Source organism: Hyposmocoma kahamanoa, unplaced genomic scaffold (genome assembly GCF_003589595.1).
Source record: "Hyposmocoma kahamanoa isolate Upper Pololo Valley unplaced genomic scaffold, ASM358959v1 67, whole genome shotgun sequence".
In the NCBI taxonomy this organism is placed as follows: Eukaryota; Metazoa; Arthropoda; class Insecta; order Lepidoptera; family Cosmopterigidae; genus Hyposmocoma; species Hyposmocoma kahamanoa.
This window is the reverse complement of record NW_020653855.1, coordinates 7,242,479-7,296,057: the sequence shown is the minus strand read 5'-3', so window position 1 is coordinate 7,296,057 and position 53,579 is coordinate 7,242,479. Positions and strand designations below refer to the sequence as shown.

The 53,579-nt window shown below is 37.7% G+C and overlaps 1 protein-coding gene across 1 annotated transcript; it reads left to right on the top strand.

The window, feature by feature from the left end:
- The first annotated feature begins 17,273 nt into the window (after nucleotides 1-17,273).
- Nucleotides 17,274-52,807, top strand: LOC113232164. The gene is made up of 16 exons (XM_026466802.1): nucleotides 17,274-17,585; nucleotides 24,687-24,859; nucleotides 27,892-28,049; nucleotides 30,898-31,098; nucleotides 32,628-32,746; nucleotides 34,444-34,601; nucleotides 37,418-37,512; nucleotides 38,051-38,199; nucleotides 39,523-39,753; nucleotides 41,722-42,295; nucleotides 44,023-44,160; nucleotides 49,554-49,653; nucleotides 50,388-50,487; nucleotides 51,491-51,613; nucleotides 52,502-52,635; nucleotides 52,786-52,807. Exons 1-16 carry the CDS (start codon nucleotides 17,391-17,393, stop codon nucleotides 52,805-52,807), a joined length of 2,670 nt encoding a protein of 889 aa, XP_026322587.1. The 5' UTR covers nucleotides 17,274-17,390.
- Nucleotides 52,808-53,579: the final 772 nt, after the last annotated feature.

The following is a 53,579-nucleotide window of genomic DNA, read 5'->3' as shown; positions in this document are numbered from 1 at the left end:
GTATGGCCTTTATCAAATGTTGACATACTTTTGGTAAGTACTCACCTGAATTGGATGGCCTACATTTATTTCTCGAGAGAGTTTTTATGTGTGTCCATGGCACCCGTGTTACAGCGTTTCCTAGCGCGTTAATTCCAATGAACATAAAATACCGCGAAAATGGATAAGCAAACTTTTGAAGCCGGTTTTTAACTGAGTTTAAAAAAGAGGATGTTCTCAATTCGGCTGGTTTTTTTTGTGTATGTTTTGTGAACATGATTTTTTTTTTGTTGGAAAGAGATTAACTCAGTTTTGGTCCCATTTAAATAAGGAGAAAATATTACACCTCTAAGGGTGTTAAACTAGGGGATGAATCCGGTTTTGCGCACTTTCTGGTAACCGATTTCAATAAAATTCGGCAAATAGATGTAATTTCAACAAAAAAACACATTCACACACACCCGCGCATACACACACATAAAATTTCTTTTAGTTATTATTTAGGTATAAATTATATATTTCCTCAATACTATTATAATCAATACCACTAACATGAGATCCTAGGGATTGAGTGCCTGGAGACCCATATTAAAGCTCTGCTTAGTTTGGGCTCCAGTTTCCCACAATACATTACTCTAAGCGTATGTAATAATATGTTCTCTACTGTAATGTTATTTTGTTTTGTATTGTGGAGATAAATAAAGAATCGATTCGACGATCCCCTTCTCTTGATTCCTTCAAGCAACGTGTCAAGGATCACTTCCTCAACTCCTAAATTTCGTCTGTCCTCTACTATCCTTTCATTTATTTCCTACATTTATACTTGATTTTTCTTTTTCCTTTAAAAGTATATAAGCATTTAATATTATTGTGTATTTATTGTTATGTACGTATTAATAATATTATTGTTATTTGTATGTATATGTATATCTATATATGGATATGTATATATTTTTATTATTACTTATTATGTAGTGTACTTATGATGATATTCATTGGTTGCACCCCTTTTGCATATCCGAAATGTCTATCCTAAGCTTGCCTGGAAGAAATTGCTACATATCAATAAGGCCGCCTGTTGCACATTGACTTACTACTACTATTATACTTAAGCTATTGTATTGTATTTTAATTGTAATTTTATGTGCAATAAAGAATATTTCATTCATTCATTCATTCATAAAGATATAATTATTATTAATTCTATGAACTTTTGAGGTGGTTCTTTTTATAAAAAAAGTCGTAATTGTTCTAGAGTTAATAAGCAGTAAAAGACATAAAGGTATTTACATTTACATCATAAAACTCATAATCCTTACTATATTTGTATGCATGTAACAATGGACGTCCATAGTAATACCGTCGCGTCTTCCTGCTTTTAACCCTAATAAGCGCTTCCTATTGCGTCGTAATTCTCGTCCATAAGGACGAAACATTAGACGTGACTACAAATAAAGTTTGTCTATGTCGCTTTGCCGGAGGCAAAAAGATATGGGCCGAGTGAAATATAGAAGGTGCAGGAAATAAATACACGTCCAGTTTGTCCCAAGTTTTGGCCTTCGTAGTTTTACGTTCATTGGTTTGTTGTTTGTTTGTTCTGGTTTGTTTTTTGCGTCGAATTACGCTCAATTATATTGCGGCGGAACGGAATGTAAGCGAGTTTTTGGGGTATCACCACACGGAATCGCGTTGACTCTGTCGGTCCGAGCGAAATGCGTAACGACTTTTTCGCTCTTATTGCACGGATATAAAGCTTTTACTTACCAGCTCACGGGTGACTCTCTTAGACGTAAACTTGGTGACCATGTTTTTCAATGCGTTAGATGAGGACGCCCCGGGAACCGAACTTCACTGTATTGTACTGTTTTGATCTTGGGTATTCTGAGTCGTGCTCAGAATTTAAGTTCACTGCTCTGGTACTCATTATGCCTAGTTTGAGACCAGCCCTCGTGGTATGCCGCCGCGATAAATCATAATAGCTTTCAAATTCGTGTGATGAGTGAACAATACTTTCCTCATTCGCTAGATGTGCATATTCCAAAACCGTTAATCAGAGGCTGTTTGTCTTAACGCAGTGTTGTAAAAAAAATAAGCCTGAACTAAATTTCAGAATCCGTCTAATCCATTATCACCAAATTAGTTCCAACTTCGACTCATCTTGTTGTAGAGGGAATTTATAATGCGTGTCTCCGATTGTTTATATATCAGAGTTCATTTTAGATTGGTCGTGTGAAGTGAATAAACCCAGTTCGCGTTCAAAGTAAACATTGTCAGTTCCGCATGCATTTCAGTGCATTCGACTGAATTATGTAGAACTGAATCCCAGCATATAAATGTCAGCGTCGTGTTAAGCGAGAGTTTTCTTCGGAAGTATGACAATCAAAACACAAAGTATTTTTAATTCATATTTATTTGATATTTACTCCACTAATTTGTTATAATTATTAATACAAAGATCGAACACTTAGAAAAAATCCCTTCGATCCGGGCATATTCGAACCGACGTCTCCTAGCAAACCGTGTCTAACGCTATGCCAATTAAGCCACGGAACGAACCAGAGGACCTTACGAATTTTTCTATGTGCTTGTTGACGGATCTTTGTATTTCATTTTTCAATGACTTTTAACCGTAACGCCATCTATGAGAAATCTATGAAAATATTTCGTCATCATCATCGTCATAATGTATTTTGTTATTGTATGAAATTCGGCAAACGCAAGGTTGACCTCATGGAAACTGATTACCGTTGCCTATAGAGTAGTAGTTTCAATAGAGATCCCTGTGAAAGAGTTCGTATATGGAAGTACTGCCATTTTACTTATTTCTGCCGCCATGTCAACATTACATTCGTTTTGAAGGGTAAAGGTAATAAGACTTGTCAATTGCCTCAGACTGACAGGCGCAGTGGCAGTGTCACTCAGATCGTTGCGATTCAAAGCTCTGGGTGGCACAGCAACTGCTTTAGATAGGCGTTTCGCTTAACACCAGTAGGGCTAACACGAAGCGCGAGATCTCTATTGCGAGATTAGCAGTATCTCGCACTTTATGTCGCTCTCGCGCTTGTCGCGCCCTATCGTGCTAGCCCTACTGGCGTATGATTTTTTCTTCCCTTCACTTGGTTTTATAAAAAAAAAAATACGATTGCACGCAAACATTCTTCATCATCATCAGCATAACGCATTCACTGCTGGACATAACCGTCGCTTTAAGCACGCCAAGTCTCCCGGTCTTGTGCCGCCCGCATCCAGCCGCTAAGCTACCCAAATGCTTCAAAATGCATCTTTAATAACACAAATACGTTGCCAGCTCTAGTAATTATTTTTTAACCTCCTACGCAAAAAAGTGGAGTAATAGGTTTTTAACCTTTGTATGTCCGTCTGTGGCATCGTAGCTCCCAAACCGATGGATCTCAAAGCGGTTGTTTTAACTTAATCGAGATGGTTCTTAGTCATGTTGGATTAACAGCTGTATGGCTGCTTGTTACATGTCCCATGGTCGCGGCTAAAATATGGTGTTTAAATGAGTAACTTTTGAACTATAGTTAATATTATACACAACCATTTTATCGTCACAGTTAGCCGTGACCATGTGGTCTGTAAATGACGCGAAACCGACGATTTAAATCCGGAAAAATAGTTTCATTTCCAGACATGTACTTTGTCTTTATCGTTATTTTATCATTTACTATTTTAATAGTAAAGATACAAATCTTTACTATTAAAAAAAATCATCGAATACTAAAATTTTTCAGTTAGGAAGTTATAAACCATTGTCACACATGCTCTATGATAGTTTGCACTATTTTTAACTCATACGCATGAGTTCAATACACTTGGAAGTTTTTTTTATAATAATTACTCTAACAGATTTAGAACGCGTTTCGTCAGCGTTGATGGAAGAATTATTCTTTATGTTATACAGAATTGTTTCACCATGTGTTTTTAGTCCCTAACCGATATTATGATGGAACAAGTGTTAAGGTCTGTTTAATTAACCTCCCAACATATTATGAAGTTCGATGTTTCAGCAAACGACACTCTTCATGATAATAAACAACTTTAGCAAAAGATAGGTGGTGCGTTGAACTGGAAACAAGCAATTATAGACTGAGTAGGAGTGATGGATGTCTGATTGATTAATGGATCGTGAGAACGATGATACATCCATTAAGGGAGTGAACACCGCGGTGACACTTGGTGAAGAGGAAGACCTCATGTGTAATAGTAATAATAATAAGGGTAATAAGCACAGAACAATGAATACAGTAGAAGTGGTTAGTTAGCGTCTGACGCGTGCCAACATTAGGTCTCGAAAGATCTACTTAAGCTCAGTATGCCATTTTCGCTTTGTATGGTATGGTTGTGTCATTCTTTCGTGCAAATTCTCTAAAATCGCAGAAAAAATGCCTTGTTGTGCTGTTTTGGAGTGCAAAAATGGTAGTCGCACCAATAATATTACCTGCAGTATTTCATACCATCGGTAAGTTTTGTTTTAATAAATTTTGTAGTCCAGCTACTGACCGCAAGATGGCAGCACGTTGAATAAAATTTCAATATAAAACCAAAACGTCGTAACTTGCAATAAAGGTATTTTTTTTAGAATAGAATATCAATTATTTCTTGTAAATATGGTAAGTACAATATAAATTAGATGTTACAAATTAAAATAGAGTACAGCATATTTTGCCAACAAGCGGCATAGAAATATTTCAATAGTCATAATAATTGTGATGAAGCATGTCAAATATAAAACTTATCAAAAATACAATTAAATGTCAGAAATTAATAAAAAAAAAAAATTTATAATATGATTAAAATTAAGTTGTCACAAGTTATCATGCAGAAAATCACTGACATTGTAATAACATTTTTCAATCAATAGTGATGTCAATTTCTTTTTAAATAATTATAATGGTAGTGATCTTATGTCTTCCGGCAGTTTGTTATAGATTTTAGGTCCCATGGCAACTACACTCTTTCTCAACAATGCTGTTTTGTAACTACCTGTTACCTGTACACACAAATATTTAACTTTCAACGTTATACCGACTGGGTAAAGTTTAAATTATACACTCTCGGACCATTATTCAAGTGTCCTTGCATTTTTACACTTAAAGGGCTAGAATATAAAAGTATAGTTAGCGTCGAAGAAAAAGTTTTCTCCGGTTTTTTAAATTCAAATGTTGAATAAGGACTTAAGGAAATGACGTTTAGTATACCAGTTTCAAATTTGCATAATAGCATTTTTGAGCAATCAAGCATTGTTTAAGCTAAGCATTTAATATTGAAAATGCGAGGTGCCTCGAATTGTGTCCGGGAGTATATTAACAATCCAGAATTTGTTACATCTTTTTAAATTAGAAACTATGACCAATCATTATTAAGATTTCGTAGTGTTTATCATTTGTTTGTATGCGTTTTGGTGACTGACAGAGATTCCGATAGTAAGCGTGGCATAAGGCACTACCACAGACATATCGAGATATATGTCTGTGGGCACTACCATTGTTCTTTTCTTCCGTGGTAATAACGCACACTCATAGCCCTGCACTACTACACTTGAAAAACCATAACACTCCCGCAGTCGGGTGAAAATGATAACCGTTACGCCACATCTGTTTAAATTAATTTCATGGGCTTGAATTCCTAAAGTCCTTGAAATTAGTAGTACAATACCAGACTCATAGGTACAAGACTTAAACTTTGAGTTCCAAGTGACGCATTGTACGCGGCTTAAAGTTTTCAAATTTCACATTTTAAACGTGAAAGAATTCTAGTGCCCTTTATATATATCTCACTACATTCCCCCGAAAAGAAAAAATCCGTTAAAAAGAGCGGAAAATGAGCGCTCGATGAAAGGGCTCTCATTCAAATTCGGAACGTTCTTTTTATAGTCTGTGCTTTTGTTGCGGACGGGTGGTCTTTGTTTTCCATTTTTGAGTGGTTTTTTGTTTTTAAAATTATGTTGCGTTGGCGTATATGATTAGTGGGTATTTTATGATGTGTATGATTTTATGAGCGGCGTTCGACGTATTGTCTAATTTTAGACCTATTATCTACTAAAATAGCGAAGAAGATTTGTTTCTCTTCGTATTTATGCTGGGTGTAGGCTGCATAAAACAGGATTTTATGCTCTAGTGCATAAAATAAAATCGCCGTTTAAGACCGAGGCAATGACGCCTGCGCCAACAGCCACGCACACTGGAACTTTATAAAATAAAGTTTTACTTTTGTTTTTTTAATCGTGTTATATTACAAAATTAAAAAAGTAGGCAATAGTAATTCTAATAAGTTATTAGAAATAGAAATGCATAAAAAATAAAAGCTTGTAAAATATAACTGAGCATTATGTAGTTGACCTGAGTCACGTGTAGAAAAAAAAAGTAGAACATTGGCGGAAAGTACTTATTTTTTCTTGGCAATAGTTGTGTAATTGTTTATTTGTAATATTGCTGTTTAATTTCCTCGCAATCGAAGTGAAAAGCAGATTGTATAAAACTCATCTTACCCTCGACTTAAGTATACCGAATTATGTATACTCGTCTCGGGTGAAATGACGCGTTTTTGAGCACTTGTTGTACAATCTATTATTTCAAAAGGCTTTGTGCACGTGTGGACAGCGCTATACAGTGTGTTTTTTTTTTGTGCTGGGACAGTATGAGGAAATTCGAAACCATAGGACATAGATTCTCAAAATTTTTGGCTGACCGCCCACTTAGGCAATATAAAAAAATTTCATCGCCCACCGCCACAAAAAATAATTGAAAACACGTATTTTTTACACCTTACGAATTTTTCTATGTGCTTGTTGCAGATTTTTTGGTTTTTGGTTTTTTAAACACTTTTTGCCGTAGTAGTTAAGTAATATATAGTATACTTTATATAGATAATTCAGGTTTTGTTGTTAAATGCGGTAGCATCCTCTGGACAGCATCAACGCCCCTCCAATTGTTTCCGAGGCCCCCCTAGGTCTCGCGCCCACTGGGTGGCGGTAGGGACCAGTTTGGGAAACTATGCCTTAAACTTAGGAACTTACTTACTTTCATAGTTTATTAACACACGGCACTTAGCTTTGCGGTAATGCCACCGATATTAATAGAATTCTGTGTCCTGTTGAAAAGTACTGTTAGGACAATTTACAATCTGGGCCCCGGAGTGTCTTTGAGGGGTAACTTTAAACATTTGCACACTATTATTATTATAGCGCCACAGCGAAATTATAATTTATGTTAAGAAGAATAGTGCCTAATTAAAAAAAAAAAATTCTTACCATAAATTACAATTCTATTTAAATTGAAAAATATTATCAGACATAACATTAACACGTGGAATAAAAATAAACGGACTGTTCTTGATAGTCGTCTTCACGAAGTCACAATAAGGGGCAATGTATACGCCTCTACAATAACTTAATAAGATTCCGGTTGACATTAAAACTCGCGTAACTCTTAACTCTAGTTTGCATGCAACCCCTTTTTTTTTTCTTTTTTTTTGACGGGGGGGAATCTTTATGGATACCCCTGAGCCCAGGGAGACTCAGGGGTTATGTGGGGACTCTCCCTCCAGGCTGGAGTGCCTATCCCACTAAAACCCCCCCGGGTTTCCCTCTCGCCGGTTGAGTCGGCGCCGTGGGATCAGTGAACATTCACCACGACGCCGCCCGGCCGCCCTAGCTTGCGCCAGGGCTCCCGCGCCAACGGACGGACGAGTCGGTTGTCCTCCGACCCGCCCCCCAGACGAGTGAGGCCGTGCAATGCAGGCTCCGGAGTCCCTGTCCAGAGCCCGCTGGTCTCACTAGAGGATCAGGCGAGCAGCGAACTGCCTTCGCCTTCTCCCCGTACGTCTGCGCCGGAGCGGGTGCGCGTCCGCCGCGTCCTCGCGCACCCGCTCCGCGGCCTCCTTTTGCGACGTAACCTCTGCGCAATAGTTTGCACGCAACCCCCTAGAGTTTCTTACTTAAGCTTCTTTGGGTAATCAGCCTTACGAATGAGCAGTGGCCTTTAACTTGCTTGCCTATGAAATAAAGATTCTTTGACGTTGACCATTAGGTCTTTTTTTGTGAAGTATTGCATATCACCATCATGTTGCCATGGTGACACTTTAATAGGAATTATACGAGTATAATATATAAATAAAAACATGAAACCTGTAACAAATTTCTCACAATGTGGTGTTTTAATTTCTTTTTGAATTATTAGTATACTATGTTATTTCGTAAAAATCAACAAATAGTTGTCCAATTTTAACTTTTGTTACCTAATATAAACACGGCTTTCAATTTTTGGGTGGTCCACATTAAATACCATTCGCGACATGCGTGGGTCATACCCACGCAGACCCGCTGGGTATAGACCTTGTGCTTTCTACTTTATAATAATATGTAGGCTTAATTTATACAGTCTTTACGGCCTTGGAAGCGCTGTCACGTTTAGTTTTGACTCCTGTCATATTACGGAATTGTAATGAAGTAATTACTTCTTTAATAGCAGTGGCTAAAGTCAATATTGGTCTATTAATAAGAAAATTGAAATAAATTCCATGATATCGAGTGTACTCCGTAGAATGGTTTGTATTTATTGCAGGTCTTGCGTACCTTCATTTTTATTTATGATTCGAAGTGACGGGATGAACATATTGTGCTCCTGGTGGTTAGCGACACGCCTTTCGCGCGTTTCTTTTCTTCCGTGGTATTTGTCTGGCAAATGCTATAGGCGGTAATCACTTGCTATCTCATGAACCGTCTGCCTGCCAGTTTGTGTGCTATAAAAAAAACGAAAATATCCGATAGGAATTACGATTTTATGATCGCGGCGGAACCGTTGCGGTCGAGTGTGGGTCTACCCTAACGATCCTCGCTCGCCGATGGTGGTTTCCACATATAATTTTATATCTAGCACACTCTGTAATAAAGTTAGGTCATTTAGAAAGTATAATATTTGTTCAACTGACTAAATAAATATTTATTTATTAAATATCACGATAAATAAAACATTAACAGGGTCGAACTAAAGCACGTAAGAAATGAAACTATTTTTCCCGGTTATATTTGTTTTTTCAAACAAACCAACGTTTCGGGCCCTTAACAGGTCCCATGATCACGGTTGACTGTCCTCATCTTGTTGTTGATCTTTGTATTAATAATTATAACAAATAGTTATTTCATATTTAAATACACACTTCCCTTAAAATCTCGATCATAGTTGCCGTCACTCGAGCTTAAATTGTATTAAGGATTTTGTGCTTGTCATTAGATGCCGCATCTTGGGGCCCTCACTCCTAGCCGCGATTGTATTCAGAACCTCTACCATGAGTTTAATGTGACAGTTGTTACTAGCGATCGCGTAGATTACTTCACAATTTTTGTATGCCAAATCATACAGCGCCCCTAGCGGTCACAAGATGTGACAACAATTGTATCCAAACATTTTACTCGGTCGCTAATGGTATCTGTTACTATAATCTCATGATAAAGGCACACCAGGCCGTTGCTGCTGCCACGTATTCTGCCCAATAAAGACGTTGACATCTTCCCTTCGACGCGGGCTTCAGCAAACATGGCAGATGCACGACAAAACCGTGGCAGCCGCAGCAGCGTCCCGAAGGTGTTTTTATATTGCATAAAGAGCCCAAAACGAAGAGTAGTTTCATTTCCAAATTATATAACGCACACACTCATAGCCCCGCACCAGGGAAACCCTGTATCGCTGGTGCCATGGACACACACATAGATAACCACAAATTACACCCAAACTCACGTGAGAAATGTACAAGTTAATTGACCTACAGTAATAAATGTAGGCCATGCATAAATATTTCTCCCGGCACGGGAATCGCACCCGGGACCTCTGCGTGTTAGGATAGTATGTGTCTTAAGAGTTTTTTTTATGATACGACGTGACGGGACGAACAAATAGTGCACCTGTTGGTAAGCGTCACGCCTGTCCATAACAATTGCAGTTATCCTGAGACATAAGTTGAAAAGTCCCATGTGCGTGTAATTTCACCAGCACCCTTACCCTTATAACCGGAACATAGTAATGTTCATATACTGCTTGGCGGCAGAAAGTAAGGTGGCTGTAGTACCCCAGACGAACTCTTTCACAAGGAGCTCTACTGCTACTAAAAAGCTACTGCTACTATAAAGCTACTGAGTCAAACTTGTCGCAACAGCGTAATTTAACCGTGCCTTTATTCTTTCGATGTCGTACGCCCACTTAAAAAGTACAGTCATAATCATAATAACCGTATGTTCAAAAAATAATTGACCAATTCATAAAAATCAACCTTATTCATTTCAGATTGCTTCCAGACTATCAGATTTAATCACTCTTGATTGAAACTGCTAGTGTGGAAGCAATTGATATTCCGTCTTAAAATCATTCTATTGACGACCTCGGTTTGTTCTAGTTCCAGGTGTTTTATCTCGTCATAAAACAGCTCAGAGATTTTCTAATCTGTTGTGTTAGTAATATAAAAGTATATGTAATAGTAAAGTAGTATAGTTGCCCTATTTATGGATAACAAAAAACAAACGGAGGTCCCGGGTTCGATTTCCGGTAGGATCAATTTGCGAAATGAACTTGTTTTTTTTTTCTTTTTTGGTTCTGGTGTAGGTGTTCTGGGAACCGCCCCGGAATTCCGTTGCTCTGGAACTCATGGTACTGGGAATAACCTAGTTTGAGACCAGGTTAATTGGTCGTGGATTTCTGGCACATAATTATTATTATTAAGTAACGATTTCTTAGGGTCGTGTTCTAGAACTCTACTCAATGCTCAAGTCAGGATTGCAATGGAAACACAAGCACAGGAAATACGACTCTAATGGCAGGGACTTGAGTATGATTTCGAGTGCTTTAAACCATACTCAAATCCTGACTAGAGCATTGTGTAGAGTTCTAGAATACGACCCTTAAAGTGCAGTTTTTAAGGGGTTTCGTGACCAGCGGTGGGACGTATAAATTTATGATCCTTTTTTTGTTGGTACCTCAGTATTGGTCCCATTTAAATTTTTGAAAAAAATGTTCCACGAACTAGGGGATGAATACGGCTTCGCGCACTTTCCGGTAACCGATTTATATATCTGATTATATTATCCGGTAACCGAGCCGGAGTAATTACGTAACATACATACAAAAATACAGTCGAATTAAGAAAGTCCTCCTTTTTGAAGTCGCTAAAATGGACTTTATTGAAATCAAACGTATATTTAAAGTTCTCATTGTTTTGTCGCGGACTGTACAACGTATTAAGTGAATTTCCTCCTTCAACTCTACAATTACAGGAAGCCCTTAAAAGAAGTACGCTTTTCAAATTATTCTCTCATTGCTTTGCTAATGTGGACGTTATTTTTAAACCGAGAGAGACTATAGTTGTTTAAATTTGAATTTAGACAATAATAAGGGTATTGGGGTGTTGGTTTACTTCCGATCAAATTACAAACTTAGCTTTTCTATGGCAAAAATAGGTACTAAGGCTATTACGTTGAAAAACGTCAAATAAATTGAGAGCTACTAACTAATTAGCAGTGGCGGACTTGCCCTAAGGCCCATTAGGCCCGGGCCTAGGGCGGCCAATCGTGACAAAAAAAGAAATAACTCAAATTGCCTAAATATTCTAAAGGCTCACGCACATTATGGCGGGCCGCAGTGCACCACATCGTACAACAATAATCTTCCTAAGTCACTTTCGTACATGTTATATATAAAATATAGATATGTTGCATATCTATGATCTAATGCATATTCACTACACATTGTTACTACTGCGTCTGTCTATCTGTCTGATCGCGATAAACTCAAAAACTACTGAACGGATTTTCATGCGGTTTCCACCAATAGACAGAGTGATTCATGAGGAAGGTTTAAGTGTATAATTTATTTAGGTTTTGTGTAAATTGACTGAAATGTGAGGATAAATGTTGAACGTATGGAAAAAATCATGCCGGTTGGGCGCTTTAATAGCGTGCGCCGTGTAAACTTACAGAGATATATCAAATGTTCTACAAAATTATAGGTCTTAAAAAGGTCTACATAAGAGTCTACGACGTAAATTCAATATGTAGTCTTTGACAGACTATGTTAGATGCTGAGAAAGGGGCGGCTGGTACTGGCTACATGGCCTGGGGCCTAGGGCGGTCCAGACTGTAAATCCGCCACTGCTAACTAGCATTTGATTATGAGTCTCCATTTCGGTAATTTCGTCGCCAAATCAAACCCGCGTAAATGTCGTGGCAACCAAATAAATAAATCAATCTCCTTTGAAATTTGGTTTGGTGCAGATACGCGCCGTTTACCAATACTATATACGCGGATTTGCACTATCACCGACGATATGGACGTTCTGTATTTAATTTCAAGTTAATTAGTTTTTATTAATTTTGTTGTAGGACTATGCTATTATTACTTTCTATCTGTAATCATAGACGAGCAAGCGCTTTGTTAGCGCCGGGTTTTAATCGGATTAACACCCATTAACGCCCGAAACCGAGGGCAAAAACTATTTACAACTATTTGTAAATCGAGTTTTGTCCAAATGTAACGGTATTTCGCCTTTCTAGTGAATCAGTTTGATTGAAATGATTTTATACAAAAACTCATTACGTGAATCGATTTTCATAAAAATTTAATCGTAATGTGCATCCTTAGCGCCCAGGAGTTTTCGCGCGGCCGCCGCGCGGCGACCGCCCAGTTGCCACGCCTTCTTAATAATATACATTAATGTCGAATCTGAATTCTATTTACTAGGCAACAACATTTAAATTCCTCTGAATAATACAACCGCGCAGACCGCCGCGTAGACCAAATTCAGTCTCGCCCGCGTGGACGGTACGCTCATTTAAGTTAAAACATAAAAGCTAAATGTATAGAGTGTATTTTGCCATGACAGACGTGGTCGCTGCGCGGCAGCAACGCGGACTCGACTCGGCGACTGTCGCGAATCGCGAATTAATTTAATTCGATTAACGTAATCGAGTAACATTTTTATAAAAACTATCATAACGGTAGATTAAGATACGTATGACAGCCAACGCACTTGCGCGCTGCCCGATTTGGATTCTATCGAAGCAAGGCGGCCGTTGGACAGTTTACGTTCATGCGAAGATTGGTGAGTTTCTTTGCATGTTTATTATATTACTTGATATCGTTACATTTTGCCCTTCTACTATTCTATTATGTGAATTAACAGTGTGTATAATGAACAAGCCTCACCGTGAGTTATTCAGATAATCAGAAATCACATTCAATTATCAGTCCTCGCGACTCGTAGAGTCTATTCAGTATATTGTGAGGTTGGGGATGACTGTAAGGGGCGGTTGGAGGCCACTCCGGGGTATTGACCCCAATTCAGTTCTGTATACTATCTGATTAGTTAGTTGCGTAACACTACATGACAGGTTGTTCTCCCATGCAAATCAGTTTGAAGATGCATGTGCTCTTTATGTGTAGGTATGCATATAGGTTGTTTTTATCAGTTTAATCGCCATTCTTTAGGTCGTTAGTGAATCGGCTACAGCGACCGCGCGGGATGAGCGCCATGAGATTCGTGTCGAAGAAATGCGATAGAGATGGGTCGTCGACGCGTTTTCCGTTAACGAAACGCAACCGTCCATCGTCGACGATCAACTAGTTAAATTTGTCGACTAGCCGATCATTCAACTTAAGTTGATTTTCGTTCGTAAGACGAGTTTAACTGAATCAACTAAAGTAGCTTTTGAGAATATGAACTATAGTTTTGGAAATTAATTCATTTCCAATGTTTAACATGAGCGCGGCTATCGACGCTTTTAACATACTGCAATAGAGTTTAATTCCGATAGATTCAAGGGCATTGCGTCACAACGGGCGCAACGCCTATCTCTCGCTCTAGCGAATTAACTATACCGTCATCCTTTTTGTATATTGAATGCACTATTGCAATAATAAATAGCATAACAGACCTATCTTACTTCATCGCACATATTCAAACATCAACTTACACATACAGAATTTAAAGTTCAACATAATTTGTCTATCTATGTAAGTCTATGTGTAATTCGACTAAGTCCGCACGTCGTCTCGTGACGCAGAGCGTTGATTAACGCGTGGACTCTCCGTTTAGCCGTCTACGAATTCTACTAGTTAACCGAAGAACGGTAGACCGTAGAAACGTCGATTGGACGTGAACGGTTGATTCGACTAGTTCGTCCATTCCACGCCCATCTCTAGAAGCGAGAGTCCACAGGATAGCAACGTGGATATTGTAGTGTTGAAAGATTTTAGAGATGAGATCTAAGAGATGCCGCGCCGTTTGACATTAGTACGCTACAGTACCAAAATCTTCAGGGACAGTGTGTCTCTAACGATTGTCCATAGACGTGAAGTAAAAAAAAATGTTGCCAACAAAATTCACCACTGAAATGGAAGCCCTATAACGTTGCGTCGCCGCATCTCTTAACCCAACAAAAACCTTTTGGAAAGCTCTATTGAGCCTGTGAAAGCTTTTACTATAAATAGGGAAAGCTGTACTTTAAATAGGGAAGGGCTAGCTGCAGAATAGTAAAGGCCTTCCACGAAGTAATTATAGTCTATATATTTGTTTTTTTACTCCCATCCACCCCTCGATGTTAATTTTCCGTGGTTATTGAAAATTTTACTATATTTGTTTTGTATTGATTTTACTTTTTATTGGTGTTATTTATATCCTACACTAGAATTGCCTTTTGTAATGTTTTTTTTATTATGTTATCCAGTGATGGGACAAACAAGTCGTGCGCCTGATGGTAAGCGACACGCCTGTCCGTAACAGTTGCACACTTAGGGCTTTAAATGAAAATATCTGAGGGGCGCTGCCATTGCGCTGGAACTGCTTGTGTTTTGTAACTTTTTAGTAGCAGTAGAGCTCTTTGTGAAAGAGTTCGTCCATTATTACCATTACGATGTCCTGGTTTTGAAGGGTAAGGGTGTTGGTGAAATTACAGGCACTTGGGACTTTTCAACTTATGTTTCAGGGTGACTGCAACTGTTATGGACAGGCGTGACGCTTACCAACAGGCGCACGATTTGTTCACATCATAAAAAAACTCTTAGGACACATTTTAAGATATTTAACTGCATCTGTGGCCTTACGGTTACCTTGCTGGACTACCACGCACAGGTCCCGGGATCGATTCCCAGGCCGGCAGAAATATTTGTACGGCCTACATTTATTTATCTTGTGAGTATGGGTGTAATTTGTGGTTGTCTATGTGTTTGTCCATGGCACCCGCGATACAGGGTTTCTCTAATGCGAAACTGTGTGTGAGTGTGTGCGTTATTATAACCCAGAGATATAAGGCTGGTTTCACAGCCACGCGTACAGTCCGTACGGACTATCCGCCAGCGATCTGCATGCGGAATTTCACGGCAGACAGCCGCCTATAATGAATGCACGTGTGTTTTGTGCAGCGTTCACGAAGAACGTGTTCAGTGTGTACGGAGCAATCAGCTTCACTGTAAAACGATGTTCTAACTTATGTTACTCTGCTCCAGTGCTCCGCGCGGATGGTCCGGAGTTAATCCGCGCTGCTCTGAAACCAGGCTTAAGTTGACAAGTCCCATGTGCGTGTACCGTTATCTTTCAAAACCGTCTACGCACTATACTTTTAACTCTGAAGGCCAACTTTATTACTCTATTTGTATTTGTGACTGAGCACTTAAAAAGAAATTTGGTGTGGCAATTTACATTATTTTCTTATTTATTTAAACTTTATTGCACACAAAGTAGTACAAATCGCGGACTTAATGCCATTAGGCATTCTCTACCAGTCAACATGAGAGCTGAGTTCAGATTAGATAATAGGGGTGCATAACATTACAAATAAAAACAGGTAAATAACGCACAAATAAATCAAGTCGTGCAGTTTACAGTGTCGTGGCTTGTATATTTAAATGAAGTTTTTCACATATAGCACGACACGATTGACTGTCGTTCACGATTTTTTATCGTTACAACGACAAACTGTCGTCACAGTGGGAACAGCTAGAACGACAGTCGTCAGACGATAAAAAAACGTGACGACAGATTGTCGCAGCTTCTATTGTCGTCACGTTTTATTTATAGCACGTATTCTGCTCCCGTACCCCGCGCCCTCTGCTCGCGTTGCAGTAGCGTTGGGTCGTAGCCATAGATGGACAAGGAGGCAGTCGTGAAACGATAAATTGTCGTTACGATCTAGTGGGAACAGCTAGTCACGACAGTCGTCCAACGACAATAAAACATGACGACAGTGGGAAGGCGCGCTGATCATTATTTTCACACAATATAAAATATACATACGATATGTAACATATCGATGCCTTACCTTCTCAAACTCGTATCTTAAAAAGAATGATTATACAGGAGACGGCAAAACTTTCTATGTATTTTAAATTTCTTTTCAAGGGTGTTAATTTGGTTGCATTACTTTAAGAATAAGTCAAAGCCAGTGTGTGTATATGAAGGAAATGTGATGTGAGATCAGCCTGTAAAATTCGTGTATATACAATCCATTTTTTGCATTTCAGTAATTTTGTGCTTTAAGATACGAGTTTGAGAAAGTAAGGCGTTGTATAATACAAACTATATCCATACATAAACAATCTATATACACAATGCATATATTATAGCACACGCTAGAAACTAATTTCAAGGGCTTGCTGTTATCAAAATCGACAAGTAGTCAATTTAAAAAAAAGTTTTAATGAATTAAAAATACACCGTTCACACAATTTGTAACTTAGTAGGGGCTGTACAATTGGTTTAAACGTATAGACAGAATAGACTTAAGCATAAGAAAAATAAATATATTTGCTGCTTATTATTTTGGCGGTATAACAGCCAAGTCCTTCATGGTCTTTACCAGTGTTGCCAGATGGTTACATTTTTCGTAACTTGAGAATCTCTTCCTTCATTTGAAGTCTGTCAGAAAAACGAAAATGTAACTTTTGCAACAAAAATTTAAGTTTTCTAGTGACTAAACGTAATTGTCGACACAATGGCCTTGGCAACATTGATTTTTACCAGAATTTTATGTTATTTAAAAGCTAATTTATTTTCCTTTTGTTTCAGGTTTCAAGAGCTAACGTGGATCAGTTAGCACTATGAAGCGCCGACTCAAGAAATTAAAAAATGTTTAAAAAATATAAAAGGACTGAAATAGGTCAACCATGACCTGAATCTCTATCGAACCTCACCAAGTTTGTGATATATAAAAGCAGCTACGTAAATAGGCCTATTTTAATATTAAAATATAATTAAAAATAGTTTAGATAAAAAATAAAACAAAAAAGTACTCAAAATCCCACGTTCCTTTTAGCTTAGTGTCAATTAGTAAAAAAAAACTACCAAAGTCATTAAATTTAGGTCCTACCTCTAAAAAATAAAACTATTTTTTTTAACCAAAGCTAGACTTAAAGATGTCAAATCAAATGCCAATTTATAGCCAAGTCGTACCAAAATCGCAATATCGGGCAAGAAATGGAAAAGGTACGAGAGAGAGACCGCAGAACTTGGCCCGATCGGACTTTGATCCGTTAAATTACAACCATGGTGGAAATTTCCAAGTTATGAACACCCCCATTGAGACACGACCTGAGAAAACAGAGAAAAAGGTATGTATAATTATTTCACAATAGCACCTCCAACTTATCTGTAATGTAGTATAAAGGTGACCGCATACTTGTCCGCGCTGAAAGAGCCGAAAGAATCGAATTTTAGATTTCGTTGCATGAAATCATATGAAACTTCGCACAACTTATCCGCGCCGAATACGACGAATCGCTAGAAGAATTCGGACGGTATTCAAATCCCAGACGAATTCGGATCATGACATCGATTCGGCGCCTACAACGCGGACAACGCGACGCACCAGCATTTTCCTTAAATTCACGTTTTGAATATTTATTTGTAATTTTTGAGCAAATTTAAAAAAGAATTACATTAGAAGTTTTTTTCTTATTAATTTGAACGTATTGCACTTTCTTCACAATATAAACCTCCTCAAAATTCATCACAATATTATATTGTGATGGAACTTGACGCGGCATCAGAAATAACGAAACAGGCAATTCTTTCGGTGCGGTCGTGTGCAAGGCTTAAAGAAACTTCTTTTGTTCGGCGCGGACAAATGTGCGATCACCTTAAACAAGAACCAATGCAACCACGTTAACAAAATGCAAATAATCTGTGAAAATAAGGTAATAGCCACGTAGTCACGTCATAGACAAATTGGTGGTTTTGTCGTAGTTTTGACGTATCTCGTAGGTACAGTTAGTATTAAATGTGAACAATCAAGCCATTTAGATACCTGTTTATTTTATATACATGTTGAAAATTATTTTGATTACAAGACTCGCATTCTGGTGCAGAGCTTACTATATAGCTACAAGTTGATTTCACAGTCTTTCTTAGTTACTCAAGTTTTGTTTTGCTTAGCCAGACAGAAGGTGAGCGTAACTCAAGTGTAGCCAACGACATTGCTTAGTGTATATGATATTACACTACTGTTGTAGGTCCACTGTTAGTTAATATGGCGGTAAAACGAATAGTGACGCAATGAATACCTTATCGTACGTGTTGATGTTTTTTATGACGTGACATAGACATCCATATCTCAAAAAAAGTTATAAATCAAATTCCCCAAGACTTTTCTTCGTGTTTATTTTGTTTATCACTGTTTGTAATTTTTAGTAAAAAATATAAAGAGATACTTTATGAATCGGCATGGATAATTAATCGGATATTTAAAAAAAAATTATAATATCGAGTGACGGGTCGTGCGCCTGATGGTAAGCTACACGCCTGTCCGTAACAGTTACATTGCCACTCAGGGCTTTAAATTGCAAAGATCTGAGGGGCACTGCCACTGCGCCCGTCACCATGAGACATAAGTCGATAAGTCCATGTACCTATAATTTTACCAAGACTCTTACTCTTCAAAGCCGCAACACATGTAATGCTGACAGTAAGGTATTCATTACTGCTTGGCGGCAGAACGAGTTAAGGTGGCAGTACTATCCTGGACGAACTCTTTTACATGGAGCTCTACTGCTACTAAATAAAAAAAAGAAAAAGATATTTATTCTCTATAATATCTTGATAATTTGAAACCCTCGTTACAAAGATCCATTACGTTTATGGTGTGTAAATTGAGCCTTTAGGTAGTCACCACACTTATTAAACTTAAACTGCCTCCGTAGCCGAACGGATACCATGCCGGACTGCCACGCAGAGGTCCCAGGTTCGATTCCCGGGCCGGGAGAAATAGTTGTATGGCCTACAATTATTTCTCTCGTGAGTTTGGGTGTAATTTGTGGTTGTCTATGTGTGTGTCCATGGCACCCGCGACACAGGGTTTCCCTAGTGCGGGGCTATGTTGAGTGTGTGCGTTATTATTTATTAACGCAGAATCGCATTAAGCTGATCAGAAAAAGCTTTTTAAGCTGGTTAGGCCCTAGTTATCATTCCCACCTTCAATTCCGGTTTTTATTCTCACTCTTTCACTGTTATGCCACACACGTTTCAGTATGTTGCCGCGCCTGGAACGCTTCCGCGGCCGCCTCTGTGTGGTCAGATCATTAAAGGGGCCATTCTTTATCCTGCATTGCCGTCCGCCGCGAAATGCAGGATTATGAATGTAGACATAGCATGCAAGCCATCCTGCAATACTGCAATGCGTGCCGCGAGATTCCTTACGTGGGCCATACACAGGATAGTGTGTGAGCAATTTCTTGCCTGCGCGGCGGACTGCCTTGCTGGTAGTGATTTTTTTTTTATTCAAATGTAAGTGTGAATTTGACCTCCATCTCACCTGATGGAAAGTGACGATGAGATCGACGCTGGAGCATGCACACCTAAATAATGCCTATTCACTCTCGTCTTCCAAAGGTCCAAGTTATAACGTTTACGGAACAAGTCTTCAAGCAGGGAATTCCACTCCATAGTCGTTCGCCATATAAATGTGGAATTGCTAACACTTCGTGAGAATCTTTGGAATATTCACAATATAGGGATGGAATCCACGCCTTACGCCTAGTCCCCCGATGATGGAAAGGCGGAATTAAATCGTGTAATTCGATCACACACTCTCCGTGGTATATCCTGGAAAAAACCGATAAGCAGGCAACCTTACGTCCAAAGACACTGCAAGTGCTTTGCCTTGCTTTTCTGTAGCTAGCTGCATTATAATGGGCCGTTTAACAGAGTTTCTTACAAAGTACCGTTGCGTAGTCAATCGCGATGTAAATAATTATTTTCACACATTGGGTCTTTACAGTATTTTACAAATAAATATTGTTTAACGCAATAAAAACCACAGAGGCGCGACACCGACTTGCACCAATGCCTAGCATTGATTATAAACCTTTCTGATGTGTGTTTGCGTACGATCTATGAGGCAATAGCCTTCAGCGTATATCACAATAGAAGCACTACTTTTGTTTTTGAAAATAGTAAACAGCATTATGTCCATTGTTTTTGAAAATATAAACAACATTATGTCCATTGTTTTTGGGATTGCGCATAAATTCCTTTTTTAATCAACTATTTATTATTTGTTCAAAGTAAGAACAACTGTGCTCAAAGCATTATTATCTGGAAAGCTACGTATTACAAGTGCACTGTCGTGCACGGCCGATGTTCGCGAGAACATATCGGCGCACTTTTGTGTGTGATTAACTGATTAGATAAAAAAATTTGGTCTGTCAGTAATGCTTTTTAACGTGTTGGTTTTTCTATAATTAGTTATTAAATATATCATTAATAATTAATTAGATAAAGATAAATTTGGTGTTGTGTTTTTTTATAAAAGTAATTTCAGATTTAACTGGAAAATAATTCGTGTGTTCGTAAAGTAATTATGGTGGCGGACAGTTTTTGCGGTGTCAAAACTAGGGTATTCCCTGATTATGGTGTAAAAAATTCAAGAGACACTACCGAGTACAGTCCAATTGGTTCGCGTTCACAGTGCTAACTTCGAAGCCACGGAAACCATTCAATATGAAATATTAAATTGTAAAAAAAAATATTTAAAATTTCAAATGGACTAAAAAAAATTGTTGTAATTATTGTTTTAGCTAAATTCTTTTCTTGGGTTTTTTCCGGGTTCTATCGCCGCAAGCGACACCTGTGAGAGATTTATGAAGCTTGTAACTGAGCCGATTCCTTGGCAGCTACCAGAGATTGACGTGAGATGTCGTATTAATTGTAACATTAATTTTATTGAATGTCATGATGTTTTAAAACGACGATATTAATAATATAATATGCTCTGAGCATAAAGATTCGAGTTTTATCACGTTTTCTTTGTGTTCGATCTTTGTAGCGAGATGGGTGGATGACATTGGTAAAGTTGCAGGCTGTAGATAGATGGGTGGATGGACTAGCTCAGGGTAGTGGTGAATGGCACAAACTACGGGAGGCCTATTATACTCAACGGTGGGTGAAGTCTGGCTATGAACGATGATGATAATTATGACCGCTAATCGCTATACATATTGGTACATCAGATGATTTTTGTAACTAATTTATTAATTTTACATCGACAAGTTGCAATTTATCAAAGCTGCTCTAATTTCTAGTAGCAATAAACAAATCAACTAGATAGCGGTTATTGCAAAGATTTTTATGGATAGAGCCTCAATTTTTATGCTAGATATAAGCTTGAAATAAAGAGCTTAGCAAAATATTTAAAAAAAAATTTTGTGACCTGCATTTTTTATTTATTTATTTAAAACAATAGTGTGGTAGATACATTGACCTATCAACAAATGGACGTCGGGTCTAATACAAAAACAACGAAAAAAATGTCCGAAGTTAACCTACCTGTATACAGACGTAGTGACATGTAACGAAAAAAAAAACATTTAATTTAAATTGTAACGTCATTGCAATACTGTCTAATTTTGCTTGCAACGATTGAAGGGCCCAAAAACACCATATTCAGCTTCTACTGGAAATTTAACAAAATGCACCATATGTAGCTTGGACTGAAAATTACTTGAACACAAGAGTAGTGGAGTAGCCTTTGTTGTAAATATTAATAAATTTTTATATATATTATTATGTGGAATTTTGTACAATTCACTTAAAGAAATAATAAAGAGTTGGGCAGATACATGCATACAAATATTCCTACAAATGTGAAAATAAGCGTGCACTGTAAGAAATGTACCGATATTCCAACTAAACGTAAACTCAAACATCTGTAATTCCGAAAACCGATTTATAATAAAACCGTTACACTTTCGAGTAATTTTGATGCTTTTCACGAAGACAAAATTAGCTTTCATTTTGTAATCTTACTAATAAATGCATTTGACATTATAAAAATTTGAGCTAACGTTATTTCGGGCAAATGTATTTTCTGACTTCTGATAGGTAATCCCAAGCCGTAAAACGAGTACCACAATATTTTGTTAGTTATTGCTAACACAACGCGTAACGCTTTTAACAAAAAATAATTTTAAAAATAAGATTAAAATCAAAGCGACTCTATAGTTTCTTTGTTCTAAATATTTCAATCACTTGTAGTTCGAACAATTGAAAATTACCAAGAAGTTTATATAAGCTTCTTGAAATTGACATAAGGGTCTCTTTCCATCTTTTGCACATACAATGTGTAGAAAAAGGACAGTTAGCTATTTAATTATTTTGTGTGCTTTTGTAATTTATATTTACGATTCATTTCTATATAAATTAAATACTATAAAACTATAGAAAATAACACTTTTAAATGAAAACTATGATAACACAATATATTTGTTTAGTGAAAATATGATACAAAATCCTGTTTGTACACTTTACTGCAGTAATTTTAACAAGTTATTATTATATGCATTGACTTACAAATAAAATATGTTAAGTTAATTCCAGCAACTATACGATTCTAAAAAAAGTCCAAAAAGCAGCAAGACTTAAACGCTAAAATATTCAAAATCCTAATTCTAATTGGCTAATTAAATTGCAACAAGAATGACTTTGACATCTGATGTCTCAGTATTTTTTATTGCATTGGCCACTGGCATATTTACCCAAAAAATTACATAAAAGTCCGATCCGTTTCGTGAACAATTTTCTGGAAATTGCAGGTCAAAAATAATTTGATTTTTAAACTTTCTAGATTTTGAGAGCTCTTAACAAAAAACCAACTAATAGTCTGGTTAAATTTTCCATTTATTTTACTACCACTAAAGGAACAACTCCTTTGTTTGTAACACACGACCATCGCCTTACTTTCTGTATCTAAAGCACGAAGGTACTGAAAAGCAAAAAATGGATTGTATATACAATTTTTGCAGGCTAATTTTATATCACATTGCCTTCATATTCACACATTAGCTTTTACCTATTCTTAAAGTATTCTATTCAAATTAACACGGTTGATAAGGAATTTAAAATAAATAGAAAGTTTTGCCATCTACTGAATAATACCTCTTTAAAAGATACGAGTTTGAGAAAGGAAGGCGACGCGATGCCATCATTGACACGCATGTTTGTCTAAGTTCAGAAAATAATTTAAGCGCATGATCACTATTTGAATGATAATTTACGAAGTATAAAACTGACTATTTGTATTTCATATTAAAGAGGAATTAATGATAACCACGGCCATTTATATAATATAAACTACTACCAGGCTATTAATCAGCGCCATCTTGATATAAGACGGCGTTTTGACCTTTTTCAGAGCTACGGCCTGAAGAGATTAGCAATCTTCTTGAGTCATTGCTCCATGGTACTATTTATAACAAACTAGTGGGAGTAATTTCACAAAAAAATAAATGAATATCATCATAGTAAAACATTATGATAATCAATATTACAATAAAATTGATACAGCGACATCTTACGTCAGTCTCTAATAGCTGCAAAGGTACCGACTGAGTGAGATTTATTTGCTTTTTTTTAGTTAAGCCATAATTCGGAGCTCTAAAAACTTATAATTATAACAAATACAAAATGGCGGGAGAAAAGCGACGGCGTCGCCGCAAAAGGCTCGCTTACTACATATCCAATATGTCCTTTATGATCATGCAATATCTGTTCAATTTATTCCAGGTAGTGTTCAATTGTTTAAAATTTTCTTGACCACAGATTAATATCCTTTAAAAAATATGGAAACCGGTAGTTATCATCACTTTTATATATCTTGAGAATTGTCAAATAAAGGCAATGACAGATACTGCTATTTTCCTAAAAATGTATCTCATTTGCCAGTTGTGGGCCAAGATAACTTAGTAGCAGTAGAGCTCCTCGTGAAAGTGTTCTTCCAGGGAAATACTGCGAGTTTCGTCCCGTTACTTTACATTATTAAAAAAAAAAACGTTACGGATGATTTGGACTCCTTTTTAAATGTGTCGCAAAATTGGCTCCTATGGAAAAACAGAGGGGAGGCCTTTGCCCAGCCGTGGGATAGAACGGGGTCATAATATAATATGTATTATAGAGTCTTATACAAATTAACATAGATTTTGTTTAAAATCCGGATTTTTTTAGCTCAAAATTAAAGTACTATTGGTAGGTGTTCTGCAAATCAATTCGTGTTTAGTAAGTGGTTTTATTGAAAAGTACATTACCGTTTTCCATTTCCAGGGGGCCGTCTATGTAGATACTTGCAATAATCTACATAAATAGATTTTTAGATTTATAAGTAAAAGAAGCTTTTAATTCGAGTAGTAATAGCGATATTGATCTATTGTCTTTTCTATTTTCAGGAGGCTAGGAGGGCCAAAGAGGAGACACGAGAGCGTTCCCGCAGGAAAGAGACTAGAAACGACCCGAGCGAGGGCAAGGTCGAGGCGTATTTGAGGCAAAATCAAGTCAGCATACGGCAGCAACAACATCGGCACTCTGCCGTAAGACAAGCGGAGCATAGAGTCAATCTTAGGTGAGTTTATTCTCTATTACAACGTTTAGATGGCGTTGATCTTAAACAACGCCATCTAGATTTTAAACGTAGCAACTCTGCTCCCCTACCGTATATTTTTAGCAAAATTGAGTTATATAGTTATGAGTTATACTATATCTGGACTTAGTGAAACGGATCTTCAACCCCCCTATAAGCGGTTTTTTTTTAATATTAGTTTATGTTTTGTTATTTAGTTCTATTATCAGCAAATTCAGGGTAATTGACATTTTTAAATTAAAAAAACTTTAGGCGCCAATATCATGAAAGTTACCAAAAATGCACATGCGTTCGTTATAACAAGGAGGGTAGATCTAATCAGAGGGCTTTTCACAGATACTCTATCGCGCGTGATACAATTTTTTTTAAGGTTGTTACGCGATATCTCCTGCATTTGTGCACCGATTTTGATGATTATTTTTTGTTGGAAAGAGGGTACCTCAGATGCAGTCCCATTTGAATTTGAAGAAAATATTCCACCCCTAATAGTGGCAAACTAGGGGATGAATGACTTTTGAGGTCGGTTTTTTTAGTACTCTCTACTGAGATTATGTAAATAACGACATCTTATCGCTAGATGAGGAATTACCGTTTGAAAGTAATGTTAAGGATTATGGCTGCGTTACTATGTTCCTGCGTTCTATATTATATTGCATTTTGCGCTGCCACGTGATGCATTTTCTTTTTAGTTTTTTGCCTTTTAAAGGAAAGCCTATGCTCATTTCAATGCATTGCTGCGTAGCAAAGCCCGGCTGTGGCAATGTGAGGCGACCCTTTGTGAAGCTATTAAGTACTTTAACATTTTGCAAACAAAACGTGGCCCGCCAAATGCTTGAAACTTCGAACCAAACCCTCCCGAGGAATGCGTGGGCTACGGAAGGGTCTACTACTTTGTCAAAACATAGATTTGATTCTAATCTACTTAACCACTATATCGATGATTAAGTTTTAACTGATAAAGAGTTTAAGACTTAACAGCTGTCAAGTGATTGCTTACACGTATGAATTAAGTTAAAATTTTGTTAATTAGTTTGTGGCTACGTCTAAATCAGCCATTATTTGAGGCCAAAAACAAGTTGTTTACGGCAACAAAAACATTGGTACCTTAGTATAATACAATAAGTATCTCTACTACATGCTAACGTAGCACCGCGGTTTTAATGTGTGTATGAACGCACATATTCGCATAATTTCACCATGCACTTACGTTGCATAATACTGGTCGTCCCAAAACACTGGTCGTATCAAAGCGCCTTTCATTATTATGTGTGCGTCCGTACATGGCGCGCAGCAGTTGCGCCCACAAACAAGCCGCGCCGTTGCTTTGTACGGAGTTACCATACTTCTCTTACTTTACTATGTTGGTACTGTGAAACTTAAAGTCCGTTAATTTGAGTAAGTTCTATATATGATACGATACGATACATGGCGCTATTTGTAGTAGATTGAAGCTATTATAATAAAAATAGGGTCATATTCATTTAAATTGTACATTTAACTAAACAGAAACGAAACGGAAAGTAACGAAAATAACGAAACAGAACATAAGCTTGAGCATAGTTGAGGAAATAAAACTAACTTAATTTAATAAAAAATAACCGATTATATTCTTTCCCTTTGACTCCACGACGACGACGTGGCGAGGAAATAATCATTGACAGTATAAGTCCACATAATGTAAGACATAAAAACAAATAATAATATTTAGTGAGTCTTTATTCGCAAAATAAGCTGATTCAACATAATTTAATTTTTTTTCTAGGCATAATAGAATAAAGTTGTCAAGGTTTTTATTTTCAGCCGATAATTTTGTTGTCTTAGCGTTCGTTCGTTTATGTCAAAATCAGAATACATCTTTTTAACTTTTGGTTTTCCAGCACTAGTTGAATATATGCAGGATTTCCATTTAAATTTATTATCTCTTGTAGGCTCACATTATTTTTACTTCTCATTTCGTAACTCCATTTCTGTCTTTGTATCTCTTTGTCTTTCTTTCATCTGATTTCCAAAGTAAGTAACTTTTAAGCATTTGTGTTATGGAAATCGAAAACAACGACAGTACGATAAACACCCAGCTCAGGGCTTAGACATGGGAAACCATGAAAACCAATGTACAAGCCACTCGACTACGGAGGTCGTGGATTATATAGCATTTGAACAGTAACAAATAAGTACATAATTTTTATGGTTAGAAAGAGCTCAATGTGATCACAGCCTTTTCCGTATCGTTGCGTAACGAAACGTTACTAAACCGACAATAAAAACCAAGAAAATATGACTTAGCTCTTAGAATAAACGCTCGCAAATGTGATCAAATGAAGCCTTACTACGTAATTTTAACTGTACTTTATAAAAACAAAGAAATATTTAAATAATTTGATAGGTTTCTTACGGTAATTACTGAAATTTCGTGACTAAACCGAAAATTAATTGTACCTGAAATTGAGGTGCGATAAAATTCACAGCTGACGTTTTAAATAGGCGTATGTCCATGATGCATTCGTTGATAGAACAATTATGCATACATTACTATTGATTATTATTTGTTTTTCATGAATCTGTATCGTTCGATTTGCGTAACGAAACAAAATGTTACGAAACGGAAAAAACTGTTACAATAGTTTAAAATGATTTTTTTAAACAATATTGTTTTAAAATTCTAATAACTATATTAATATTACAGTCATAATATGTCAACTCCATGAATTTCTCTGCTAACCAGCGGCTGTAATGATCCGTTGAGTTCAACACTCGAGTGATGTGACATTTAAAATTAAATAGAAAGTAAAATTGTTAAAATTTTAATTGTTCAAAAAACTATTATAATTTATTTAAATTCTAGAATAAATTATTGGTTTTTGATATAAAAATACCATCAGTATATAATTTTAACGGTATAAAATAATATTATTGTATTTAATTATATTTTTAACCACGAAAAAGGTATGTGACAAAAATTACCTGTAAATGTACATTTTAGATGAATATGACCCAATACCTTTTTTACATTTTAGATCTCTTCCATTAAACGACGTGCCGCCAACTCGCGGTGGGCATGAGCGAACACCAACCGAGCGTCACCGAGGTTTTCCCGAGCGCGAAAGAGATGTCCCCAGAGATCGGGATCACCGCCGCGAGAGAGAGAGGGACAGAGAAAATTTTGATTTTGATAGTAAGTTTATAAAATAGAAGTTTAGAGCCCATTTAAAAAGATTGACGCTTGTTTCTCGGCTATACAAAACAAAGACATAGTATTAAGTATAATTCTATCACAAAAATACAGCTTGACGAAATAATTTATTTTTGTGTTCGCTCCCACAAGTGGTGTAAAAGGAGATAAAGGAAAACATTTTCCTTTTTATTGACTGATTTAATTTGTGTGTTAATTTTTTTTTGTTTTGTAAACATTTCTATTACTTTTACACATTGGAATTTTTGTCTACTTTATACCCTGTGTCGCCACGCCTAAGGTTCAATCATAATGTAAATTACATATGCGACATTCTTTCTATCACAACAACCTTTAAATATAGTATCTTTCTTCATGTACACTTCTTCTAACTCCATTCTACTTCATAAGACTACTATAATTGTCCTAACAGGTCCTTGACCTCATATCGATCCTCCGGATCTGAACTAGTGGGATCCTCTGATCCCTATGATGGGCCTCCACACACACCCCTACAGCCCTTCCTCTGCCACCGCTTCATGCCCCATTGTACCTTCAGTACAAGTGGCGATCTCATTCTAATTCTGTTACTGATTCGTCATACTCTATCTTCTGGCTGTCTATTCAACAAATACTGTATCTACGTAAGTAATAAACATTGTGCAAACTTACCAACTGTAGTGCCGACCAACCAGTGCACTTCCAGCAGATGCCTGATATCTCACCTTCATAAAAGATGCCTGTACTGCCGTGTTAGTTCCCTACTCTTAGGTATCAGAACAGACTAAATTTATTAATGCTTGATATTACAAAACTTATACGAAATCGCGACATAATTCGCGACACCCTGTATAGAGAATGGACTATGAATGCAAATGGTATCAGTATACTTTTTAAGTGATGCGATGAATAGTCGTGTGCCGGGTGGTGAGCAACACGCCCGTCCATAACAATTGCAATGCCACTCAGTACTTTTAGTGTTAGGCCACTACCACTGCGCCCGTCGCAATAAGACATAAGTTGACAAGTCGCATGTACCTGTAATTTCACCAGCACCCTTACCCTTAAAAAACTGAACGCAGTAATGTGAGCATTACCTTTACTTACTTCCCTGGACGAACTCTTTCGTAAGTGCTCTTACGCCACGGTATCCCTAGGTACGACGCGGCATCCTTAAGAGGAAGCAGAGGAAAAAATCCTAATCTTCGATTTGATTTTAAAGGGGTATATCCACTTTAAAGTTAAAAATAAAATATTGTATGAGTAACTACACGATATATTCAAGCATAGACATTAATCAGAAACGTAAAACAATAAAGTTTCCACGGTAGATAAAAATCACGAAATGACCTCTAATTTTCACATTTTTTCGATTTATCCTCGAAATGCTACAGGTTATTAGGACAAAAATTAGATAATTAATTATATTTATGCATGATCGACAACTGTCACTACGGATTTTTTAAATCCCTTTAGTTTTAGAGTTATTCCGCTAAAACAATTTGGTACTTTTAATGCGCAAAATTCAACATCTCCTGTCGCATGTCACGCGAACTTCAGGCATATATTTGTTTCACAAATTTGGGCGGAGCCAACGTCAAAACTTTTTTGGCATGCTCCCTCTTAAGCATACGTAGGCATGCTGATGCATCTCGTCGCGGCATCATGCTCGCGTCTGGTCTTTCTTCAGACCAGTCTTGCCGCGCGTGCTACCTCCCCTCGCCCCGCATTGTCGCTCTCGGCCTTCCGAAGCAAACCCGAAGCCTGCCGAAGCATCTCTAAGGACGAGTTTATTCGACACGATACCGTCCAAATCAGATTCAAAATAATTTTTATTTCATAGGTAAGCATTATTACACTTGATATCGTCACATTGGTTAAACTCTACCGCTCATTCGTAAGGCAGATTCCCCTGAAAAGAATGAGCAAGAAACTCTAGTGGTTGCTCTTTGTAAACAACATTTGTACACATTCAACATTTACAATATGTATTTTATTGTTTTCAAACATCAGAGATTGAGGCTACCTCCATGGGCTAAACGGGTTACTACCACGGATTTTTGTCATCCAAGTACGCAGTAGTTGTATAATAACCTTTAGAATAAAGTTTTTGTTTTACAATAGTTTTAAACCTCGTGAAAGGCAAATTTTGTATATCAACCGGAATCTTGTTATAGAAGCGTACACATTGCCCCTAAATGAATTAAATTTGTCACTTTGTGAAGACGACTATTAAGAACAGCTAGTTTATTTTTATTCCTCGTGTTAATGTTATATCTGTCACTATTTTTCATAAAGAGATTTACTATTCCTCTTAACATAAATTACATTTTCATAGATGTACTGTGACGCTTGTGTAAGAATATTAATTTCCTTAAACGCCGCGCGGAGGCCGCGTTTCCACCGCGCAGCGACCACGTGCATCTAACAGTCATGGCAAAATGAGCTCTATTTGTTTAACTTTTACATTTCAACTTAAATGAGTCTGGCTTGTCTGTGGTCTACACGGTGCGGTTGTATCGTTCCGAGGAATTTGAAATTTGTTGCCCAGTAAATAGAATTCAGATTCGCCATTAATGTACATGAAAGCGTGGTAACTGGGCCTTCGCCGCGCGTGAGCCTCGCGAAATCTTTCGGGCGCTTAGGCTGCATTTCGGAGGCTGCCGGCTCGGCATCTCTTAGCATACTGCACCTTTATTTTGCCGCTATGATCATTATCGTTCATATTTTAACTATAATGTCATAATGTTAAGGTATGCAATTTGCACCCATATAATTCGCAGTCATACTTTAGACTATTTAAGTACATTCGTAATTTGCTTACATATAGAATCACGTATTTCTTTTTCAGCAACTCCACTTAGCCCAGTGGCTTCTCGTCATCAAGAATCCTCACGTCCTGTTCGCAAGTCCTCCTCAGCTCACAGAGTGTCCGAGACAGCAATATCAACCGACAAACGGCGTTTCTTCTGCCGAGAATGGGCATTCCAGAAGATTGCCCATTGCCTGGAACAACGACCGGTTAGCAAGACCTGTGGTGCGCTTATATTGGGTATGTTATTTACGGTTCTAATTATTATAGACATTTTTTGTAGCCAGGACTTTGATTTGAAACCGTAACTGGATAAGCCTTGTTTTTTATTATGTCGATCTTTATGAAGGAGAAGTTTTCGCGGTCGCTAGAGTTAACTGATATTGTAATCTCTTGGTAAAGGCGCTAAGAAATGTCCTTTAGGACGTTATTATGTTAATTTAATATAAACCAAGTTTGTTATAATTATTATTAATACAAAGATCGAACATTTACAAAGAAAATTCTTCGATCCGGCCGGATTCGAACCGACGCCTTCTAGCAAATCGTGACAGACGCGCTGTGCTAACTAAGCCACGGAACGAACTAGCGGACCTCACGATTTTTTCTGTGTTTGCAGTCGGATCTTTGTTTTTGGTTTTTAACGACTTTTTTTGCGACATTTTTTGTAAGTGCTCGATGTTTGTATTAATAACTATAACAAAACTAATGGAGTCATTTGACAAAAAATAATTGAATATCATGACGATGAAACATGCTGACATTCAATAAAAACTTAATAAACAAATTTGTTATATTATTATATACGGATCTCTGTTAGGCATGCATGTGGAGGGATATAAGGGGAAAGGAAGGCCAAAGAAAAGATGGATGGATTGTGTGAAAGATGACATGGATAAGAAAGGTGTGAGTATAAAAATGACGGCTGATAGAGGAGAGTGGAAGAAAAATACATGTTGTGCCGACCCCACCTAGCGTGAGATATGACAAGAAGGAAGACAGTCAAATAATCATTTATTCCATAGGTAAAATTTTTACGCTTGAAAACGTCATTTATTAAGCTACTGCTCGTACAATACGCAGACCTCGCTGAGAAGCACGAGCAAGAAATTCTAGGAATGGCTCTTTTCAAATAAACTTAAATGCTATAGAATACATTTTGAATCATATTTGTGTGGAATCTAGACCCTTGTTGTCTTTCCATACATCTTTATCTAACACGTAGTCTACAATTTTGTAATATGACTTTTCAGAAGAAGAAGAAGATGGATCTCTGGAAGATAGTTGATAAAATCATGACTTTTTTAATATATAATGTTTATTTAATTGAATATCAAGTTTTTATTACCATGATAGTCATATTATTTATGTTATTATTAATAAAAAGGTCGAACTAACAATTAGAAAATTTTTTCGATCCGGCTGGATTCGAACCAGTGGGCCTGCTCTCGTTTTCTGTCCGACATCCGTCCTAAACAATTACTGAATACTCAATCAAATTAAAATACAATGTTAAGAATGAAGCTTTATTCGCGTCATGCATCTGCTTCGGACGGATGTTGGGCGGAGAAAGTGAGTACAGGGCCAGCACCTGTTTGACAGACAGAACGGGGTTAACCGCTCTCCCAACTGAGCTACGGAACGAATCAGCACACCTCACGCATTTCACTATGTGCTTGTTGCCGATCTTTGTTTTTTTTATTTAAACGCCATCTGTTAGAAACCTTTGAAGTTTTTCTTCTTTTTTTTAAAGTATATTTTACTTACAGGCGACGCCGGCAGCGGCAAAACGGCACTCTGCCAAGAACTCAGTCAACCAGGGCAAGGCCCGCAAGCAAGACAGCAGCGAGCGTTGAACCGAAGATTGTTGGCTCGGCATTTTCTGCAGGTGACAATGTTACATAAATGCCACTTCCACGAGGACATAGTTATGCAAACTAGAACCAACCCCCAAAATATCACTTTCGAGATAATTAGATTTTTGTAAAAACAGTGTGAAGAAATAAATATATAAGTTATTTGAGACAAACAACGTGAGTTATATGTAGCATTGAGAATGATATAGGGAAACTATTATATTATATAGCAGTAAATAGAAAACATTATGTATCTTTTTATTTAGTTAATGAGAACCATGTTCTAGTTTTCGTAATGAAAACGTCTACAGTACTTCAGTACATGTGACATGGATACATTTAGCATATTTAAAAAAATACATTATATGACGTTAAGCAACATGGTTCTGTTTAGCTATTAAAAAAAGTTACTTATTTAGGGTTGGTACCCTGAAGGATTTTTATTTTCTCCGTTTTGGCTTGGCATATTGCCAAAATCTTTTGTGAGCGGGTAAAGGACACGTCTAGTGTTCTACCTAAATACATAACTCAATTCACTCGAAGTGTGTGTTGGTTCTTGTTTGCATAACCATGTCCACGTTACAATTGGGTTGGATGAGACTGCCATAGTGGCCTAACGGTTTGATCTACCGCCTCCCAAGCAGAGGGTCCAGTGTTGCCAGGTTTTACATTTCTTACATTTTTCGTAACTTTTGACACTCGCGCGTAATATGGAAGTAACTTTTCTTTTTAAGGCAATTTTTGTAAAGGACGTTGAGATTTTTTAAATTCAAGTATACTTCGTCGGTGTTTTGTAGAAAGAGCGAAAACGCTATTTCGGAAATTTTTTAAGGGAGCTTTAGGTTTTGAAATATTTATGTCCTGTTTTAAAATACAACTTTGGTTTTTTAAAGCTGTATTAGAGTTCATCTATGCAGCCATTATAAAAAGGCATGCAAAATTTAATCTTCTAAGTAGTCATTACATTACATTTACACTGTAATATCATTGTTTAACTAGGTATTTATACAGTTCAGTTGTCATGCTTTGAAATGTCAGTTTTTTATTTCAATTGGTAGTCTATTAGAAATTTTCATGCACATGTAATATGAACTTTTTAAGTAAAATGTCAGTTTTCTGTACATTTGCAACGACAAGTCTGCCTGGGTTTCTTTTTATGCGTGGATAAATTTCTATTGATTTTTTAAACAATTTTAGGTGCTGTTTGACAAATTTACAAACTTCATAAATAAACATGGAAGGTAAAGTCAAAATATTTAAATTCTCAAACAGCTGCTTGCAAGATTCCCATGGGCGAATTCCTGTCATTGGTCGTATACATTTTAGCAGCACTATAGATCCTTGTGAAAGAGTTCGTCCAGGGAAGTACTGCCACCTAACGTATTTCTGTCGCCAAGCGTAATGTTAGATTACTGCGTTCCGGTTTAGAAGGGTAAGGGTGCTGTTGAAATTACAGGCACATGGGACTTCTCAACATACGTCTCAAGATGACGGGCGCAGTGGCAGTGCCCCTCAGGTCTTTGGATTTAAAGCTCTGAGGGACACTGCAACTGTTATGGACAGGCACGTAGCTTATCATTAGGCGCACGATTTGTTCGTACCGTCATTTGGTATTTTATTTTTTTTTAATTATAAATGCGCGTTCAACATAAGTTCCACGTTCTTGTGAGTACAAATATACAATATAATTTATAAGTAATATATATTTAAGGAAATTGAATCTCCACAGAGCCAAAATGAGAGCAGTCTCCGCTGTGGAGAGTTCATCCGGTCTCTCGCGATGCAGATCTTGAGCCACTCGTCGAAACGCAATCCAAACAAGAACGATAGCTCCAACGCAGATAGAGATCCTTCACCTGGACTCTCCCAAAGTTCGCCGGGTAATAGGTGAGGTTTCTGAAGTGTTTTAATTAGTTAAGCGGATTTTGGGGTGAGGTCACCTGCAGTTTGACCTCGAAGGACATCTTCATAGAGGTAGGGATAGAGTACTACCTACGTCGAGTATATAACAAGAAATAGAGACGAAATGACATTCAATTTGTTTGATAACTATTCTGCCATAACCACCACAGTGACAACTGCACTACGATTGGCCAGCCCGAATAAGAAACAATTGACGGGTGTGAAACTTGAGCTTTGCTATAATGGACAATAATTGCAAAATTACATATTTAATATTTAATTACCGATGAAATGTGATTCCGTTTGTTTTGTAATTGGATGTTTTGCTGTTTTTCCCATACCACTTATTATACAAGGTGTCCAGAAAGAGTATCGGGTATTTGTTTTCGCGCCATATTCGAAACGGGGCGTCTAAAGGGTGCGGGGAGGGGTTCGTGGGGTCCGCCATTTTGTGGAGTTTTAGTCACGATGGAACAGTACTCGGGGACGCATCGCGCATTTTGCGTACGAGCGTATTATCGTAATGGTGATTCAATAGTGACTGCTCAACGTCTCTATCGTGCGGAATATCGTACACGCCACGCGCCAAGTGACGCATGACGATAGCATTAGGAAATGGATCAGGATGTTCGAGAATACAGGTGCGACAGTTAAAATTCAAAACTCTGGTCGTCCTCGTTCAGTTCGCGAAACAATTGATGAAGTTGAGGCGTCGGTTCGTCAAAATCCGTCTTTATCCATCCGAAAGCGAAGCCAAGCGTTGAACATCAAAAAATCGTCTTTACATTGGATTTTAAAGAAAGACTTACATCTAAAAGCCTATAAAATTCAATTGGTTCAAGTATTTAAGGATACGGACTATGCTAATCGACTGAATTTTGCGAATGAAATGCTGCAGCGATTTAACAACTTTAACAACATACTGTTCAGTGACGAAGCAAATTTTCACCTGAATGGTCATGTCAGAATTGTCGGTACTGGGCAGTGGAGAATCCGAGACGAAAGCATGAACGACCCCTGCATAGCCCAAAGATCGTTGTTTGGGCAGCTATGTCTGCTAAAGGCATAATTGGTCCTTATTTTCATGAAGATCAACGAGGCCGAGCAATTAATGTGAATAGTGACCGTTATTGCGATATGTTGCGAATTTTTTTGGTCCCAGAGTTGCAGGAGTTTGCAGGTTTTAACTTAAGAACGTGGTTCCAGCAAGATGGGGCCACTTGCCATACCTCAAATGACTCAATGGAAGTTGTTAACGAATTATTCCCTAATAAAGTCATTTCGCGAAGGGGTAACATCAACTGGCCTCCCAGAAGCCCCGACCTTAGCCCGCTTGACTATTTTGCATGGGGATACCTTAAAAGTAAGGTTTATCAAAACAATGCGACGAATCTAACCCAGTTAAAGCAAAACATCAGGTCAGAAATGGCAGCAATATCGATAGCTATGTGTCAACGTGTTATCGCCAATCTTCGTTTCCGTTTAGAAGAGTGCCAGCAACGTAACGGTCATCATTTGGATAACATCATCTTTTCCAAATAATTCTCCAATTCATATGCTAATAATAAACAATAAACTTTTTTATTACATACAAATAAATTTTGTTTCATTGAACTTACAAATACCCGATACCCTTTCTGGACACCTTGTATATATTATCATTATTACAATAAATATAGAATATTTTTTTAAATATACTAAGACATTCATACAGGTGAGTTGTTGGCGCTGTACTATTTCAGCTTTCTAATTTGTGATTTCAGCGCAAACGAGAGTTGATATTTAAAAGTGATATAAGGCCCATTTGCCTGATGAGTTGCCAAGAATGGATGGTCCTTATTTAATAATAATAAATTTATTTGCCATAATAATAATGTAGCATGCATAGTGTACGGTAACTAAGTGTCGTATTCTAGAACTCTACTCAATGCTCAAGTCAGGACTTGAGTATTGCAGTGAGCACTGAAAATCATACTCAAGTCCTTGCCATTAGGGTCGTATTTCCAGTGCCTGAAATCATACTCAAGTCTGCTCAAATCCTGACTTGAGCATTGAGTAGAGTTCTAGAATACGACCCTAAGTGTCAAAGAATCAGTAGATATGACCGCTGGTACTTAAAAAAGGAAAACCTGTGCTATAAGTGCTAGCAAACCCTCCAATGGCGTAGTAAAATTTACAATTTATTACGTTATTTTATTTATACATTATGCAAAAATAATGACAAGAACAGGTAGTAATTTGTGGAAACAGCAAATGAGTAAAATTAAATTAAAATAAATTATATAATCTTTATAAATAATTCTCTCACTGAAAGTGTGTATGTGTATGAGGGTGTGTGAGTGTGTGTGTGTATTGCGCGTGGGTGTGTAACTTGCGTATGTGTTGGAAAAAGAATCCGTATTTGATGTGAAAACACTGCATTGAGCAGCATGAAGAATATTTTCTGTTTCTTCATATGACAGTTTTAGAAGCCATTTGGTTATAATGTTTCGTCTCTATTTCTGATTATATGCTCGATGATTACCCACTAGTAAGAATATAAATATATTCTATGTAAGAAAAAATATCAATGTATTTAAATATGGCAATAGAGCTGGGCGCAATAAACAGCTACAAACTCCGAAAAGCCGATAAGTGAACTTTTGATATTGGTTTTTTTAATAATTTTATATGAGCACAGGTAATAGGATGGTGATGATATTTTTATATTTGTCATTTCCCTTTTTGCTATGAATTCATTGATCCTATGATAACTTGATAAATAAAGGATATTAATTTGAATTGTTACTATTTTGTTTCAGACGGAACTCTGACGAGGAAAAACTCATCGATAGATTCAAAGATCTTGGCGATGACGGCGAAGAGAGTTCCAAGCCGCTCCTTGCCGATAGTGAAGGTCTGGCTCTATCTCTAATTTAAAGTTGTTTTTTCACACATGGGCTTCAAATTTCACCTTATCTATATCTGCCGCCAAGCAGTAATGTGAGCATTACTGCGTTCCGGTTTTGAAGAGTAAAGGTGCTGGTGAAATTGCAGGCACATGGGACTCGTCTGCTTATGTATCAAGGTGACAGGCATAGTCACAGTGTCCCTCATATCTTTGTGATTTAAAGCTCTGAGTGGGTCTGACCACGTTTTAGTTCGCCCTGGCACAGTGGAACTGTACTTATTCTGTCAATTTCTACACCACCTGCGCTTGCACTAATCAATATCTCCAACGAACACTACGCCAACTTAATTTTTGGACCGGTTCTGTTTTTATTTTGTTTTCTTATTTTTTTTCACAAAATTCGAGGAGCATAATATTAGTAAATAAATATGGCTGTTTACAAAAGTAACAGACAGTTGTAGTGTTAATTGGCGGTATCGAAATGAAACAAGAGAATTACCATGTATGACGTGTGCTAATGTGACGTGGTGGTGTGGTCGCGCAGACCAGCGCTCGGACGAGGAGGAGGGCGGTGGGGGCGGCGGGGGCGGCAGTGGCGGCGCGCGGCGCACGCGCACCATCGACCGCATCCACGAGCGGGACGCCTACCTCGACTCGCTCATCGACGACGCCGCACTCAGCGCCGTCGACGACGTAAGCTTGCCCTCGCTACTTTCCGTACATCATCTCTATCTATTTACTTAAAAGAAACTATCGGTAAATAAGTTGATCGACTTAATCCGGTCAGAAAAAGTCCGTTATGTTCATGCAATAAAAGCATCGACGCGCCACCTGTTTTATATTGCCTTATTTCAATATACACTGTTGTCATTGTTTTATTAATATATACAATTCCGAATATTCCAATCATTAATTCACTCATGTTGCGTATTTCAACTTTTAAGAGCCTATACAACCTCAACTGGCTTTGGTTAATTCCGTATAACAATGAAAGTGTTCAATCACCCACTATGGGATAGTAGAGACGAAATGTCATTTAATTTGTTTGAAAACTATTCTGTCAAATCATTACGGTGACAACTGCGCTCCGATTGACCAGCTTGAGTTCGAAACAATTGACGGGTGTCGTCAATGTGTGTTGTGAACTTAACCTTTGCTATAATGGACGAAAATTGCAAAATTACATATTTAATACTTAATTACCGATGAAATGTGATTCCGTTTGTTTTGGAATTAGATGTTTTGCTGTTCACACTACAATATACGGAGACATACACACAGGTCAGTAGTTGGCTTGTCTATATTTCAGTGCAAACGGGAGTTGATATTTATAAGAGCTGTATCGCTAATGTGTTACCAGGAATATATGGCCCTTATTTCGTCTCTATTTCTGGTTATATACTCGATGCACGTACCAATGATTTTTTGTATACATCAACTGAACTAAATAGAACACGCACACTATTATACGATATACATTTTTCAAATGGTTTAATTCCCTTTGTAAAAAAAATCTGAAGTAAAGCCAGTGTCCCTGCCGATCGACCAAAGCAAAATTAACCGTATTAGTAAGGGAAAAATTTGAATTTCCATCTGCCTCAACTGGAATTTCAAATTTGGCTGGCTTTGGCTGGTATCGACTCTTAACGTCTAATAAACTTCAAATTGTTTTTGTACGAATAGAAGTCTTATGAAAAGTCGAATTTATCGATAAAGAAATAAAGTTAACCGACTTCAAAAAAGGAAGAGGTTCTCGACTTGACGGTATGTTTGTTGTATGTATGGAACTCCGGTTTGTGAACCGATTTTGATGATTCTTTTTTTGTTGGAAAGAGGGTACCTCAGATGTGGTCCCATTTCAATTTGAAGAAAATATTCCACCTCTCAGGGTGGCAAACTAGGGGATGAATGACTTTTGAGGTGGCTTTTTTTAGTCCTCTGTACTGAGATTATTTAAACTTTCAAAAGATTTGTTGATAATTAAATTAAAAAATAACACAGATTTTATTTCCGCAGCTACCAGAAATCCTACCTCGAGCATCAAAACCAACAGCGACCAACCCGTTCCTATCTGAAGACCAAAAAGACGACCTTCGTTTGTACGAAAATCACGAGAACGTGTTCCTAAGGAACATATCTCAGCGACAATCGAAGGAACTTCGGAACTCGCGACTTGTACGACAGAGTTCTGAACCCTTGACCGACAAGAAACCCTCACTGTTACAGAAGAGTCTTTCCACTGACCAGGTAATTATATCATTGTGTCATTATTGTTACAATTTAACCTAATCAAGTTTTTGAATATTTTAGAAAATGAAATAGAAATGAACTTAAACGAAAAGAGTTTATTTGCAAGCGTTAGTTTATTTAACGTTTACATGTTGCTGGTTTTTGAACTTGTTTTATTATCGCAATGTGTGTTTTATCATCATCATATCAGCCGGAAGATGTTCACTATTGAACATGAGCCTCCCCCAAAGATTTCCAGACCAGCCGATCGGACGCGACATGCATCCATCGATTTCTCGCCGCCCTTACCAGGTCATCTGTCCATCTAGTAGAGGGCCGTCCCACTGAACGCCTTCCGGTTTGTGGTCTCCATTCAAGAACCTTTCTGCCCCAATGGCCGTCAGTTCTACGAGCTATGTGCTCTACCCACTGCCAATTCAACTTGCTTATCCTTCGAGCTATGTTGGTGACTTTCGTTCTTCTACGTATCTCCTCATTTCTGATTCGATCACGTAGAGAAATGCCGAGCAATGTTGCTGATAATTATTTAAACATGTCTACTACAGTTTTATTTTAAATCAATTTAAAACAATCACAATATTTTATTTTATTATTCTGCTAAAATCTTCACTTCAAGGTTATATCTAGAAAAAAGTTGAGACTGGTTAAATTTTTCTGGGTATAAAGTACCAAGTTCCATACTAATTTGGTACAAGTCTCTTGTTTTATCATGGAAATCGCATTACAAGGTTACCTTGATGTGATGCTGCAACCAGACTGTAGACTACCCAACCCCTCCACTACTTATACCTGAAGTAACGTGTTTGGGGTCATTAAATTGGTCTTTTTTATATAATATCAAGTGACGGGACGGACAAGTCGTGCGCCTGATGGTAAGCTACACGCCTATCCATAACAGTTGCAATGCCACTCACAAAACGCAAAGATCTGAGGGGCACTGCCACTGCGCCCGTAAACCCGAGACGTAAGTTGACCAGTCCCATGTGCCTATAATTTCACCAATGACTGATGTCTCGATGAGTCGTTAGCTTACAGATCTTCTTCCTGTCCTTATCCCACGCTAGGTGGGGTCGGCACAGCATTTGTTTTCCTTCCACTCTTCTCTATCAGCCGTCATTTCCATGGTCACACATTTCTTATCCATGATATTTTTCACGCAATTTTCTTTTTCAATTTCCTTTTATATCCCTCCACATTCAACTCAACACTCCTCTCGTCACATGACGTCCTTCCCTTCGCATGACATGTCCGTACCACGCTAACCTATTACTCCTCATCTTTTCCGTCCCTGGCGCCACTTTCACACTTCCCCTGATGTACTCATTCCTTATCCTTTCTCGTCACTCCACACATCCATCTCAACATTCCCATTTCCGCTGCATGCACAGTTCGTTCATTCTGCCTTTTTATCGCCCAACTGCCCAACATTCTGATCCACACAGTACGACAGGTTACAGATGGAGTACACTATTTTGTATTGGGAGTTTTTGAGTTTTAATTTAAGGGTACATTCCAAAACAAAACATAACATCCGATACTGTTCTTGCAGTTCTCTTTAAAACTTCTTTTAAATTTTGGAGGGAGGGAGAGATAAACGTAGTATTTGTAGTAGTATGCTGTCGTAACTTGACAAATAATCGGTAGAAATATATTTAAATGACAACATTGTTAAGAGTTTGATGAATATTAGTACAAATAGTGAAGTAAACGACAAAATTGTAAAATTTTGTCAGATTATAAGCAGAAATGATAACTTAAAGCTTTGGCAAACAATTAGTAGAAACAGGGGTTTAAATAGTAACTAAACCTGAAAGACTGAATCTGTTTGTCGAATGACTGTCTTTCGCATTACTCAATTAGCCGGCAGAATTTCTAAATGCGACCTTTAGTCAAAGTAACGAGTCTTATATGCGCTATGGAATTACCCTTAAGGGTTTTCTTTTGACATTTAATGTATAATTTCAGGACACAAAAGAAGACAGGAAAGTCGAAAACAGTCCACCAAAATCTCGTATACCAGTGGCCAATTTCAAATATCCCAACAAAAGCGATTTGAAACTTCCCAGCACTGAAAACAGCCCTCACAAGACGAATCCCAACAACGCGAACCATAATAAAACCGATACCGACGATTCGGAGAAACTAGAAAACTCAGAAAAGCAAGAAAATGCAGACAACCACGACGCAGAACTACCAGAATACCAAAACGTTTTAAAACCAAATTCAACAGAGCCATTAGATGTGTCCAATCCGAATGTAGAGCTGGAAAAACTTTTAGAAAAGAAGCGGTCCCAGAATGACGATGTGCCTCCGCCTATTCCTTCTTTGCCAGTGTCGCCTAGAACTTTGATAGCGAACGCATATTACGACAAGTTGTTATCAGAGCCAGAAATACAACAGGCGTTGTTGCCCCAGAATTTGGAGAAAAACCCAGATGAATGTTTCAAAAAGGCTTTGCTGTTTCCTCTATTGGAAATTGACCCGCCGAAACAGTGTTTATTCTTGCTGGTGGATGCTATTGACGAAGGAAATTTTAACGGTGAGTTTATGTGTCACTTGTAATTTGATTTTTTTTTTGAACATTTACAATTTTTAGTTTGACAAAATTTTTTTAGGTGTTTAACTAAATGTAAACAATCTTGATCATCTCATCAAACATCTTTTTATTGACACATATGTTTTACAAATCAACAGGTATAAAAATAGGCATGCAATTTCGTATGAAGCTAAGTATTTGTATTTTGTATTGGAAGGTAAGCGAAAATAATTTTATAAATGTATATTTCATTCCACTGTCTGGAACCCAGGTTATCAGGTTAATTCAGATAGAATTGAACGTATTCAAAAACATTTTCTATATTATTTAACTTATAATAATTAATTAATTCTTACTTTAAAATGTCCTCACTCCAAAGACGCCGAAAAGTACTTGATCTGATGTTCTTATACTAAGTTATTCACGGTGTAATAGACGCATCTGACGTCCTCAAATGTCTGTGCCTATCCGTCCTTCGTCCCGGTAGCCACCTACATAATCGTAAAACTTTTTCACTTCCGACTTGTAAAACCAACCTCGGTCAACACTGCCCACTGTATCGCATGTGGTCATACAATGCTGGTTCTGTGGCCTCAGCTAGGAACTCAATTAAAAACTGTCTAACTTTGCGATAGATTTTGTTTTATTTATTGTCTTCTCAGGTATTAATTAAATGCAAATTTTTTATTACTGTCATTTATGCACTTTTTGTTAATGAAGTTTGATTATTGTGTTCACATCAAGTAGGGTACATTCTTTTGATATCATTATGTGTATCAAACGCTTTCACCTTATTTTAGAATTGTATCCAGTTTTGTGAACCGAATAAAAAAATAGACATCTCAAGATTGTTTACATTTAGTTAAGTACTTAAACAAATGGACTATAAAGTCGGATTTATAACCATTGTCACAAATGCTATATGATAGTTTATCTTATTTTTTATTGATATGCATGAGTTCAATACGTTTGGTAGAGGTAACAGTTGTATGTATGTATGAGCATTTAGAGCATTCTCTAATTGTGTTTTAAATTTATCCTGTCGCCCACAGGTTGTGTTGTGATCTCAACAGAATTTTTCTAATTTAATGTAATTTTCGAAGCAGTAACTAAACACTCTAGACCGGGGATTCTATTTTGCACCAATCATCGAGTATTTAACCAGAAATAGATACGAAATAAGGGCCATCCATCCCTGGCAACCCTTTAGGTAAATGGGCCTTATATCTCAGTATATTCCAAAAATATTCTGTGTTTACTGTAATAAAGACAATATCTCTAACAATGGGGAGATGTTTCATTCGGTGGTGTGGGAAACAGCAAAACGTCTAATTACAAAACAAACGGAATCACAGTTCATCGGTAATTAAATATTAAATATGGAATTTTTAAATTTTCGTCCATTGTAGCAAAGCTCAAGTTAATTGGTCGTTTTGAAGTGAAACAATTGACGACACCCGTCAATTGTTTCGAATTCGGGCTGGCCAATCGGAGCGCAGTTGTCACCGTAATGATTTGAAAACTATTTCAAACAAATTAAATTAAAATACATTTCGTCTCTGAGCTCGTCGAGATTCTCTACATCTTCTACATCTGCCATTAAGGCCGTGTGTTGTTCCCTGTTTTTCGTTTTTAATCTTGTGTGCAACAGAAAGTATTTGTATTGTATTCAATATTATGAATGACATTTTGTTTCTGTGGCAAATGATATTAAACAAATAACGTTTCAGGCCAACTGGATTCAAGCGATGAGGCCGCGAGTAGTGTCGCAGCGCTGTTGTCGCGCCACCAGCATTTATTCCCGCAATGGCTGCTGCTCGTTTGCACTGCACGAAAACACTCGAAGAATCTCACTAAGATGTTTACGGGTGAGAAAGAGATTATTTATCTACGCGTTAGCCAATCTTTTCTGGTTAAGAATCTTTCGGAAATAAAAGGAAAAAATGCGCTCATCAATTTCCACTACATTGCATACGGTGCTTACGTATGAGAAGCTACTTAGAAGCATGTGTCACTTTGGTGTATTAAAAACATATTAAAAATTTAATGTAATACAATATTTTTTATATATTTTTACTTTAATTATTAAGGACACTCCAATTACAATAATTAAAAAAACATTATTAACAACTTAAAAGTAGTTTACGTGACTGTTACATAATGAAAGGCATTAAAATAGGAGTGTGCGTTTATGAAACGACCCGACAGGCGAGTGTTTTAATGCCTGATTATGTACAGTTACATACACTGCTTTATCTACACACATATTATAAGTTATCTGGGATGTGTTCAGGAACCGCATGTTACGACTGGCGAAATGGCGGCAAATAAAAACTTTTATCACGCATGTCACACAACCGTAGTTCTTTTTTTTTTTTTGTTTATTAAGGCTTTGGCAAAGCCATCAGCCTAAACATGAAGTTTAATTGTTTCTGTAAATATGGCTGCCACAAAGAGGATAGGCAATTTGAGGCGGCGTGCTTGGATTGACTCGGGATTCCTTAAAACGGGCCGATACGGGTATTTTAGTTCGAGATTCGTATAATTTCGCGTTTTAATCTTCGATTAAGGCACAATAGCACTATCCTATTCCACTTTAAACAAGATTTCACAAAATAATTGAAAGTCAAAATAAAAACGACACTTTTCCCTCCAAAATGGCCAGAGCGAATCACCGCAGTTCTTATTTTTAATTCATAGACAAACTAGAATCGGCTCCAACTATCATATCGTTCGATATCAAGTAAACGTGTGTCATTGTCATTGTCATCAAATTGTCAAAATTGTTTACTATTGACATTTCATTTCGAATAAAACTTCATCTCGACTGATATTACAATTGAGGTCCAATCAAATTGTTTTGTTTTTCAGAGATGTTCGAAATTTGAATGTAATAATACATCGAATTGGATGTTTATTTATTTATTTATTTATTTATTTATTTATTTATTTAGTTCATACAATTACACAGTATTACAGTATATTACTAAGGCACTGTGAAATTCAATAAATCATATAATAATAACATCACAACACAGAAGACGGACGTTCATCCATTCTCTCACAAAACCTCAAGCATTCATCACACACAGTCACCCATCTACTCGCAAACATGTCGCAGTCTGGTACTGATAAGAGAAGTGCATTGAGATAGTGCAGAGCGCGAACAAGCGGTGATTTACCACGAGCCACAGTTCGCACCGCTGGCAATGCCAGCAGGTGATGACTACGTGGCCGCAAGTTAAATTTATTCAGCGGTGGGACGATCAAGCGTACCAGCTGCGCAACTAATTCTGGGCAATCAGAATCTCCTCGCAAGACCCTGCCAGCCGTAGTCATTAGACCATAATTTCGTCTTAGCTCTAAGGAATTAAACCCCAAGACGCCAAGGAGGAATTTCGTAGGGTATAAAAATGGGTAGTACCCATAAATTTTCTTATATAAAAATCTCAAAAACGTTTTTTGGATTTTCTCCAGAAGCAGGGAGTAGGTAGTTTCATGAGGGTTCCAAATTACTGAAGCCGCTTCAATTTTGCTCCTGACTAGCGCGGTGTAAATAAGTTTGATAGCTCTAGGGTTATCAAAATCGCGAGCGTTCCGGATAACGAACCCCAGCCTCCGATAGCAATTGGCAGTTAGGATTTTAATGTGCTCATGAAAATTCAAATTTTTATCAAAAACGACGCCTAAGTCCTTAATAGACTCGACACGTGTAATGAGCTCAGAACCCAACATGTATTTGGCATGAAAAGGATTATGGGCACGGCCAAATGTCATGACTGAGCACTTTTCAGAGTTGAACAGAAGCCCGTTGTCGATACTCCACTGATAGATCCGGTTGATGTCCTCCTGAAGCGATTCACAATCCGAAGACGGCTGAATACCGTAAATCAATTTGAGATCATCTGCATAGAGAAGACATCTAGTGCATTTAGGTACTGAGGCCAGGTCGTTAATCATTATGCCAAAAAGTAACGGGCCTAAAATAGAACCCTGGCTGACTCCAGAACGGGTGTGAAAAGTATTCGAAACAAAGCATCCGTACTGTACATACTGCTGTCTGTCACGTAGATAGTTAGCAAAGAACTTAAGTAGCTTGGGTGAGAAACCTATTCTACACAACTTCCTTAAAAGCACATCGTTGTCCACACGGTCGAAAGCTTTTCGAAAGTCAAAGTACAGCACGTCTACCTGTATTCCCTTATCCAAGTGTTCCGAAATGGAATCAACCAGAGTCAACAGGTTCGTGTCGACAGATCGTCTCGGCCTGAAACCATGTTGTGAGTCACTGAGAAAGGGTTTTATTTGAGTAGCTACGAGTCTATTCACAATGGATTCAAATAGCTTGGCGATAGACGAGAGAATGGCTATTGGTCGGTAGTTTTCAATTCTAGTTGAATCATTCGACTTGGGAATAGGACGTACCCTTGTAACCTTCCACTGATGGGGGTATTGCCCAGTATACAAAATTAAATTAAAAATATGATGTATAGGCGATTTTAGCCAATCTTTACATCCCCTTAATATAAATGCAGGAAAACCATCCGGACCTGGGGAGCTATGGGGCTTTAAATGAGATATACCAGATTCTATATCTTGAAGTGATATTTCATCAATGTGAACATAATTTGCAGAACTGGACATGTCTTCGCTAATAATCGTTTCGTGGTCAAGGAGAGGTTTGCGGGATAGAAACACACTTGAGAAAAAATTCGAGAAGGCCTGAGCAGCCTCACCACCTTCATACTCTCTCCCTTCGTACGAAACCCTACTCTCGAAGCCACCTTTGGATTTTAAACTGCTCATATGTTGCCAGAAGGAACGTGGATCGCAAGTTATCCTTGCCTGAATATTGTCAATATAAGCATTGTATGCCAGCGATATTTGCAGTTTAATATCTGCCCTAAGCCTAGAAAAAATTGTATATACAGCACGGTCACCAGTACGTTTCCACTCTCGATGCAGATAGGCTTTCTGCTTAATATTTCCGATTATATGCGCAGTGAACCAGATCGGATACCGCCTACCAGGCTTGCTAGATCTTATCTTCCTGGGTATGCATTTATCGAAAACATCATACATCAACCGATAAAAATGCTCTACAGCAACGTTGGCATCACGGGCCTCGAGAACTTCCTTCCAAGATACCTCGGAGATCAAGTGGTAAAGAAGTTCATAATCTCCCCTAGAAAATTTCCAATCACCCTTTGGGTCTATGTTGCTAGGCTGAACCTTTAAAGGAATGGTTACTACATCAAGGAGTGGAATAGAGATATCCAATGGAGGATGATAAGCGTCGCGAAAAGGTACTAGGCCACCTCCCTCAAACTCACAGACATTTATGCGGTCAATGCACTCTCGTACCAGCACCACATCTAACACTCCTCCTTGCGCATTTAAAACTTCATTCGTCTCTCTTAAATTACAAACTGTAGTAAAATAACAATAATAACTTAAAATACTAGAAGATACATACTTAGGGTTCAGATTTAAGTCACCAACAATAACCACAACATCACGTATGGAATCGATAATGGATTCAACTTTTTGAAAAAAACTCAGATACACATCATCCGCAGCATTAGGTGGAATGTACACGACACACAAATGTAAATTGCTTTGTTCCATCACGACAGATGTCCATAAGTCTTCACCATGCGCAGTCTCAAACTCGCGTCTACGTTGCAGAGTGATTCCAGGCCGCGAGGCGACTAGCACACCACCTCCCTGTCGGCCAGTAGCACGACCACGGCGAATCAGACTCCACTCGCCACCCAATACTTCGGAATTTTCAACCGACTCAGATAGCCAGGATTCAGTAACGGCAATAATGTCACTCTCATGACTAAGAACACTTTGTCTAAAGAATTTCAACTTGGTGTTAAGACCTCGGACATTTTGATACGCTATGCTGATGGAACAATCATTCGTTGAGGCACGCTCACGAGAACACCCTTTGTCTCGGAAAAAAACACATTTTAACTCGTGCATTTTCTGGCCACACGTCTGCTGATATGCATCTATTAAAGTAAGCAGCAGGGACACCTAGTTTATACGATTTATAGTCACCTCTAGACTTGAGCTCTTCCACTGTGCAAGTTCCTTCCGGACACAGGTTCTTAAGATATCCTCGGACCTCCTCAACACCAGACAACATGTTCCATAAGTGGATATGCTTTCGGTCCTCGACCGCCCTTAGAGTGGTGACATTAGGGCCTGCGGTACAGCGTACTGAGGTAAGGCGTCTCTGTTTTTTTGATCGAGGCTTCTCCCATTTCCCGTCCGCGATATCATCAGTGTCATTTATAGATATGCTGTCAAGTCCATAGCCACTCTGCTGGATACCCCTAGGGCCTTCGTCATGAGGGGCCGCAACTGCACTACGAATCTCACTCGTTGGCCTGGCCTTTGGTACGACAGGTTCAATGACACTGCCCGCGGCACGCTGCTTCTCCTTACCGATGCGGTTGTGTGTCTGGCCACGCGGTTTAGGTACTTTACTCGACTTCAGAGCATCGACATAAGGAGCAGTGGTAAGCGGGCCACGAGATTTAAAGGAATCCTCCAGCGCCATGAGTTTATCGCTTATTGCCTCGACTTTGCATGTGCATATTGTAAGAGCCGAGTGGTACTGCCCTATGGTGGTAACCGCGTCTGCGAGCTGTTCTGTAAGTGATGTAATTTGCTCGCGAAGTAGATGGATTTCCAGGGTGGCAGACGTGGACATGGATACATTAGTCTCCGAAGACCGTTGACGCTGTTGAGCGGTACTGGAACCTGAGGAAGGCTTTCTTAGCGCTATATTCTTGACATTAAGTGGGGTACCAACTGGAATTTCACAGTTTCGGCCTCCTTTCCTAATAGTACACGTACATTCAGGACACACCCAAGTGGCCTTTTCATTGGCCGAAAGGGCCCTATTGTTACATGCATAATGGTATAATTTTCCGCAAGTCTCCACCATACATTGTAAGAATTCTTCCCCCAACGACAGGTCTGTCTGACAGGCGCCGCAAATCATGGATGTTATTATGAAGCAATAGTAACATTTTCACAGATAAGAAATTTGTTCTAACAGAACAGTTTAGCTTTATGCTGGCCGTAATTTGCGGTTTTTGAACACATTATAGGGAGTTTATGATATGTGTGTAGATAAAAGTAATAAGCATCCCTAACGTAAACATTCTGATTGAGCGCCGACGGGGAGCGCGATATGGTACACATGCATTACAATTTTTATGTCAATGTTTGTTTGTTGCAGGATTCAGGAAGATAACCTTGGACGAACTGCAACGTGCCCACGTATCGGCAGACGTGCAAAGATATGTTCTAGCCAGACTCGACACCGAGCCTCGACTCAGGTATTATAAATTGGAAATTATAATGTTACAAAATATTGAAAAGAAATTAGAATAGCTCTGAATATATATACTTTAGATAATAAAAGGTGTATCATATTAGCGAAAGTCTTTCTTCTGTAAAAAGACAAATATCACTCACTATACTGTGTCCAACCGTTTGTTTTACTTTTGACATAATCATGTCTATAAATTTTAATAATTATTGATAGGCAATTATAGACAAAAAATGCAATACTTTGTGGACACTGTTTTTTCTTTCTGTAGTGGAGCGACGTAACTGTTTACCTCTGATAATTCTATCGAGTCCACAGATTATGTAAACAAAAATTTCTCAAGTTGATTTTTCCGTTGTATTGGTTTTGGTGCCTGCCTAATAAATTATAATATTTATAATTAATTTCAATTGTTTATCATAATGAATTATTCTCTATGTGAACTGGAAGCGTCACTTGAACCCTCTGTAATATTAATAATAAATTTATTTTTTATTACACAACATCGCGTACATTGCTCTGATCCCAAAGTAAGTAAAGAACTTGGAAATTAGAAACAACGACGGTACCACAAACACCCAGACCCGAGACAATGTAGAAAAGTTAGTTTTCTGCATTGACCCGGCCGGGGATCGAACCCGGGACCTCAGAGATGGTGATACCATGAGAACCGATGTGCAAGCCACTTGACCACGAAGGTCCTCATCGACGTCAAGGTCGTTGAGTGTCATTGCGTTGCAGAGCGCGCGTGTCGTGCGACTCGTTGGCCGCCGCCGCCGCCGCGCACGCGCTGGACCACCTGCGCATCAAGAGCGACGGCTGCCTGCTCTACCTCGAGAAGGTGCGCTGCGTACTATAATAAAGCTAATAGTATAACTACCGCCTATTTGGTGCGTCAATGCGTAGTGTTGCCATATTGTTACTTTAGTCGTTCCGGCAGGTTGTAATTGAATTTTGTAATTTGAATAATCTCAGTACAGAGTAGTTAAAACGTGTGCGCGAGGATCAATGGACCAAACGAGATATATAAATCAAACTGTGCTCGTTATTTACTACCTATGTTCTACTATTTAGTACCTTAATGAAAAATGTGTCAAATATTTTCTACCTTTGTGCTGACGGAAATATTAAAGAAATAGAATGGCCAAGCCATTTTGACGTCAAGTTGGCTGGACCATTTTACGTTTTCATGTTTCTGGCAGTATATATTGTACTTTTTTTTATAACTATTTACTACCGAATGTCTACCTAAAGATACTTTTTTTTTTCACAATTGTAGGAAGCTTCTGTCAAAAGTTACTTAAAAAAAAATTGCATAAGGTATCTATTTGCCAAGTTTTATTAAAATCGGTTACCGGAAAGTGCGCTAAAACGGCTTTCATCCCCTAATATGTCACCCTTACAAGTGATGGGATGGGAATATTTTTTTCAAATTTAAATGTGACCACTACCGAGGAACCCTCTTTCAACAAAAAAACGAATCAATCGGTTCCCGAATGCCAAAGTTATCGCGTAGCATACATACAAATAAAACGTACAAACGAATTGAGAACCTCCTCTTTTTTTCAAGTCGGTTGATAAATGGGGTATTCGTCACAGTGTTCTTGTACCCTTGGCAAATGCGCTACTTATATAGATTCATTTGTAAAATACTAACAACCGTTCAGGACTAAACTCCTAACATCATTAACAAAAATTTTTATTTCATGACTTTTTACTTACTTGAAAACATAATAAATTCACCAAAAATAAACCTTTTATACTGTCTGACACTTTTTAGATTGCATTCTGCATTTGGTAGTAAATTCCACATTCGGGTGTGTTTATTTCTGGTCACATTTCAGGTTCTGGATGGCGTTGCAGACGGGTTTATTGCCCTTCGCGAAATCAGAGAGATTCCAGGCACATTGAATGGACTATACTTGTGGTTGGCGCAACGACTGTTTCACGGGAGACGATTCACAAAGGTAGTTTTGGTAATTTTCATGTACGAGGTTTCTAATTTCCGCTTGCTTTGTCCTTGACCTTAAAGACATAGAGGATCTATACGAGATTTTGATCAAACATGGTATACTCAGTCCAACCGTTTATTTAACTTTTGACATATGCATGCCTCCGAAGTTCCTTTGTTATTGACATACAAACATAGACAAAAAAAGCAATACTACCTGGACTCTTTTGTTTTCTTAAATTTTAGTGAAGCAACGAGTTTTAGCTCCGATATTTATCGAGCCAATTAATACATTATGTAACGAAGTTTATTCAAATTGATAAATTTTGATATCTATCTAATAAATTATAATGAAATGAAATAAATTATAAATAATTATAATAAATTCTTATTGTTTATTATAATGAATCGTCGGATTCTTCTCCATGTTAACGGGAATCATCACTTGAATCCTCATTAACATTAATTATTATTAATTCTTGAGTACACAAATTGTCAAACGCAAAATCTCGATACAATCAGACAATATCTTACGAGACCAAATGTTCACGATTCAAACTTCTTCATAAATAAAATCGATTGTTATAAAAATTCGAATTGAAAACTCATTAGGACACCACTAATTGATTAGAATTCGAGCTGTGAAAAGTGAAATAAATGTTTGGACGTAGTAGCAGTAGATCTCTTTGTGTAAGAGTTTGTCTAGGAAAGTACTGCGTTTCTGCGTCTGCGCACATGAGACTTGTCAACTTTATGTCCCAGGGTGATGGCGGTCCTGATGTCTTTGCGGTTTAAAGCAGCGGTATTATAATTGTTATGGGTAGGCGTGTCTCTTACCATTACGGACTGATATCATGAAAAAATATTCTAATTGAAAAAATAAAACAAATATCTTTCATTCCAGGTCCGTCTCCTCTTGGACGTGCTGCTGGCAGCTCGCTGCGGAGTCACCGAGGAGATGCTCTACAAATGCCTCCTTACAAAAGAATACAGCGTCACCAGGGAGGATTTCAACAGGCGGTTGCATTTACTGAGAAGGTATGTTTTTATACCGCTCCACAGTTGGACATGGTCTTCCCAGAAAACTTTGTGAGATCCGAATACGATATTACTGCCATTGTTAGAGGAGGCCTGTGTCTGGTAGTGGAACCATACAAGGTTATTTGTAAAATGTTAACAACCTCGCAGAAGTGTCTTATTACCAACATAAACAACCATTTTTGTTTAATCGCTTTTAATAATTCATCATCAATTTTACTTTCGTACAAAAACAAAATAAAATAAACGGTGATAAATCTGTGAAATAACAAAAGAAAGCGGTAGCGTAAATACCAGTCCGATGCAAAACGCAGGACGGATGTGGGGGTCGTTGGAGAAGGTACTTGTACGTTTCAACTTAATACTAAATGTATGTAGTTTTAGATCTGTATCTAAAAAGTGTCAGGTAATACAGGCGGTAGCATATCAAGCTATGGAAAAGTCAATGGCAATGTGGCGGATCTTATTCCATTGCTGTGGATGTGATATTAGCTAGCTACAGTTGAAGACTGAAAATCAGCAATGCTGAGTCTTTAACCTTTTTGTCCACATCACTCAATTGTTTTTTGTATTCGTTTTTTAAATATTGTGTTTCTTATGTTTTGTTGAGAAATAAATGTCTTTTTATTTTTTATTATTATTTTGCATTCGAACAAAAGTGTATGGCTTGATATGCTGTTGATTGTACATGCAACAAAGACATTAAAAAATATTTTTCATCAATCAATCAATCAATCAATTTATTTATTTATCAGAATAAGGTACTGTAGTCTAGGCTCTATGAGTAGAAATACTGGCTGAATGAATATAGGTTTTAGTTTGGAATGTATTTAAAAAAATAAGACAGAAAAAACAGGAATATCTTGGCAATTCTAGACTAGGGGTCGTATTCCAGAACTCTACTAGTCAGGACTTGAGTATTGCAGTGAGCACTGAAAATCATA

Excerpts from the sequence above, each read along its gene's own strand:
- LOC113232164 (XM_026466802.1), top strand. The coding sequence starts at position 17,391 with ATGTCAAATCAAATGCCAATTTATAGCCAAGTCGTACCAAAATCGCAA. Across the intron at positions 38,200-39,522 it reads CACTCAGCGCCGTCGACGAC|CTACCAGAAATCCTACCTCG; the intron begins GTAAGCTTGCCC and ends TTATTTCCGCAG. Across the intron at positions 49,654-50,387 it reads GACACCGAGCCTCGACTCAG|AGCGCGCGTGTCGTGCGACT; the intron begins GTATTATAAATT and ends ATTGCGTTGCAG.